Raw genomic sequence first — 71080 nt, forward strand, 5'->3', positions numbered from 1 at the left:
ATCACATTTCAACCATTCCATCAAAAACATCCCTGGTTGTTCTTCTTCCCGCCTAACCCTTCATCATCTTCATCAGCATCATCTCCGGCGAGGAACGTTGCAAAAGAATCAGTTTTGATAGAAGATTTCGTCGTTTCAAAAGGTAACGCTGTTCCTGTTCGTTTTCCATTCAATCATGTTTGTTCTCGTTCGTTTTCTCCCTTTTTGTGTCCGTTTTTGTGATTTTCGTTTTGAGCATTTATACATTCATTTTCAATTTTAAAGTTCATTAGATGCTTGCTTTGATGTTCGTTTTTGTTTACTTTGACTGCGTATTTTAGATTACTGATATTAGGGTTTTGAGTTGAAGACGTAAAACATAAAAATTGCATGTTTTTATGTTTGGTTACTAAAAATTATGAACATTAGAGTAGTTATGAACAAGATTAGTGGTTGGTTAAAATAGTTACTAAAAAGGGTTATTTTGTACTGATGCTTTGCATTTTTGTGTTCTTTTGATTGTGAATATGACTGATGCATTGCAAAATCTGTAGGATGGATATCACGTTAATCCTGCATCATGGTGGTTGTTTAGAGCGAGATGAGTATCAGAGGCTAAATTATGTTCGTGGTGAAATTTGTGTGTGGGAAAAAATGGCGGTTGATGTGCTTTCTTTGTGGGACATTGAGAAGATAGTGAAGCATTGTAGAGACTACTTCAAAGTATCTAAGTTGTGGTACTTCAGGCCGTTCAAAGGTGCTGAAGATGATCTTAATGTATGCTTGAATCCATTGACAACAAAATAAGGATTTTTTGGCTATGTAATATTTAAGAACATCCTCTATGACTTATGACTTCTGACTTGTTAATGCCCCAATAGTTGGGTTGCTTTTGCCTATGTAATATTTCAAACTTAAGACATATGACTTATTTTATGATATTTTCAAGGATGAAGTTGTGTGTTTTGTCATTTTTAAATCGTTTGCTGCAAATATATGCATTAAGGATCAACTTGGAAATATGTTTATATAATTCAAGGACTTATTTGACGTTTTTTTGAAATAATTCAGGGATCAATTTGATAGCAAGTAAAAATTAATAGGGACTATATTAGAAAATATTTTCTGAAATCAATCAATTTCGTCTTTGATTTTTTTTGTCATTATACATCAATCTAGTCCCTGCTTATGTGGCATCTGACATGACAACCCATATGAGATGTTAACAGCCACGTCATCACCGTTAACGCCCCAAATGGACGTAGGGACTAATTTGATTGACGTTTGTTAAATTCAGGGACTAAACGTGCATTTCGACTAATTGGGGGACATTTTTGGCCGATTCGTGCAAATTCAGAAACGAATTTGGGTATTCAATCTATAAAATTAATTTGCAAAATCATAAGTATCATCCTACAATTTTACGGGGAAAAAAGAGATTTCGTCGATTTATTTATGAGTGAAATGTCAATGTCAAAAGAGTCACCCATAGTCTTCAAAATGTGACCATAGAACTAACTCTATTTTGAACCAACTCTCATACTCATACAGTACAAGTGAACGCGTAAAATGACGATACGCCCCCATTACGACATAAAATAAAGAAGAAGCAACCGTTTGATATACGAGACGAGTGTTGTGTTGGTCTTATATTCCATTTTTGTATTTGCTGTTAATGTTGGTTTTCCTTTCATAGACAGACACATTTCATTTTATTTTGCATCTCAAAACAAAAACTCTTCCGATCTAAAACCTTTGTTCATTCCCTCCTAAACCCAAATCAAATCAAATCATAGATCTGATCTGTGATATTTATTTGAATTCAAATTCAAAATGGCGACGATGACGAGCTTGATCGGTCTTATCAACAAGATCCAACGAGCTTGTACCGTTTTAGGAGATCATGGTGGCGAGGGTTTATCTCTTTGGGAAGCTCTTCCTTCCGTCGCTGTCGTCGGAGGACAGAGTTCAGGAAAATCCTCTGTCTTGGAAAGTGTTGTTGGAAGAGACTTTCTTCCTCGTGGATCTGGTATTCATTTTATTATTACATTTTATATTTAGATCTCATCACTTCAACTGTGATAATCACATTGAAGTAAGTATTAGTCGTATACGATGTGATTGGTTTCTCAGATTAGTTGTAGACTTAGGTCCTCTGTGGATTGACTTATTTTTGACTTATTTGAACTTAGTTGACATGTTCATAACTCTCCAACATAGCTTATATGTATATTATTTGACTTTGTTTTATCTTTTGTTATAGAATTAGGGTATACTTATTACATATACACACTTATATGATTAAGTGTTTGTGCTATAACCTCTCAATCAAGATGTTAATTTTTTAAGCTACAAGTTCTTATTTAAAATGTTTATTCAAACCTGGCAATAGTTCTAGATCTATGTATCATATTCGATAAATGAATCTATAATATGCTGAGTAGCAGTTGGTGTTTATTGAATGTAAGAGTTTAATAAGCCTTTTAGTTTACTGTAAGTAGCTGCTCTTAGATTTAGAGGTCAATGAGTTGGATCCAAATTTGGTTTATGATAGAACACTATGGCATCATTTGATCCATGTAGCCGACCCCACTTAGTGGGATAAGGCTTGGTTGTTGTTGTAGCTGCTCTTAGACGGGCATTTTTTTTTTGTTTTCCCTTTCTTTTTTTTCTATTTCCACTCCGTGAAGGGATGTTGTGCATTGTATTGATTGGAGTGGAAGATTCTATTTTTTTTGTACTTCCAAATGAATGGCTTTTTGATGTTGTCTTTCATTATTTACAAGGTATTGTTACGCGGAGGCCGCTGGTACTGCAACTTCATAAGACCGAAAATGGCCAGGAATATGCTGAGTTTCTTCACTTGCCAAGAAAGAGATTCACCGACTTCGGTAACTGAAATTTCTAACCCAAAATTATGTATAACGAAGTTTCTTATTTTGTTTCAAAATGATATGCCATAATGAGTAGCTAAGCTAGCATCGTGTAAAGCCTTATGTAATTGTTTCATTTTTATGGTAATGCGCCATTATTAATTGATATTATTAAGACTTAATGGATAATTTATCTTCTCACAGGTAGTGGCAGATTTAACCACTTGTGGCAAAAATTTACTAGTTACCATTAAGTCATAGGAAAGTTTATTTAGTTTATAGCGAACTTAAGTTTCAAACTGGCAATCATTTATAAGACTTACTTTATGTCTTTAAAGTAAATAGAGGGGTAACCTTGGCGCAACTGGTAAAGTTGCTGTCATGTGACTAGAAGGTCACGGGTTCAAGTCTTGGAAACAACCTCTTGTGTAAAAAACAGGGTAAGGCTGCGTACAATACACCAAATGGTGGGACCCCTTCCTGGACCCTGCGTATGCGGGAGCTTTAGTGCACCGGGTTGACCTTTTATGTCTTTAAAGTAAATGCTAGGATTGTGTCCATTGATCAGTGTGGCTTACAACTAAGAGATTTCAGTAATTCTCTATTTCCCAACTAATTGGTTCTATTCTGCTCCTTTAATGCCCATGCAGCTGCTGTGAGGAAGGAAATAGCAGATGAAACAGATCGAATAACTGGGAAGTCAAAGCAAATTTCAAACATTCCTATTCAACTCAGCATTTATTCTCCAAATGGTATGTAGCTGCATTGTTCATGTATATTATTTTGGATTAAGCTTGAAAGCAATTTGATTGGGGCCTTTTAGAATTGTGTAAAATTGCCTTTTATGTCCTTGTTATCGTTGAGAAGCAACACATACTCTTTTCTAGACAATTGGGGTAAATTTCATGTAGATCGAACTATTTCATGTGGATTCCACTCACTATTCTGAAGTTAAAAGTGAGCTTAACTTTACACTAATGTTTGTTGAATTCTAAACTTTTACGTTCTCTCATCCTTCTACTGGTGAATGTTTTGCAAATTAAATTATGATTTGTTTTATTGGGTAATTATTTCAACCAGGCTCTGTGGCCAAAATTGATGATTTTGTCCTGTTTAGGTTGCTGATATAGATTCTGTATTAATGCTTCGCAGTCTCAATGATTGGTCTCTGGTGCTAAAAAAAAATTCACAGGGATAGTAATTATGATTATCATTGCCAACAGAAATTGCTTTAAAGTGATAGCTTTCGTATTGTGTCCTTCAGATAGGGGCTTAGCATTTTTTTGTCTGACTGTTTTCATACCATATTGCACTTTCTGCTTATTTAAATCATAAAGAATTTGCTGTGGTTGAAGAACATTAGGTTTCTCTTTGAATCTGCGCTCTCCTTGTTGGGAAATGGGAATATGAAAACATATGTTTTTTTTTTTCATTAATAATGCCCTCTTTCCGCGACTCTCCTTGCTGATATATGATTATTTTTTGGGGTTTTATCTGCAGTTGTAAACTTAACCCTCATAGATCTTCCTGGGCTGACAAAGGTTGCAGTAGGTAAGACTGAACATATTTCCCAAAACACGGAAATTTCTTTAAAATTGAATGGTATTCTGAGAAGGCTTGTCAAAATCTCTGACTTACACTGAAATTTCGGCTACTTTTACAGAGGGGCAACAAGAGAGTATTGTTCAAGATATTGAACAAATGGTCCGTTCGTATGTTGAGAAGGTAATTATATTCTTGATATGAAGAAAAGAATGCTGTTGTCATATACTCTTAACTATACTGAAGTTATTTAAATTTTTTATCAAGCAAGCTTGGTATAAAGAACTTAACTATACCGAAGTTATTTAAATTTTTTATCAAGCAAGCTTGGTAATACCTAAGTTATTTTATTTTGTTATCAAGCAAGCTTGGTATAAAGAACCTTACTATTCCGAAGTTATTTAAAAAAAGATTGAATCTATACACTGTAAACTGCTTTCACATAAGGCACCACTTTCAGGAAATCTATCATTTTTATCCTGTAATCTTATACCAGAAGTTTATGTTATTTGTTTCTTCTCATTTAACGGATAAAGTGAGGAGGATCTGTTCTCCATGAAAATATTTTCCTTTAATATTTTTCCTCTATCTTTATGAGAACATTCTTCTTTTTGGATTAGTTGTGTCATCACAATTTGCTCTGTCACCCATAAGTTCACTGTCAACCTGATATGCATTTGTCTGCCTGACTGTAAACCATACCAGGAATCAACTTCAAAAGAATGGATTATGTAGTTGAAGAATTAATAAATTACTCAAATCTCCAGTTCTTGGAAATTGGAATTGATTTTAAGTTTGCATCGTTTTTATACAACAAAGGGGTCAAGAATATTAGAAATATGACAAAGATGAGAATATTAGCAATATGACAAAATTGATTTTAAGGTTGTACGGAACTGAATGTTGGAAAGCATAAAGCCAATAAGAAAGTAAACTTAGTTAACAAAGATGAAAATGTTATGATGGACGAGTAGTAGCGCACAAGGCAATGCAGGATGGGAAATACAATTATTAGAGACAAAATTAGGGTAACCTCCTATGTAAAAAGGATGGTTAAATCTAGTCTTGGATGGTGTGGTGGACATGATTAGAGAAGGCTTGTAAAAGCACTAAGGAGGGTTAACCAGATGGAGTGGGGTCCAATGATTAGGAGTAGAGAGAGACTTAGATGCAAATGGTCTAACTCAGAATCTAATCTAATATATGACAAGATTTATAAGACATTGATTGATCCATGTAACCGACCTTGCAAGTGGGAAAGTACCTCATTGTTGTTGTAAAGAAGGATCAAGAGACCCAGAGATAAACAAATGATATTAGACTATACCATAACAGTCAAAACGAGCGTGGGCTATATCACCCTTAACCAGTAACGATAGAAACACAATAATGTGTTATTGTAATTCATGTGTCATTTTAAGCATACTGAACTGTCTTTCTAATACATTTTTACCAAATTCAGTGTCTAATTGAGTTTTTTCGTTGTGAAGCCGAACTGCATTATCTTAGCCATCTCTCCTGCCAATCAAGATATTGCCACTTCAGATGCCATAAAAATTGCAAAAGAAGTCGATCCTTCAGGTATGACTGTCTACACCGCAAGCCTGTAAGGAATTTCAGGGATATACTTAGCTCTCATTTCAATAGTTTTCTTCCACGTTTCTTTTTGAGCCGTCATTCACGTAGAGAAAACACCTCTTATTATTATTTCAGGTGAAAGAACATTTGGAGTGGTTACAAAACTTGATCTTATGGATAAAGGAACTAATGCAGTTGATGTATGATATCTCTAACAACTGCATGCTTATCTTTTGTTTTGGTGTTCAATAACTTAGTTGATTTCTATGTAATTGTGTGTGAAATTGAGTGCTAAATGTTGGATGTTCTTTATGCGAAAATGAAGGTTCTTGAAGGGCGGCAATACAGGCTGCAGCATCCATGGGTTGGAATTGTGAACCGTTCACAAGCTGATATTAATAAAAATGTCGACATGATTGTTGCTCGAAGGAAGGAACGTGAATATTTTGAGACAAGTCCAGAATATGGACATTTGGCGCATAAAATGGGCTCAGAATATCTTGCTAGGCTTCTATCTCAGGTATTCTCATTTAGTGTTTTTGTTTTATTAAAGTCATTTTCTGTAACATTTTTACTGTCATTAAACTCATTATGGATTTCTAATTCAGCCAACGGGAAGTGATTTTCTTTCCTTTCTTTCTTTGGTTTCAGCATTTGGAGCAAGTTATCAGGCAGAAGATACCTAGTATCATTGCCTTAATAAACAAGACAATTGATGAGCTTAATGCAGAGTTAGACCGCATTGGCAGGCCGATTGCAGTGGATTCCGGGGTCAGAAATGAGATCTATGATGAAACTATTTTTCTTAGATTTGAAATTATCTAATTTCTGCTTGTACTGTTTAATAAATTGTGCTACTTTTGCAGGCCCAACTATACACCATTTTAGAAATGTGTCGTGCATTTGATAAAGTATTTAAAGAGCACCTGGATGGAGGGTAAGTGTGGTTATTAAGTTATAGTAGCTTGTAGTATGCTATTGTTTTCCTTTTTATAGAATGATATGCAATCAATAGGGTTAACTTTCTTGGAGAGTTTAATTTATATGATTAAGTGACCAACTTCTATTTCAGACGTCCTGGTGGGGACCGTATATATGGAGTTTTTGATCACCAATTACCGGCTGCTTTAAAAAAACTTCCCTTTGATCGCCATCTTTCCTTAAAAAATGTCCAAAAAGTTGTCACTGAAGCTGATGGGTATCAACCTCATCTGATTGCTCCAGAGCAGGGTTATAGAAGACTCATTGAAGGGTCCATCAGCTATTTCAAAGGCCCAGCAGAAGCCTCTGTGGATGCTGTAATCTTCCTGACTTTACTTTCTTTTTGATAGAACTTCATGACTTTACTATATGTTACATTCTGTCATTATTCCTTGGTCTCATGTAGTGGAATTGCCAGATTTGAATTTGAAATAGTTAATTATTTAACAATCCTTCACACCCACTTGCTTTCTTTATTTTCAAAAGAATGCTTTTTTATCTTTTCAACTGGTTCATCTTTTCAGCCTTTGTCATGATCAGATGGAGTTAGTTTAAAATAAGATGCAAATATAATTATTTATGATCATACAATTCCATCTGTTAAACATGCCTTTATATTTTCCTCGTTTTTTCCGTCATTGTTAAAACCCAATTTCCTTGCTCCAGAAGTCCTGCTGCTCGATTTTTTGTTTATGATATGTCATTTCCTGAAGTTGGAATCCTGTAGGCTTGTAACTTTGAAAGTAGATTTCTTCCTATCCTACCTTATGGCACTTTGTAGGAGAAGTTACTTCCCATGGTGGTTGCTATCTATTATATCCTGATGACTGTTTACCTTGTGTTTTTCCTTCTCTAGTTTTTCTTTATGCAACAAACGATTGTTCTTGCTGTTCTTTATATAAGTGAGATTATGCTTTCCACATATAAGTTACATGCTATCTTTTATTCTTCAGGTCCATTTTGTTTTGAAGGAACTTGTACGTAAGTCAATTGCAGAAACAGAGGTAAGGAACATAAGTTGATTTATAACTCTTTTTCAACAAGTTTTGACTTTCAAATATAGACGTGCATGTTGGATGAGGCTGTTTTTATTCAACATTTAATTCATCCGCGCCAGCATAGGTTATCAATGTTCCTTTTATGCTGAAAAAAAATAATGAATGTTCAAGAGCTAACAATGCTAGATATTCATATCTCAGCACTAAATAACTGATGTTAGATGCCTTTCAGGTCTATAAATAATATCTCCGAACATTTACTTTAGGATTTAATGAGAATTACTGATTCTTTTGGGGAGGGATGGAGGAGGGTAATGCACCAGAACCAGAAATTGAATCTTACATGTGTGATACTTCTTGGTGTGCAGGAGTTAAGAAGATTTCCAACGCTTTCAAATGACATTGCAACCGCTGCAAATGAAGCACTGGATAAATTCCGAGACGAAAGCAAGAAGACAGTTACGCGGCTGGTTGATATGGAGTCTAGCTATCTAACAGCAGAATTCTTTAGGAAGATTCATCTTGAACCAGAAAAGAACCCAAATGGACCACCAAATTCAAACCGGAATGCTCCCCCCAACAATGATAATTTTACTGACAATCACCTCCGCAAGATTGGTACGTAGTTTTCTACTGGTCTTCTCTATAAATTGCATTCTTTAAGTGTATTACTATTACAGGACTTGTTTGGTTGGAATGGATCTATAGTTTATGAATCTTAATTTTACATGGCTCGTCACATGAAATTTTTGTATCTCTCTCTTGATGACATGAATATCAATAAATATTATTATGTTATGGCCATTTTAATGCTCATGTAAAGAACACATCTTTTATATGAATGTACAATCTATGAAGCTCCTGCTGAGGTGGAGTTCAAGAAAGAGTGAGACCCATAACAAAACTATTGTCGGCGGCACTCTGACCTTACATATGCAAGAGGTTTAATCATGACTTAAACCCGTCATATAGTTCTCGGGATCAACAGAAAAAGACATTTTTTAAACAAATACAATATTTTTCACAAGCTAAATAAAGAAATAGAAACTTCTCCATAAAGCCACTATGATAAAAGAAAAATGTATTTGAAGTTGTAAACAAACACGTTTTTTTCTTTTTCTTCCATGTCTTGTGTAAGTTCTTTTTCTTAAAAAATGAAGAGCAAGATGCATTAAAAATTTTCGCTTCCACTTGTTTTTCTAAGGGTGGGTTTAAGTTTAAATGTCAAGTGTCTACTAATTTTGATTTTGAATTTTCATTCAATACTGTTTAAGCAGATCTTTGAAGTTAGACGTTTAACCGTGTTAAAAATACATTACGTTCCTTGTTTCAGGATCAAATGTAAGTGCTTATATCAATATGGTCTGTGATACACTCAAGAATACTATACCAAAAGCCGTAGTCCATTGTCAAGTTAGAGAAGCCAAGAGATCATTGCTAAACTACTTTTATGTTCAAGTTGGAAAGAAGGAGGTATGATTTTGGTCAAATTTTTGCGTATCTAAGAATCTCTCATTCCTTTAAGATGTTATCTTTATGGTATAGATAAGTTACAATTGTGTTGGGCATGTGCGTTACTTGTAATTTTAGCCATATCACCATTACAACGCTTCATGTTTCAGGGAAAATGAAAACCTAATGAACTTGTTTGCGATATTATATTTGTTACGCATATCTTGGAGCAATTGTAACATATGCTTGATGTGGCGAATCTATATATTAAGCTTTTGAATATATTTACAAAGATATGGAAATGACCTTAAGTAGAAAATTATTGTACCCACATGGAGATATGTGTATTTATACTATTAAACCGTGTATAGTAACCATATTAGTTTATTGTAGCTTCTAGGTTACCTAGTTGAGCATATGTTAACTCGTGTAAGCAAATTCACAAAAATTTTCTGGAAAAGATACTAAAAAGCTGGCTACTTTCCTAAAATTGTTATAATCAAGATAGTCAGGCACAACATTAGGGATTTCCTTGCTTGTTGTAGCAGAATGTATTTATTTTTACCATAGTTGATGTAGAATAGATAAATACACGTATTGGAACATTTTGTGTGGTAAGATTATAACTGAAAACTGGTTGTATGAAACGCAGAAGGAGAAATTGGGTGCCATGTTGGATGAAGACCCATCCCTGATGGAAAAGAGAAATCAAATAGCTAAGAGGCTTGAATTGTACAAGCAAGCGAGAGACGATATTGACTCTGTGGCTTGGAAATAGGGAAGATCCCACATTTTACAACAGATACTGTGAGGAAGATTTGCTATAGATTTTGTTGTCTTATTATTTTTGTAATCAAACTCAAACAGAAAAGTCTAAGGTTACAAGCAATTGATTTGCACTTGCATATATTCTTTTGGCCCAGTGTATAAAGCCACTGAGTTCTATGATGTGATTTTATATACTAACGAGTTGTCGTTTGCGTATTTTTCAACAATTATTATTATTATTATTATTATTAAGTTGATTCTTTCAGAAGAGCTAACCATTTTAACTCAATATTTTATTATCTGCTATATGAGAATAAGCTTGAAGTAAAAGCTTCAAAGTTTGTCGTGAAAACCTAATAGTTGTCCAATATTTCTTCATAAAACCTAATGTAATATTAAAAAAAATAATGTAATAAACGCTACAAATATTACATTAGTCTACTTTATCATAAAAAATTACATTACTCTTAAAATTGAACTTGGATTCCTTTAAATAGAGTCTCACGGTTGATGCTTGTGGATGAAAAAATGTTGAGGGAATATTTTACTAAAGATGATGGTCTTCACGTTAATAAAATGTATAAAATATGTCTATAATATAAACACTTAGTATTTAATTAAACAGTTCATTTTCCTCAAAAATGGATAGTTCACTTGACTACTTCCAGTCTACAATTTTTTTTCGACAATATTCATAACAACTTCCAGCACTTTCAACACTTCCATTTCCCCCTTAATCTTTTGATACATTAATTTCTAATCTTAAAAAGTGTGACATTTAAACGACGTTCATGTTTTTTATTGATGCGACCAAATATTGCTCCATTAAAAAAATCAAATTCAGGTTCTCTGGGACAATTCTTTTAGATAAAATTTATTAACAATCCGAGTAATATCACTTGTTAAACAACCCTTTTAATGAGATAGATAGAGTATTTTCTTGATTTTTTATTTGTCTCTATCTGTCCTTTTCTTCAAGCTTAACCTTTGTTTTTCGTTGTTAATGCATTTAAGAGTGTATTCAAGTTAGATTACTTTTTTCTTCAAAAAGAAAAAGTTAAATTACTTTCAATAATGTAAAGTGTAAACAGTTTTACATTGTCACTGATTCTAGGATTATTCGTGTAAAAAGTCTATATATTATGAATTTTTTTTAAATCAATAAAAGAATTTTCATAAGAAATAATTGTAAAAGGAGAGATGATACAATATAACTGATATAGAGAGAGGTTTCCTAGAGCCACATACAAACATAAACCGTGGTAAATATACTCATAATACAAATGGCATATAACAGACATACAATATAGTTTATAAACAAAACCAAACTACTAAGTAAACCGAAAGTAAACTTTTCTTTTGTAACCAAAAACTTGTCTTGAGAGAAGAGATATGGTTTGATTTCAGACTAGATCCTCTTCTCTGCAGCCAATTCAGCCAAATCTCGACCGTTTGATCCGAGTTGCAGCTTAATCCAACAACTGAGATTCGGATAGACTGTCTGTAGAGGATCCGGTTCAGTTGATTTTCATAAGCGATCACTCATCACATGTCAGAGTCTTGTCGACTTGCCAAGCATAACTCATGCAACTCATTTAGTACCCATTCCTCCCCGGTATGTCCACCCAACACCAAAACCCTAGTCCCTCCAACCACACAAGTGCTATGACCCCAAGCAAATTTAGGTGGTTCCCCCGGAACATTGAGGATCCTCCACGTCGGTTTCTCTTCGGCAGGGTCCAATAGAAATAGTTGAGACGGTGAATGAAGACCTGCAATGGAACCTCCAAATATAATAACCCTCCCACAAGGCATGCTTACGGCAACATGATCTAGTCTAGGAGGAGGTACAACAGCATTTTGATTTGATAAACCTGTGAATGCACTACATTCTAGTTGCCTCCATTGTGGTTGTTCAGCTTCTAAATCTATTGTATAAGCCTCACCTGATCTTAACCTTAAGTGTCCGCTCTTTGCAAGTCCACCAAACATGAGAATCTTTGTCCTACCATAAACTGAGAGTGAGTGCCCTAACCTAGAAGGAGGAGTCCATGAAGTTGGAATTTCTCTCCATGTAGGATTATCTATTGTGAGGTCAAGTAAATATGTGTCACTAAGAAGTACTCCAGCATCTGTGCAGCCGCCCGAGACAACCAATTTAGAGCCTTCAATTGTGCATGAGCTGTGCCAAGATCTCGGAAGAGGCGGTGCTTCACCGAAAACTTCCTTCCATGTTGGCTGTTGAGCATCCAAATCAAGCACAAACACATCATTGAGCAATCCTTGCCTACCACATCCACCAAAAACAACTAGCCAAGAACTGTTTAAGCAAGAGAGTGTGTGGCCCCATCGGCCGGGCGGGGATGATATCACACTAACCCTTTGCCATTCTGGATTCTTAGCATCAAGATTTAGAACAAAAGTATCATCCATAGGCTGCATATCCACTCCTTCACCTCCAAATAATACAAGCCTATTTCCTGCAGCACAAGCACTGAAATTGCAGCGTGAAGGCTCAACCCCGCCTCCAACTGTAACTTTTTTCCAGCAAACAGCCTCAAGAGTAGTAAGCTCCCGAGTCAGACGACCCCAACCTAACTTCTTGGTCATCAGTTCCAATGTACCTGTCACTTCTTTGCCCCATGCATTTTGACAAACCATCTTCCTAACGTGCTCGTTCTTTGTTAATTGACGGATCCTCCTGCAAACAGAACCGATCGATGCAACATCCCTCGGTGTCAAGCGTGACAATATGTTGTGCGCCAAGACTTCATCAGAAAGCTGAAGAATGCCACACATCTCTTCGCGCTTCTGCGGAGTGTACAATAATTTCCCACTTTTGGGAGAATATTTAGCATTTTTATCAAAATCTTGAATGCAAGTCTCTCTGAAAACTGGATAAGAAACGCGGTTCAAGTCTATGTTTGCCTCGGAAAAGATTTGGATACCTATTATGTGTGTCACGACTCCATCATCATCATGAATTGGCGTAAGCCTAAGTCTGTTGACTAAGGGAGTACCATCCTTTCTGAAATTCAAAAGTTCACCTTGGAACTCAATACCTTCTTCAAGACATCTTCTAATCTCAGACACAACGACTGGATCCACCAAAGGATGCCGTCTCTGAGCTCTAGGATCCCTATATTGTAAGAACCGGCTGGAAACAAAAGAAATTCTAAAGCAATTAGAGGTATATTTTGTCAAAAGTGAACCAAATCAAAATATCTAAAAGAAATATCTTGTAAAAAAGGAATGAAAATATCAAATATAACCAAAAAGGACAATTCCCTATCATTGATTCTATGAGTCACATCTTTGATCAATACATTCAGAACAAAATCTTTTTCACAAGTAGTTAATTCACAAGCACAATCAATTGATGGAACCTTAATTATTATGGAAAGTACTAAGCACATCACAATGTTTACCAAGTAACCATGTTGTCAAAAAGTTAAATTAAGAGAATGGAAAATAAACTTCAAATTGTGAAATCACAAAAATAAAATTTGATAAATAGAAATTTATAAAAATAAAATTTATTTATTATCCAATAAGAAGGAAGCTAGGGGAATCAAAATTAGAAAGAATGGATTCCATAAAAATGGGGTTTGCAAAATGAAACAAAATTGGCACTATAAAATCTCAACATAGTATAGATCTGAAAGGAATGGAATCATTTTCACCGTTTGATAAAAGGGTTTATTTTTAGTTTAAGGAAAGTGGATCATAATTAAATGAAGTAAATTTATAAAATTTACATAAAATCCCAACCTTAAATCAACAAAAAAGATAAACCCCAACAAAATTATGATGCAAGAAATGAAAAAAATCTTACCAGTTACGACCAAGGGCTTCATGAGCACGATACCCAGTTGAGATTTCAAAGACTTTGTTGACATAAATGATTGGAAAATCTGATTCAAGTGCATCTGATACAACAAAAGATGTTGGTGTTGTTGGGTAGAAGAAAAGTTCTGGTTTTAATGGAAGCTCACTTTCTTCTTCATCAACTACTTGATTTTCTTCTTGTTCATTCTTCATCATGTTCATGCATTTCAATCTCTTCCCAACCTTTTGATTTTGATTATGAACCTCTTCTTCATCTTCTTTTTTATCTCTTGCCATAGCCATGTTTCTCTCTCTCTCTCTCTATCTATCTATTGTCAGAACGAAACAAACTTGTTCTGTTTTTTCTGACAAACACAAAGCTAGGAGTATGTAATAAGAAAGAATGTTTGAGTTTTATGGACGGAAATAACCTTCTAAAAAGAATAAACTACTGAAGGGTTTGTGTTTGTGGAGGTAGTGGCATTTTTGTAGTTTTAAAGAAAGTGAGGGGTGAATTGGAATAAGAAAAGAGTCAACATGGTGTAACACATGGTAAGCAGCAGAGATATTTTTGATATGATAGGAAAATATCTGTGACTGAATTCTTTCTCACCACGTCATAGGAATGGAATGGAAAGGTAAGGTAAGATATTTTTATTTTTATTTTTTTGAGACCAAGACAAGATATTTTTGTGTGACTTAGCGGGAAATTCACATGTCTTTTTTAGTTTTTAGTTACAAGGGGTGTCGTGGTTTCATCACTTCCATTTGATTTCTTCCTTCGATGGTCACGTTTTTTTTTGGTAAAATATCATATCATATCAAAATATAATGTGTGTATAGTCATATCAAAATATGATAAGTATCAAACCACCATGCTTCAAATCCATCTAAGTGAGAGTTTTAGGCCTCAAAATTTTCGGTTAATTTTTTTTTTAAAATAAATCAATTTAATTATAAATATATAATATGACATACTAATGATCAATATTATCTAGTTTAGTTGATCAAATTTTAAGGTTTTAAATCCTTTTGGACCAACATTCAAATCTTAAATTCAACAAAATTTGATTTATTATGCTTTTACATATTATCATAAAAAATAATCAAGTTCTCAACTATGAGTGATAAAAATTCAAAAGAAAATTAATTTTATTTCGTTGACACTTTTGATGAATATGATTTAGTTATTATAATTATAAATGATAAAAAATAATAGTTTTCTTCAAAAAAAAAAACAATTCATTTAACTATTAATTTAAAGAGTGAGTATATCAATACACTCAAATATATTGAATGTACCATAAAATTTGCCTATTTATAAGCATGTGATTAGGTTCCCTATAGTCTGTAGATATGATGATCATGGATTTTATATAGTATAGGTAGGTATTTGAACCTCTCATTTTATATGTGATTGATCATGGATGATCGACAAACCATCTATTAGTTTCTACATTTATCATGATGGTAAATGTAAGAGAGTTCCTCTCAAAAGGAGATTTTAGAGGAGATCATGTACATGTACCGATAAAAATTTAGTTGATCATTTGACAAAAGTTTTAGCAAGATAGAAAGTCGAGATGGTAACTCAACTTAAACGATTAGAGATCTTAAGAATTAGATTTAATGGTTAAAAACAAAGTGTGAACCAATATTAAACGATCCTGCTATTATAAACTAAAAGATACATGATTCTCGACACGACGAGAGGATGATGAGTATAAACTTTTAATGAGATTTATACTCTATGTGGAGTACGTAACTATACGAATATTCTTGATAGGCTTGCATCTATAAATATGGAAGTGGGATAAATGCATGAGCTTTTTAAGAATACACTCTAAAAAAATGTTATGTTTGTTTAGGATTTTTAAAAGGTTAGATTAGGTTAAATGAAATATTAACTTTTTATACTAGAAACTTCCTATTAAATCTATTTTATTTTCATCATTACTGATTTGTATGCTTTCGTGACGTTTGATTCCTAATTTCTTTCAATGTGTTTTAGGTTTAATCGCTAAGAATTGTTTTCTTACAATCCCTAATTTCTTATATTTGTTCACCTTTTTTATACGACATTGATATTAGTTGATATAACTTGTGTTCAGAATCATTACAGTTAAGCAAATTTTATATATGGTCTGTAATCCACACAACTGAATATTGGAGCTAAAGGGATGTTTGATTTTATTTTAACTGGATCCCTGCTTTGCACGATAGAGTTATATGTAAAATGTTATATTGTTAAAAATTGTGGTGAATAAAATTATTGTCATGAGTTCAATTTGAAAAAAATGTTTAGTAAGTTATTTGTGTAGAAATTCATTATTAAAAATAATAACAATCACATAAATGATTTGAAATCCTTCAACAACATATCTGAAATAAATTTCATGTAAGTCTTTGTTTGATCTACACATATTAGGTTATACATTTTATAAGGTTGTTCGCTTTTTAAAATTCTACAAATTTGCAAAGAAACAAATAAGCAATATATATAAATACATAATCAGACCATTAACTCTTTAAAGAAAACATACATATCTATAATTATTCAAAAACTTATAACAATTCTTTTACAAGTAACAAATACCTCGACATAGAAATTTAATTTTGAACTTTTATTGAAAAACTTTTTATAATATTATAAACAAATATTCAAAATGTTGTTCTAAAACTTAAGAGTTTAAGAATAATTAAATAAATTTGGTTTCAGCATTATATGAGTTTTTTAAAATGTTAAAAGCTCAATATTTAATAGTTTAAGAATAATTAAATAAATTTGGTTTCAACAGTATATGAGTTTTTTAAATGACAAAAGCTCAATTTAAAAGTAACAAATACACCAACACTGAAATTAAATTTTGAACTTTTGCTGAGAAATTTTTATAATATTATAAACAAATATTTAAAAAATTGTTCAAAAACTTAGAGTTTAAAAATAATTAAATAAATTTGGTTTCAGCAGTATTATAAATGCATGTATTTTTTTTTTTTTTTTTATAAAGATTACAAAATTATTAAAATTAAGAAACCACTGCAACTTTGTTTTTGAAGAAGATAAACTAGTCCATCCAAATTGACATCAAAGAGAATCGAACCTGAGACCTCAAAGAGGAGCCACTGCAAAATTATTAAAATTAAGGATTCATGATGATCTATCGTTCGGCCGTGAGGTAAGCATGACATGATCATTGTTCCAGCAAGAATCAAACTCAGATTTTGACGAACCCTTCATGCTTTGGAGGAACTCATTAACCACTTGAGTTAAGGACAAAATTGTTTGGTTAATCTCATATTATATTTAAACAAAATTTATATATTGATTTTAAATCAATCGGTCAATGTTGAAAACCAATCTTAGTCAATTCATTGAATCAAAATATCACAAAATAAATAATAAAATTCATTGAATATTTAAACAAGATTTATACATCGTTTTGTTAATCTCATATTATATTTAAACAAGATTTATATATTGATTTTAAAATCAATCGGTCAATATATTTATTCAAAAAAAAAAAATCAATCGGTCAATATTGAAAACCAATCTTAGTCAATTCATTGAATCAAAATATCACAAAAAAATAATAAAATTCATTGATTCAAAATAATTTATTGCTTCATTTCCTAATATACCTATTATCCTTTTACTGTGTTATTTTTTCCAAATATCTTTTATTTATTTATTTATTTGTGAAAAGTCGCTTTGACCAATTAAGTAAAATTGGTAGTATTTCTTATTTCTTATTATAATTGTTATTTATTTAGAAAAATACAATAATAATTAATTTTATAAGATTTTAAATATTAAAGCTCTACCATAAAAAAAAAATTACATTCAACTCTATGACTAAATTCTGGTTTGTGTCATTGAATTTACAAAATACAGGTTCTATACAGCTGACTTAGTCGATTGGATCCAACTACAGTTTTTGGATTTCATCTATGGATCTCCTCCAGTGAGGTTTTCACATGATTCTCTCCAGTTTTAATCTCCACCTTTAAATGCATCTTTTCCCTTTTTTCTCTTTCTCTCTCATTGCAAATCAAGAGATGGAAATTCACTGGACTATATATATGCTAAAACCACCTTACTTGAATCATCAAATCAAGAGTGATAGTGTTTGATTTCTTGCTCACTCTTTCACTTCACAAACAACTATTCTTTTCTTTTGCAATGACTTTTTCCTTTGGGAATGTGTTTCCAGCCAATGTTAAAGTTCTTGTGATTGATCATGATATCCATCTTCTCAATGCTATTGAGAAAAAATTGTCTCAATTCAATTACCAAGGTTTGTAAATTAATATATGGTACCTTGTTTGATTCTTAATTGAATTATGTTAACCTATGAAAGTCTCAATCTTTGTGTTCTTTGTTTCAGTTACGACATGCTGGACGGTTTCTTCAGCCATGAATTTGATAGCACAAAAGGTGCATTTTGATTTGGTACTACTTGAAACTCAAATGCCCGACATGGATTCATTTGATTTCTTGCAACAATTGACACAACAAATCGATATTCCTGTCATTAGTAAGTAAATATACAATTAATTATATTATCATATCACATGATTAATTTATACTTACATGAGATGAGACATTATATAATTTATTTATGTTACATATATGTGCAGTGACGATGTGTTCTGAAGGATCAACAACTGGAATATTGAATGCAATTGAAAATGGAGCTTGTGACTGTTGGGTCAAGCCATTCTCTGAAAATCAAGTAAAGTATATGTGGCATCATGCTGTTAGGAAAATGATGAAAGGAAATAAAAAACAAAAAATCAATGAGCAATTGGGGGTTGAAGGTAGCCAAATAAGGGCAAGAGATGATTCAAATTTATGCTTAAATGACGAAGATATACCCGAACCACCCCCGACAAAGAAGACAAAGAAGAGAAAGAAGACGAAGAAGACGAAGAAGGAGCGTGTGGTATGGTCTTTAGAATTACATGAGCAATTCATGAAGGCTGTTAAAGAACTTGATGCTTCCAGTTCCAGTTCCAGTTCCAGTACGCATTCTTTACCTATTCTTGTTTTTATCAAAAGTTTAATCAATTTATTCGTAGTTTACTCTAACATCTAATATGAATCAACTATTGATGCATGTCATATCATTAAAGTGACATGTAGTGGAGTGATTTGAAGAGATGATTATACTAGATGACAGTGTAAAATTTGTTTTTGGAAATAAAGTTCAATTTATATTTTTGCAACTTGTCATAACAATTTTTTTCTCTCTCACTCTTTCTCTTTGTTTATTTTTTTCTTTCAGAGGCGGTGCCAAAAACAATTCTTGAACATATGAAGGTGCCTGGACTTACAAGGGAGCAGGTAGGCAGTCATCTTCAGGTAATTTCCGTTTTAACCCATAAAATTTGTGATAAATCCGTTCTTTGAAATTAAAACTTTTTTTGTTTGTCAAAAATGAATAAATAAAGGATTTATAATTGTAAACTAAAAATTTGATTATTTATGGTTTGGTCCTTCAAAAAAAAAAATTATTTATGGTTTGGAAAATTTGACGGGTATATAGAAAACATATGTTTGTGACATATTATTAATCTTTTATAGGAATCTCAATATATTTTATGGATTATTAGTCTTTAACTTTCATTCGGATATATATTACCAGTTTACCCTGAAAAGGAGCTAACTCAAAATTTTGATTTTTTGATTTGTTCAGTTATAAAGTTTTCTCAGTCATTCAAATTAAATGCCCTAATACTTAACCAAGCAGAAGCTTGTCTTGCATGAAATTAAACATAGATATCAATCTTGTTTCCATACCATTAATTAAACCAAGACAATAAATTGTACACTTTTTTTAGGGAATTATTTAATGTACACTAACACTAGCATTTTGAAACTGTAATTTATATTGTTATATATTTTGATTTGCAGAAATATAGATTATATTTAAATAAACATCAACAAGAACATGAGCAAGCTCTCCTGGTTGTGGAATCCAACAGTTCACATGATAGATCTCCAAAACTTTATTTTCAAGCTTATGATGCTTCTGCTCATGCTGTTGTATTAGAATCATCACAGTGGTCTCACAATTCTCATGTTGCAGAACAACAATATCCAATGGCATATGCTTGCAGTTCTCAACAAGTTCCCAGAAAATTGTTACCAAGGCATTTTCCTCAACAACCCAACATGAACCTACATCATGGATATGCAACATGGGAGCAACAACTTCCAAGTGAATATTATATAGCTGATCACGCAGTTGGTCTTGGAAGCTTGACAGCGAATAATAGTAATGCAATGCTTCAGCAGGAAGAAGATATTAATAATCAACAACAATCACCAATGCATGTTCCTCATATGAATAATGCAGTTAATGATGGTGTATCGAGTGTGGACAACATCGTGGAAGTGAATAATACTATAACAGATTTCGGTGAAGCTACAATGCAAGTGGAGATTGGTCCTCAGGTTCAAGAGCTAGAAAGGGTGGTAGCTGGTCCTCAAGATCAAGAGCTAGGAAGGGTGGTGGCTGGTCCTCAGGCTCAACCTCAAGAGCTAGAAAGGGTGGTAGCTGGTCCTCAAGATCAAGAGCTAGGAAGGGTGGTGATTGCTCCTCAGGCTCAACCTCAAGAGCTAGGAAGGGTGGTAGCTGGTCCTCATGCTCAAGAGCTAGGAAGGATGGTTGCTGCTCCACAGGATCAACCTCAAAAGCTAGGAAGGGTGATGGCTGCTCCACATGCTCAGCCTCAAAAGCTAGGAAGGGTGGTGGCTGGTCCTCAGGCTCAACCTCAAGAGCTAGAAAGGGTGGTAGCTGGTCCTCAAGATCAAGAGCTAGGAAGGGTGGTGATTGCTCCTCAGGCTCAACCTCAAGAGCTAGGAAGGGTGGTAGCTGGTCCTCATGCTCAAGAGCTAGGAAGGATGGTTGCTGCTCCACAGGATCAACCTCAAAAGCTAGGAAGGGTGATGGCTGCTCCACATGCTCAGCCTCAAAAGCTAGGAAGGGTGGTGGCGGGTCCTCAAGCTCAACCTCAAGAGCTAGGAATGGTGGTGGCTGGTCCTCAGACTCAAGAGCTAGGAAGGGTGGTTGTTGCTCCACAGACTCAACCTCAAAAGCTAGGAAGGGTGGTTGCTAGTCCTCAAGCTCAGGCTCAAGAGCTAGAAAGAGTGGTGGTTGCTCCACATGCTCAACCTCAAGAGCTAGGAAGGGTGGTGGCTGGTCCTCAAGCTCAGCCTCAAGAGCTAGGAATGGTGGTGGCTGGTTCTCAGACTCAAAAGCTAAGAAGGGTGGTTGCTGCTCCACAGACCCAACCTCAAAAGCTAGGAAGGGTGGTGGCTGGTCCTCAGGCTCAAGAGATAGGAAGGGTGGTGGCTTCTCCACATGCTCAACCTCAAGAGCTGGGAAGGGTGGTTGCTACTCCACAGGCTCAACCTCAAAAGCTAGGAAGGGTGGTGGCTGGTCCTCAAGCTCAGCCTCAAGAGTTAGGAATGGTGGTGACTGGTTCTCAGACTCAAAAGCTAGGAAGGGTAGTGGCTGGTCCTCAGGCTCAAGAGCTAGGAAGGATGGTGGCTGCTCCACAAACTCAGCCTCAAGAGCTTGGAAGGGGAAAGAGGTATAAGAAGGCTAACACAAGATATACTCAATGAGGGTGTTTAAGGAAGGTTGGCACATAGTAGGATGAGGCATTCAATGACAACATATCAATCCTCTCTTTTGGAATCTCGGCTTGCTTTTCTCATTACTTTCTTATATAATTAGAAAAGAGTATTATCACAATTGTTGAGGTTCAACTATAAATTTCATTTACCATCCATTACAGATGTTCATCATCATAAAACTAGCATGTTGTTTTTGGTAGTTTTTGATATGCAGTGTGGGATAGAACTTTCAACTACACATAATTTATAGGTCACTCATTTTGGTAATGAGGTTGTAATTTGAACTTATAGGTTTATAAATTTATATTATGCTTTGCATTTTGCGTAATAGTTTTGTTTTCATTAGTGAGTTATAAAATCAACATGATGAATATTCCTTTAAATACATACATTCATTTCATATCTCATTTTATTTTATCTTTCTCCTCTTACCACATCATTAACATATTATATATATATATATCACATCACTTTTTTTCTCCCTTTCTTTCATGGTTTATACACTCATATAGGGTGTACATCATTTTTCTATAAAAATAGACTTCATATATCTTTGGGATTTGTCTACTGTAATGAAATATGCGGACAAGGAGCGAGCAGACCGATTTTTATTGTTACATGTCATAGATGACACATTTATCACGTTTTATTAGAACATATATCCTTCTTTTTAAAAGAGTTATAGCATAGATACTTGATGAGGAGTATGAATTTTTTTATTTTTAAGGAAGATAGGAGTATGATATCTAATCTATGCATAGATATTCTTAGATAATATTTGGAGTAAATCAAATATTCTTTAGATGTTAAACAACATTCTCAGTTCATAAAAAAAAAAAAAAATCCCCCCTCAAAAAAAAAAAAATCCCTTTGACTGCAACTTGAGAAAAACTATACTGTATATTTAAAAAAATGTTACACTAAAAAACCTAGTATCTTTTTATATAAAAGCATTGGTATTTAAAAAAATTGATATTTTTTTTATAAGGCCAAGAGAAAGGTTGGGCATCCGGGCGAATCTTAAGCATCCCAACTAGGTTGGCACCCAACAGAAACTCCCATCCTCTACCGCCTTCCCAATACATAATATTATTAAAAAAGATAAAAATATGTACAAGAGGGGGGACTAGGCCAAAACCCTCGGGGAACAAAGAAAAGATAAAGAAAATGACTAGAAATGGCTAAGGAAATCAATAATTGGGTAGCCGATGTTTGTCTCTAGCAAAATCAACCGCAGGTGAAGCCAGCATAGAATGATACCAAGAAGTAGCTGTCATATTGTGTCCCAAAGAAGCCATGGTGTCTGCACAACTGTTTCCTTCACGGAAAATATGGGAGCAAATGACGAATAAACCATGCTGCATGCAATTGTGCCAACGATTCCGTAACCGCAAAGGAATGATAGATGGATTCTTGAAGGCCTGAACCGCACTTGAGGAATCACTCTCCAGCCACACCCTTGACATGTTGTAAAGGGCTGCAGATTCCATAGCAATCATGAGTCCCGTAAGCTCCGCCTCAAAGACCGAGCAATCACCAAGATTAGTCGCAAAGCCTCCCAAAAATATTCCCCTAAAATCTCGAAAAATCCCACCGCAAGCAGCATTTAAATTAACGACCGAACCATCCGTATTCGCCTTGACCCAAGTGATGGTGGGAGGTTTCCAAACCACTGTAATAATATCTGCAACACGCCTGTGCAAAGGAGGGACCAGAAATGCATCCAATAAATCAACATCACATAATAAACATTTATCAGTGGAAGAGAAGCCGGACAAAGAAACCATTGCTGCAATCTTCGTGGTAGTAGCATGAAGAGTAAATTTTGCGGTGCTGAAACGAATAGAATTCCTAGCCAACCAAATGGTATGTATCGTATGCACAATAACAGCCATATAAACATCACGCAGCTGAGAGCTGCACCTTTGCAGTATAGAAGTCAGTAGGGACGCAAAAGATGTCAGTAAAAAAGTGCAGTTGAGTTTGAAACCTAGCCATCTCCAAATTGCTACCGAAAATTCACAATTAAGAAATAAATGAGCTGAAGTTTCTGCTTGCTTTCCACAAAGGACACAGATCGAAACCAAGGTGCAGCCACGCTTTTGTAAATTCTCATCCGTAGGAAGTTTTAAAAGCATGAGACGCCAAAATACAAAAGAGTGGGATGGGGGAATACATTTGCGCCATATATCCGTAGCCCAGTCCAGCGTGACAACGGGAGGGAGCAGGGCTTGGTACACAAGCTTTGCTGATAGGACGCCATCTGCTGCATTTTTCCAGATGCGCCTATCAGCGAACGGTGTCACCGGAAGCATGATTTTTAAAGCGTTTTCAGCCACCGTTGGGAAGTCAATAAGCGGTTTCGGAATCTCCCATTTACCGTGAACTATAATAGAATCCAGCTTTTCATCGAGAGTTGGAAACATTGAAGGGGGGACATTAAACAATGTGACAAGCGGAGTACCCATCCAATTATCCAGCCATAAATTAATGTTGTTACCGTTACCAATAATCCACTCAGAATTTTCTAACCAGAGACAAAAACTCCCTTACACCGGGCCAAATAGAGGACTTGAAGTATCGGTTGCGAGGGAGACCGAAAGAAAGAAATCTCTTCTGAAACAGATTAGAACATTGAGAGTCTTGCGTGAATAGGTTCCAACTGAGATGCAGAAGTAGAGATGAATTAATAGAGCGAGTGGATTTTAAATCAAGACCACCAGAATTTCAAGGAAGGCAAACCTGCTTCCAAGAAACTGTACAAATTTTGCGCGTGTAAATGTCGCCACTCCAAATAAAATTTTTAATCCATCTATCCAACATCTTCAATAATCGAATCGCCCATCGATCGATGTGAAAAGAATAAACTAGCATGCCATGAACAATAGATTTTACTAATTGGACGCGACCCATGATGGATAATAAGACTCCTTTCCAAGTAGCAAGTTTCACCTTAATAAGATCAACAATATGCTGAAAATGAATACATTTAGGCTTACCTTGGAAGATGGGGCAGCCTAAATATTGGAAAGGAATTGTGCCAACCGAAAAACCAAACAATTGAGCAAGCATGTTTCTACGAGTCCCTGTCATTGCTCCAGCAAACAATTTGCTTTTATCAAAGTTTACTAGTTGCTCGGATGTGTCTGAATAGTCATTGAAAATCCGAAGCAGACATCGAATATTCTTCCTCGAACCAACACAACAAATAAAAACATCATCTGCATAAATGATATAAGTTGGAAGTGAGATACCTCTACAATAGAACATTGGCTGCAAAGAATTAGAAACTCGTTCCATCTCAAGAGTGCGACTTAACACTTCCTCTGCGAGGCAAAAAAGAAGCGGAGAGAGGGCCCCCAAGTGATGGTGGGAGGTTTTCCAAACCTGTGAAATTTCCTTCGTTGCTGATAATTGTTTTTGTTTTTAGTTATATTCATGTTTGTAGTTTACTAAATAATATCAATGGATGGTTTACTAAATACTTATATGTGGCAGAACTTGAATCATCCCTTCATATTTACTAAGTTAATATTTTGCACAACAAGTTATGATAAAATAGTGATAGTTTTGGTGGACTTTGTCGAGGTGTTTCTGTTTTTTGTGGTGTTCTCTCGAGGGGCAGCAGGCTGTGTAGTGCCTCTGTGTTGGCTGCGTGAGGCTGCTGCTATTTTAGGTAGCAGGTTTTTGGTTTTGTCACTCGGAACCGTTGTGATGTTGGTGTTTTAGGGGCTGCATCTCTTTTGTTTTGTGCCTAGCCTTTTTCTTTTGTTTTCTTTCTGTAATCATGAGGCAGGCGTATGCGTTTGATTTGTGTTTTATAGGGTCCTGATGTTGTTTATAGCTCACTGGTTTAGCAATAGCATATTACATGAAGAATTTTCCAATTAGGCATTTGGATCTGTAAGCCATAGATGATACTACTTCTCCAAAAAAAATTAATGCATCTTAAATCGCCCTAGATGTTTAAGAACTGCATCTAACATCACTATATGTTCTGTGTTTCATATTTCAACCACAAGTAATCTATCTTCTATGAGTGGTCAAGGGACCCAAATAATTGTTTGGTGCGGTAGCGAATTTGTTTTGTTTCTATTCGGCTGCTGAGTATTCTGCATCTGTTTAATGGGGTAACAGAATTTTAGTTCAATATTGGGGTTGGTTGGTGGTGTTACAGGGCTGGACTATTTTCGAAGTGTTTTACTAATTGCAACCTCATATACCTTACTATTTTTCCTTTGGTTCAAGTTGTTTCCCTTTTCTTGAGATTTATTATTTGGTATTGTTATTTTCAATGTTGCAGGTTGTACAACAAGGTCTACAAAGGTTTGCTGTGTATATAAGTTTGCAACAGGCGTAAACACCCCACCCAACAAGACAACACTGTACACAAAGCAGGCCTACTGCCCAGCCACATAGAAGCTGCGAACAGGAGCTGCTGCATACCCATAAATTATCAAAAAAACTCCCACAAAACAGCAACAAACAAACAGCAGCATCCCCCTCCAACAGAAACAGGCAACAAACAATGCAAGTATGTGACAAAGGACTACTAACTAAAGGATGTATTACAGTAGCAACATAAATTATGAATTCTACCGTTTTGACAATCAATGAAACAATTTCAATACGTTAATATGTAATTACTATGATGTGGCTGGGTCAAGTACAAGTAAAATAGGATGTTTACTTTTTTTTTAAGCATGTAATTAGGCGTTTAATGTAGTTTTATTTTGTTGGTTGTAATGATTATACATTAGAGATGGAGTTTGAGCTTCTATGCTAAGCTCTATATTGTTAAAAAAAAGGCTTAAATGCGTTTTTGGTCCCTTAAGTATTTATTTGGTATCGTTTTGGTCCCTTAACTAAAAAAAAGATTGTTTGAGTATTTTATCTTTATCTCCGTTACCTGTTTTGGTCCCTTCCGTTAAATAAATTCAAAAAAATGTTAGGGTTTATATTATTCATCTTCTTCCTTCTCCCTCCATCTTCCTCTTCATGATCTTCATCATCAACAACACACCAACCCAGAAAAAAAAAAATCTTTTTCATCATCATGAGTCCATTTTACCGGCAAGGCGAAAATTCTCTTTTCGAAATTTTCCACGACAGCGTACTCAGTCGGGTATATCTTAGTCCAATATAAAGTCAACTTTATGTCTATAGTCTAAACAATGACAAAAAAATCACAAACCAACCATACGTCGAATATATATCAAGTTATAAACCAAACATTTGTTCTCACTTATGATAACAATGGTTTTGATCCGCGTGAGTTTAGCTCAGTTGGTAGGTATAATGCATGTTATATGCAGGGGTCGGAGTTCAAACCCCGAACACTCCACTTCTCCACACTTAAATTATATGAGCTCTAGCCATTATGTAACTTAAAAAAAATGGCTTTGAAGGATGTGAAGATGGTACTCCTTCAATTATAGCAAAGGCTCCATTGCGACCCTTGGATTTACGTAAGACTGATATTACTCGAAAATAAAAAATCCAACACCGTATTCCCCACACCTTATAAAAATACAGAAATTTTTATATTCTCATGTATTGCAAGAGAAAGAGAAAAGCGTGATAAAAAGCAAATCGTATCCCACCATGAACAAAATGTTGTATGGTTTTTCATTACCGTATGTTTTGTGGTAGGTGGATTGCAATCAGTATGATTAACCTTTCCCTTAGGCAAAGGCAAATTTTACCCTTCCTTTTGGCAATTTATGGTTTTTCATTACCGAAGAAGTCATCACACTCTTCATAATTTGTCATAAAAACAAAGTCATTACTCAGAGGGAAAGGTGTAGTTATGTAACACAAATTAAACTCGGAGTATGAACCATGTAAAATAAAATAACGTGCATCCTGATACATCATTTTAGAGTATTATTTTGCTAAGAAAGTGAGAACACCAAATTGTGCTTATTGCATGATAACCCAAGTACACAACATATTAAGAATTTTCCAGGCCATAAATTAACTAGGGATAAATAGCACAAGCTTAGTTAAGCTCCCTGTCCTATGAAAGCGTTGAATAGATTCTCCATGTCCTGTAAAAAAAAAAAAAGGAAGAAGTTAGGAATGCATAAAATGAGAAAGGGCTTCCAAATAAATGGTGGATTAAGAGCTACCATCGCTATCTAAATGAAACTATGATGAAGAAATAGAATAGCGCGGTAAGAAACTAAAATTCGAAACATTATTTGCTTGCTTGATGGGGAGTGGGGACTCAATTGTGCAGTGTATTGGCTCAACATACAAAGTACTTTATACGTCATGTCAACATTAAGAACTTTTTTCCTAAAATATACATTATATTCGATAATAGTGATTATCCCAACACATTCGCTATGACAGTATTTTGGTCCACATGATAATTTCTAACACAATTTGAGATATACTGTGAATTGCATCAATCAAAGTAATGAATTTCTATAGTCAAAATATTTAGCTGTGGTAAGGGTTTATTTGATCATTGTGTATTTCATTGAAAAGAAGGAAAATATTAAAACTCCAGACATTTACCAAATGAATAAAATGTGCATTTTCATATGCAAGACTGAAAATCAAGAAGAAAAGGAAAAGATGAAAAATAAATGACTGCAAAACTAACCTTTGCAATATATGAGTATAGTACTTAAGAAGACCGTAAAAGCTTCTCGATGTCCTTCTGCAAGAAGAAACATATAACTCAGTGACATGTAATCGCAGCACAACGTACATAGAAACCTGGCCTAAAATATAAGCACTAAAATGTTTCTAACCTCGATTTTCAGAGGAGCGGTGGTAGGAGCATATCTATCCACAACCTTCCCTTCTTTGTTTACTAAGAACTTTGTGAAGTTCCACTTGATACCATCTCCAAATATTCCTCCTTTCTGATCCTTCAAAAACTTGTAAAGTGGTTCTGCATTCTTCCCATTGACTTCAACCTATAATAATTTGATATATTAAAATGATTTTCATATAAACTGGCATATATATTAATATTGTGTTGTATCCTTGCAGAATTCATTGCAAAAAAAAAGAGCATATAAAATTTGGCTAGGGAAATTGCCAAGTACATCGAGAGTCCAAACAAGACCATCTCCATGCATAGTGTGTCAAATGTCAAATAAGTTACAAAGAATTTACAATAACCATGCATAGTGTGTCAAATGTCAAATAAGTTACAAAGAATTTACAATAAATCACGGTAATCACCTTATCAAAGACTGGGAATTCAGCTTTGAACCTTGTGCAAACAACATTTTGAATTTCTTCACTAGATCCTGGCTCCTGTCCACGAAATTGGTTGCATGGAAATGCCAAGATTTCAAAGTCTAGAGACAATTCACAATCACAAGTATCAGTATTACACAATTAACACTCATAAATTATAGTTGACATGTATTTTTTTGTTTTTGTCCTTGGTTAAAGTCACGGACCTTGATCCTTGTACTTCTGGTACAGAACATTCAACTCTTTGTAATTTGTTTGTGTCAAACCGCTGCAACAATGAATTAGAATATTACAATTATAGTTATAGTTAATAGTTATAGACAGAATAAAATGGAGAAGAATAATTTCCTATAATTGTGCATGAAATCATGGTCAGGGAAACATGCACACAAAATTTGACATTTTTAATGTAATAATAGATTGAGCTATCTTTAGCTGTAGTTTCTATTAATAAGAAACTGAAAGTTTGTCTAGCATCATCCAACAAAGAAGTTGTTGCTTTGGCTTAGATCCTAAGGCATTACAGTGTCAGATTAATTCACATTAAACCCGCATATGATAGTCCAATCTCACCCCCAATTGTTTTTTGAAGAAGCCACAAAATTTCATTAATAACTTTTTCTAAGCCGAAGGTGTGCCAAAAACAAAACAAAAATACAAAACAATTACCCACGAAGGGGCCAAGAACAAAACAACGCAAAAAACACGTGCCACCAAAAACAAAACAGCATAAAATACGCGCACCTCCAAACCAATCAACAAAAACAGAACAAAAAACAACAAACCTCTATGCACCCAAACAGTCAAGAGGATGTAACCACCATTGATTTAAATCTCACATCAAGTTTCTTGTACTACATTACCATTAACTTCAGAATGAAAATCTGTGTTCTTTTATTTAGAATCTGAACAAAATAACAGATCACCTACTAATGGAGAAAGATTAATGAATAAAAACTGTGCAAGTATTCTTGTTTGGTGATAATGAAATTCTAGTATCATATTATACAGAATAACTCCATGACATTTCTCAAACATCAAACACTAAAATAGATAAACTTGTTTCACTGCAAATCACACAACATAATCCATAGGTGCCAGCTATACTTCGCAATTCTATCTTTGTTTTTGCACAAAGCAAGAGTAATATAAAGCACAAAGCTTAATTTGGATACACTCAACGTAAAAAGTTTTAAACTGCCAAAAAATCACAATCAATTATATGTGCGACTTTTCAACTTAAATAGGCCAGGCCTTAATAGGCTAGGCCATAGGCCCCTGTAGGCCGGCCTGGCCTATTGAAGGACAGATCATAATTGATTGATGGTGAAAAAATATATATATGAACAAATGGTGTATATGAATTAAATCATAAAGGACTGGACAGTGATTAACAGACCAAAAAAGATTGAAATGAGCACAACACACTATATGTATTTAAAATAAATAAATTAAAATATGTAGATCAGGTAAATTTCTATACAGTAGCTATAAACAATAACCAAAAAATGAATATAATTAAGTTACCATTGGGAGGCAACATTGACAACCAGCAGAACCTTCCCTCTGTATTGACTCAGACTCACATCATTTCCACTGATATCCTGTAATTGTAGTACATATCACAAACAAAATTAAATCAGAAAAGTAAAATCAATCAATTTGAAATTTTTCCATTGACCCATCAACAGATTTGAGTGCAAAAAAAAATTGGGCATGATCAAAAAACAAATTTTTTAAAAAATAATTAGATTGAAAAAACATAAAAAATAAATAAATAAATAAATAAACAGAACTGGGTATGAAAAAATGGAACCTTGACAGTGAAATCGTAGATGGATTTGGATGAATTTTCTGCCATTTTGGAAGATGAGTTTCTGCGGAAGAAGTATAAAGCTATAAGAAGAAGAAAGAACGATAAGAAGTTCCAGAAAGTCAACAACTGTGTGTCCATGATATCAATCAATTTCACACTCTCACGTATTTTATAAGATATCTTTTCTATTCTTTCTTCTTGATTGTGATTTTTTCCCATTTATTTATTCTCATTCTTGTGTGAAAGGAAGGAAAGATCATGGGAATGCATTCATTTTTTAGTATTTTTTTGGTGGCAAATCGTTTTTAATTAAAATAATACTTTTCTGTCGAAAATACTATTCAATAATATTTGTTATAGAGATTTCTTTATTTCTTGTACAAAAAAGACAAATTCCTTACTTTATTCTTTCAAGTTTAGAAGATGAATAATTTGTCTTTATAATTGAAGATGCTCAATTAATATAGTCTCACACACATCTAGTAAAATATATTCGGTTTAAAAAGATTAAAAAAAGAAAATTACTATTGAGTTGAATTTCATCTCTTTTAAGTTACAAAATCAAACCCTTTGGGTATATTTGGTTTGGAGAAGAAGGTTTAACGAAAGAAAGTGAAAGGAATGAAAATATAAGGAAAGAATGATAGTAGAAAGTGAGAAAATCTTTTTAGTTGTTTGGTATAAGAGAAAGTAAATAGAAAGTGAAAGGAAAGAGTGATGTGTATATTTGTAAAAGGACAATTACATCCTTAAAAAGTTTTGGCTACATATATCATTTTAAATTAAATATTCTATCTACACATTTAAATATATTTTAATTTAGATATAACAATTCTCTCCAAAAAAACAATTTAATTATATTTTTACGGTATGAGAATAAATTTGTAGAGTACGTGTCAAAATCATAACTTACCTAGCATGTACTATGCACAAGCACCACGTTAATGCCTAAAATAATGGCACAATGCAAATAATATGGTACATCAAGGCTATTTTGGACATTTTTCATGAAGTTGGTGCATTTTTCTTGTTTCCATCCTTGGGCTTGCGAAAAGTTTTTGAGCGTGGATCCCACCTCAAAACTTTCATTCCCTATCCTTTCTTTGTCCTGCCAAAGGGTGGAAAACTACTGTATCTACTCACTTTCTTTCCCTTATATTTCCATGGATCCAAACATACTCTTTATATTTGAGTAGTGATATTTGAACAATTATTTGAAAAAAGAATTTAACCATTTTATAATAACTTTTGGACAACTCTTTATCATATTAACATTATGTTCTCATTCTTTTACTTCATTTTTTTCTCTCTATTATTTTTACCAATAAAAAAATTATTAACAAGTGAACTCATGTTTGAAAATAATTTAAAAAATGAATTATACTAAATTTTTCTTTGTTCTATGTTTATCTTTTTTTATTGGAGTTACCTATTAAAAAAAAATGATCTTGACCTTAATGAAGGGTTTATCATTGCTTGTTGTTCTATGTAAGAATTCACTTCTTCATTTAATCTTTAAACAAATTTAAATATAATCAAAAATACTTTTTTTTCATTGAATTTTATTTCTTTCAATAAGAAGATGCTTAAGCCTAAAAATAACTATACAAAAATAATCTGAAGAGTAGAAAGTTTGTCCAAAAAAAAGATATATCATCAAAGTGAAGTCAATAGTGACCAATGCATCAAAGTACTTTGTTAGTCTAACATTCAATCTTCGCAAGAAAAATAGACACCTAAATCTATTATACACCTTGATATGAAAATAAGTTGAAAGGATAATCGGATAGATGTGATACACATGTTTAATGGATGTTTGAAAAGTTGAGGTGTATGTACTCATTACTCTTTTCACAAATCAAATGACGAATCTTTCTGATCAAGCTCCTGCCACCAATACTTCGAACATCCTTCCCATTAAGACTCCTCACCACACCACAATTAGAGAGTCCATTTGCAAACCCTAAAGCTTGGTGATCTAACAACTTGCAAAGCCAATGTTTAAAAACACATCAACATTCAAATTATTAGCAATCCACTCTAAACTTGCATAGGAACCAAGTGATTCCAAACAAACCTAGCTAATAACTGATGCCAAATAAAGCATTTGTTTTCATTCCAGAACATCCATATTCCACATTCTCCTCCACACTGAACTTGGAAAATGGTCATGATACCCTCGTAGCATGCATGTTATACGCACTTGACTCTGAAAAATTCCCAAGTCTATTTCCCTGGCTACACCACATTCTCACATCTACACCATCAAAATATTCACCTTCCAATTGCCATCTCCATATCGACCAAATCAGAGACTATCCATTTTCTCATGTCATCGTGAACTTGCACCATGCAATCAGCTAAAATAATGTTGCCACCTGTCATTTGTGATTTGTTTTCTCCAAACATTAACTGATCGCACATCACCGACTCAGAATGACTAATACTAGTCCAAGTGCTAACCATTACTTTGCAAATAAATAATCTGAGGGTTTAGCAACAATGCCTCTCCTCAAGTATCCCTCGGCTATATTTTCCCTTCAAAACACTGCACCACAAGATAACCTTACCCTCGTTCATCTCCTAACCCATCTTCATTAAGCAAGCACTACTCATTGTATGAAGGCTTCTACCGGGGCCAAGGAAACTCTTAGCCTTCTAACCCGAAAGTTTCGACTTTACTTTATCAATCAAATTACCGTAGTCACTCTAGCGCGGAGCTCTACCAATCAAAGGGACTTGGTTTTCGAAACCTATTTCCTTCAAACACAACATTATCATCATCTCTACTCTCAGTAAACTATCTTTATAGAAGTTAGTCACCGTATCCTTTAGCTCCGTATCATCTTCAATATAATCTCCCATTACTATTTCTCAACGAGCTGGTCTTTTTTCTCCTCTTTCTGTTAGCAGTTTAACATGATAGGATTAGTATTTCTATCCCCATCATATACAACCAGTTAGCCCGAGACCTCTGATGCCACATCATTCCTCCTAATACAACACTTCAGTTAATTCCTTATGCAAAGAATGTTCAAGTCGAGAAAGATAACGAGACTCATGTCATGAGGTTGACGCTTTTTTTTATTGTCTCCTAAACAAGCCAACAATTCCTTCTTCTTTATTACACTACCAAAGTTAATTGTCCTCCACATCTTCAATTCAACCTCTACCTTGCTCAACTTCTCAATCAAATCATGACCATGATTCCACCATCTGATCAAATCCATTTTAAAATAGTCATGAGTTTGCCATATGCTCTCAAACTGAAAAGGACTGTCAACAACCAAACCCTGCATGCCATGGTGATCATAAAAGGCCACCTGCAGAAGAGTTTTGACTAAACCATTAGGGAAATCAATTCTCCAAAGATCATAACTCAAATCTCTATCCAACCTCTCATAAACTCTAGGTCCATTATTATAAATTAGAGATCAAAAAGGTTGCAAGCATCACTTGTACCGTGAACAGCCTACATCTTCAAACGCTCTCTAGAGCACCGCCTTTCTTCTCATCTTGAGACAACATTGAAATCGCCAACAAGCATCCACTGGTCTTGCATACTTCCAACAATGTTTCTGAGGTCCCCCCTCCACTGGACTACCATAAATTGCCGTAAGAAACAAAACTCGTCTTCCATGAAAAACTACGGAAAATCTTCTATAAAGCAAGAATTATCCAAACCCCCTGCTTCCACGCTATCATAATCCCACCAGAGTAATCTGTATTCTCGGAAATAACAAAACCATCAAAATCCAACATCGTAATAGATCTTTTAATCTTTAGAGGATGGGTACGCAACTCCATAAGAATCATAACTTCAGGGTAGTAAGAATTCACAAGTATTCATTGAAGTTTTGTAATTTGAGTCCAAACAAGAAACAAGTATTGTCATTTGATATTCATTCAGCAAGGAAAATGCAAATCATGTTCAGTTGTTCACATCCCGAAATCAAAAGGGAATTCAAATCACACGGTTTTTGTTCTGCTCATATTATATGCATTGTACTTTCAACAAGGTTTGGTCATGGGATCGGTCGAGTTCATTCAATTCAGTTGGAAAGAAGATTAAGAACAAATTACAATTAGTTTTACGTATGTTTCAGGAGCAATTGAAGGATTTTAAAATGATAATAGTTGTTATACCCTGTTTTTGGACCTAAAAATACTGGGCCCAATTTCATTTCAAACTTTGTCAATTACCAAATTTCAACTGCACAGTTCGAATTGTCTCTGCTTCGCAGTATTTTCAATTACAATTTTACCTATGTTTTTCTTGCATAAAACCTTTCAAAATGTCTTTACTTGTCTTGTAAGTCATTCAAAAGTGTCTCTGAATCATTACATTGCTTTTTCTACAGTTTATTTCAAAATTTGCAAAAAGTCATACAGAAGGGTATTTTGGTCATTTCCTGCAGTGGGACCCATTTTCATCCTTGTGACTGTCTCTGAGTCTTTTCAGATTATTTTTAAACATTTCATCAGTAAACTTTGTTAAAATTTATTTTTAATTTGCGTCTGAGTCAGTGTCAAGTCAATTTGAATCTGTTTAGGTCGTTTTTAGCCCTAGGGGCATTTTGGTCATTTCACATAAAATTTTGGCATGGGGAGGTTACTTTGAAGTACCTCATTTAAGCCATTGGTTCGTTTTAGTCCTTTTGTCAATTTTACTTTGGGTTTCACTTTACGTTTTGTCAGTTTACGTTTTTTATCCAATTTTATTTTGTTTTTACCTTTTTGCATTTTGGTCCCCAAAAGGGTCCAAAATTGCATTTCAGTCCAGTTTCTTTTCCAATTTTCATTTTAGTCCTTTTTTGGTCAATTGCAGTTTAGTCCTTAAGTTTTGTTTTTTGCAAGAAGGTCCAAATTTCATTTTTTTGTCCAAGGCCGTGTCATTCTTTTTTTCAGGTCCAGATGTCACTTTCTCATTTGTTCAGAGGCACACATGTCATGCTATAAAAGGTGCACAGTGCCACTCAGAGCCATTAATCACACGCCAACTCATAAACACAAATTCAATTTTCTTTTTTCAGCAACTGAATCAAAACAGAAAAGTTTCTCAGATTCACCAAGAACACAAAACCCTAACCGTTTTCCAGAAAGCAAGAATCATCAAAATTCGTTGAATTTTCCATTGATTCTCAGAGATTCCTGAGGAATCATCATCATAGAACCAATTCCTCCGCAATTCAAGCGCAGCTCCGTCACCGTTTGGCAACGAATCCAGGCGCGATCACGGAGATAACAGCGAGAAGAAGAAGGAAAGAAACAAGGTTCTAAACCGGCGAAGAAGATGAAGAAACAGAACCGGTGAATCACCGATTTATTTTCGGTCCAGAGAACAAGCAGAAGCATCAAAAATCAGCAAGAACAGAATCAAGTTTTCTGAAGAATCTCACAAAATCTCCAATCAAAAATTTCAGGTAAAACTCAGAATCTTTTTAAAAAAATATATAATATCACAGTTGAACCTGTAAAAACATGCAAGCAACACAGATCCAAAGATTTCCAGAATTCAAAGCGAAGCCGTAACCGTAAACACAAAACCTAGATCCATAAGGATCTAAGTTTTGAAAACAAGAACAAGCTCTAGAGAGGCAATAAACGACGAAACGATGTAGATCCGTAAAGATCTAAACGTTTTCTTTCAAAAAAAGATCAAAATCAATTTCAAAACCGTACGGAGTTTTTTCCGATCTACGTCGTTTCAAGTTTCATTTGAAAAAACCAGTGCCAGAATCATACTTAGAAGGAGAAGACGAATCAGAAAATGTAGGAATCTTAGAATTCTGGAAATTTCTTCGCCGGAACCCTAGGAGGTTCATCGGAGAAGATGAAGTTTCCGGTCACCTTCATCTTCTCCGGCGACATAGCCAGAAACCGGTGGAGGTGAGAGAAGAGAGAAGAGTAAGTTTAGAGAGAGAAGCTCTGAGAGAAGAGAGAGAAAGAATTTGTAAAATGAAAAAAACCGGTGCTAGCATGTTTATATAGGCAACTGAACCGGACCGGTTCAAGACCGGTCCAATCCCTTCAATCCTGAGCGTTGGATCTAGGGTTTCCCCCTCTGGATCGATCCAACGCTCCCTGTGCATCCGGATCTTATGGTTTTTTGGGCTTGGGCTTTATTTCTTTGCTTTTTACGTTTTTTGCTTTTTTTTGCTATTCGCACTGTTTTTCTTTGCTATTTGAACCAATGTCTTGATTAAATTGTGATAAAGTTCCTAGAAAAATTCATACATGTTTCTTGACATTTTCTTAGTGTTTTTATGACATTTTTGCACATTAAGGATCTATGAAATTTTTGTATAAGTAATTCATAGCATTTTAATTCTCTTTGAATTATTTGTTATGGATTCTTCTTCATACATTTGTCCTTGATGTGAGAGTATGTGATAAAAGCTTTCTGATGTGTTAATATGAGAGATTTGTGCCTATAATTTCGTGTTGATTTGCTGTTTTGATTTGGTTCATAAGTGCTTGATTTTATGAACAATATATGCATATTTTGAAAGATATAAAATGCCAAGTTTATTCTAGAAAATATGGCATGAGACCATGCTTGCATATTTCCAATAATTCCATGCTATAACTTGAGATAAAGAAAACACTTTCAAAATTTGTTAAAGCATGAGAATTAGAGGCCAAGAATGCTTTAGGTTTCATACCTAAGTTTTTAGGGTTTAATGTCATTTTGTTAACTTTTTGTGCCATCTTGCATGCTTTTATTTCTTAATACTTGTTATGTTTTTCCTTTTCACTAACAAGTTTATTTCCATGTTTCATGCATCCCATTTAGCATTTCCTCCACCCTCTTTAGCCTAGCATTTATTTTTGCAAGTTTTAATTCATTTTAGAGATGTAATTTGTTATCATTGGTTTGTAGCTTGGCAAAGGGGCCATAGAATGTATTTAGGCAATTTTTGTAATATGGACTATGGACACTACGACGCACCGACACGCACACACTCACCTTAGATGTATGCATAGGATTGTATGGTTAAATAAGCGCTTAGGTTTTAAACACTTAGAGAAAATCCATCTTTTTTCCAAAAAAAAACAATTGAACTTCACTGCAAAAATTTTCATAATAAATATGAAGTCAACACTTCATTTTTTTCCTTTCCTTTTTTTCTTAAGAAAAATTCAATTCATCTTAATCATTTAGACTTTCTTTTTTAAATCACTAATCAAACCTCACTTTTTGCTAAATCTAATGCCCTTGAGGCCTCTCGTCTCTATTCTTCAAAATCTCTTTTCAAACTTAAAATCAACCAACAAAAACAAAAACTATTTTTTGAGCAAGAACTACGAACGGTTTTGATCCCTTAAAAGGGTACGTAGGCAATGAGTCAAAACTCATCCAAGCCGAAATAAAAATCAAATTCTACTTCTTCTCACCCCCATTCTTAACTAATCACACTTTCTTTTTTACAAATAAGCAATAAAACTAAAGCGTAGAAATAAACTTAGGAGAGCGGTTCTTATGGAATACCATAATCGCTCCGGGTGCCTAACACCTTCCCGTAGCGAAAACGACCCCCGAATCCGGAAACTCAAGGGTTTTTCTCCTTTTACCCTTCCCAAGAAAAAAGAGGGATATCAACGGTCAAAAGGTTCAAGTCCAATTAATGGCTTGGCACCCAAAAACCATGATAACAGAAATGGCGACTTCACTGGGGAAGACTTTTAGCGGGTCACGCCTAGTTTTCCTTAGTTTATATTTACGCTTTGTTTTATTGCTTACATATGTGAATACTTGTTTATTTTCATTTGACGTGTGGGGTGAGAATATCAAAAGTCCTATACCCGGGCTGAGTGAACTTATGAATAGGTAGAGATATAATCGACAATTCGATCCGGGGGTTGCCTCGTGTATTGGATTATGCGATCAATCTCACATAGCTGAGGCATTTTGAAGGTGATATTGTCGGCGTGTGTTGTCATGCTTAGGCACTTCACTTTCAATTGTTCGACGAAGCTATGAACCGTAGTTACCAAACCCATCCTAGCCTTTTTAGGACGTAGTGCGGTGGCTAAATTGAGTGTTGTCTCAAACTTTAGTCGTCACGCGATACTACACTCAAACTAGACCTTCTCACAAATAATCATGGAACGGGTGTCGTCCTGTACTACCATGATATATGTGAGAGAGGTTGCAGTTTGGGAACTGTGTTAGAACCTTGGTTACTACTATCCAAAGCCTTAGTTCACCGGACGCCGTGTCCATCCGTGGCCCTGTTACTTTGAATCTCAACCCACCTTGTTCTTTGTAACTAAACAAAACAACCATGCATACATGCATTCATGCATACGTTTTTTTTTCACGCATACATCGAAGATTTTTTTTAGACAGATCGAAACATTGTAAGACACCGCAGGTGTGAACTTGTATTCATAAGTTTACCATTGTAAAACCTTATTTTGCTTGTTTAACAGTGTTTACAATGTTTCGAATTTGTTTAAAAAGTCCTTCGATGACATTAAAAAGAGTCGTTTTTGCATTTGCATCTGCATATCATGCATCATATGCATCATACATCGGTCACAAAGGCTTCCAATTGCTCACTACTTCCTGGTTCCTCTGCCACAGTTTGAAAAGTGGCTCGTGCTCAGAAGGTCTACGAACCTGATAGAATCGATCGAACCAGAGAGTACAGAAGAAGGAAAAAGGCTATGGAAGAAGAGAACGCTCAGCTCCGTACCGAGTTAGCCACTCTAAGGGAGGAATTGGCTAAAGCTAATGATGTCATGACTGCTCTGCTAGCCGCTCAAGAACAATCAGCTACGGCTATCCCTATAGCCACAGCTGCACCGGTGACTACAAGCGTGCTCCCAACCACATCTGCAGACGCTCGCTTTGCTATGCCAGCTGGGTTTCCGTATGGGCTTCCACCGTTCTTCACTCCCAGTACTGCAGCTGGCGTTTCTGGTACTGTCAATAATGGCCAGATTCCTGGGAAGAACCATGTCTCTGTCAATACCACCTTGCCTCAGACAACGGCCACTCTGGATCGATTGAGCTATCGGGGAACTCCCTTGGGAATGAGCACCTTTCTGGTTAAAGCCTTCGACGGATCCCGTAAGAACATTCTTGGGGAGATAGATCTGCCAATAACTATCTGTCCCGAAACCTTTCTGATCACGTTCCAGGTCATGGACATCAATGCTGCTCAGCTACCTCCGTCGTACCCGTATGCGCAATACTCTCAGCATCCTTTCTTTCCACCATTCTATCATCAGTATCCTTTGCCATCGGGACAACCTCAGGTACCCGTTAATGCCGCCGTTCAGCGAATGCAACAACAGCCTCCAGCTCAACAACGACAGCAGCAACAAGCTAGACCTACCTTTCCTCTGATACCAATGCTATATGCTGAGTTGCTCCCGACTCTACTTCTCAAAGGGCACTGCACAACCAGACAGGGCAAGCCTCCACCTGATCCATCGCCTCCCAAGTTCCGTTCGGACCTCAAGTGTGATTTCCATCAAGGTGCTATGGGTCATGATGTCGAAGGATGCTACGCGTTGAGGTACATTGTAAAAAACTCATAGACCAAGGAAAGTTGACTTTTGAGAATAACGTCCCTCATGTCGTCGACAATCCTCTTCCGAATCACGCTGCTGTAACATGATTGAGGTATATGAGGAAGCTCCCAGATCGGACGTTTGTAACGTTACAACTCCTCTGGTGCCACTACACATCAAGTTATGCCAAGCCTCTCTGTTTGACCATGATCATGCCAATTGCCAAGAATGATTCTGTAATCCTTTGGGTTGCTGCGTTGTTCAAAATGACATCCAGAGCTTGATGAACAACAATCATTTGACTGTCAGCGACGTCTGTGTGATTGTGCCAGTCTTTCATGATCCGTCCGTCAAGAGCGTGCCTTCAAAAGAGAATGTTGAGCCTCTAAGTGATAAGGTTGCCCGGACCAGTACCTTATACTTCTACAAAGGCTATTCCTTACAAGTACAATGCCACATGAATCTTCCACAGTGCTGAGTTTATCAATGCAATTACTGAAGAGGTGACTGGATGTAGTCCTAGGCCTATGTTTGTTATACCAGGAGGCATTGCGAGAAATTGTGATGCCATCAACATTCATTCAATCATGCATGTTTCCGAATAATGTGTCTTGTTGCTTAAGTGTTTTGTTTTTCAAAATAACCATCCTCTCGCTCTGCCCGAAGCGAAAGTGATATTTCTGGAAGGGCGTGTTTGTTTCGGCATCGCCGTTATTAATAAAAATTGTCGTTTCTTTCACGACTTTTATTTATTTTTTTTTTTTTAGTGCTTTTTTCCTTGGAAATAATGGTAATACCAGAAAAAACCAAAACATCTTTATTTTTCTTATCAATTTCAAAGAACTGCATAAAAGAAAAAAAAACATTTTCTAAAATCATTCAACCATTCTATGCAGTTTGAACCATAATAAACCCGTTGAACACAGTAATCCTACGGTTCCTCCAAATTTTGAATTCCCTGTGTATGAAGCCGAAGATGAAGAGGATGGTGATATACCATATGAGATCACTCGACTGCTTGAGCAAGAATCAGCCTATTGTATAGAACGATGAATGCCAGGAAGCTTTTGATAGCATCAAGAATTACCTGCTGGAACCACCTATCCTTGTCCCTCCCGTGGAAGGAAGGCCTTTGATTTTGTATTTGTCAGTGTTTGATGAATCTGTGGGATGCGTGCTTGGTCAACAAGATGAGACTGGAAAGAAAGAACATGCTATCTACTATCTGAGCAAGAAGTTCACCGACTGTGAAACTCGGTATACAATGCTTGAGAAGACTTGTTGTGGTCTAGCTTGGGCTGCCAAACGCCTGCGTCATTATTTGGTGAATCATACAACTTGGTTGATATCCAGAATGGATCCGATAAAGTATATCTTTGAGAAAGCTGTTGTTACTGGGAAGATTGCACGCTGGCAGATGCTTTTGTCTGAATATGATATTGTGTTCAAAACTCAAAAGGCAATCAAAGGTAGCATTCTTGCCGATCATCTGGCTTACCAACCTCTTGATGATTATCAACCAATTGAATTCGATTTCCCTGATGAAGAGATCATGTATCTGAAATCAAAAGACTGCGAAGAACCGTTGATTAATGAAGGTCCAGATCCCAATAGCAAGTGGGGTTTAGTCTTTGATGGTGCTGTCAATGCTTATGGTAAAGGAATAGGGGCAGTCATTGTATCCCCGCAGGGGCATCACATTCCTTTTACCGCCCGAATTTTGTTCGAATGTACCAACAATATGGCTGAGTATGAAGCATGTATCTTTGGGATCGAGGAAGCAATTGACATGAGAATCAAACACCTCGACATCTATGGAGATTCTGCACTCGTCATCAATCAGATAAAGGGTGAATGGGAGACCCACCATGCTAAGTTGATTCCTTATCGTGATTATGCGAGACGTCTTCTGACATATTTTACAAAGGTTGAGCTGCACCATATTCCTCGGGATGAGAACCAAATGGCTGATGCTCTTGCTACTCTATCTTCCATGTTTCGAGTGAACCATTGGAATGATGTGCCAATAATCAAAGTGCAACGCCTTGAAAGACCTTCACATGTGTTTGCTATTGGGGATGTGATCGATCAGGCTGGCGAAAATGTGGTTGACTATAAACCCTGGTACTACGACATCAAACAGTTCTTGCTAAGCCGTGAGTATCCGTCGGGTGCTTCCAAACAAGACAAGAAGACCTTGAGAATATTGGCCAGTAGATTCCTGTTAGATGGAGATATTCTGTACAAGAGAAACTATGACATGGTATTATTAAGATGTGTTGATGAACATGAAGCAGAGCAGTTAATGCATGATGTACATGACGGTACCTTCGGGACCCATGCTACAGGGCATACTATGTCAAGGAAGTTGTTACGAGCAGGTTACTACTGGATGGCCATGGAGCATGATTGCTACCAGCACGCCAGAAAGTGCCACAAATGTCAAATCTATGCTGATAAGATTCACGTGCCTCCGCACGCTCTCAATGTTATTTCGTCCCCATGGCCGTTCTCAATGTGGGGCATTGACATGATTGGAAGAATTGAACCGAAGGCTTCAAATGGTCATCGTTTCATCTTAGTGGCAATTGACTACTTCACCAAGTGGGTTGAAGCAGCATCTTATACCAATGTGACCAAGCAAGTGGTAGCTAAGTTCATCAAGAACAACATCATCTGTCGATATGGTGTTCCCAGCAAGATTATTACCGACAATGGTACCAACCTGAACAACAATGTGGTGCAAGCTCTTTGTGAAGAATTCAAAATTGAGCATCATAACTCTTCTCCCTATAGACCTCAGATGAATGGTGCAGTTGAGGCCGCCAACAAGAATATCAAGAGAATTGTCCAGAAGATGGTAACCACTTACAAGGATTGGCATGAGATGTTACCCTATGCTCTGCATGGCTACCGTACTACTGTGCGCAGTTCAACCGGGGCAACCCCTTTCTCTCTTGTATATGGTATGGAAGCAGTTCTTCCTTTGGAAGTGGAGATCCCATCTCTCCGTGTGATCATGGAAGCAAAGTTATCCGAGGCTGAATGGTGCCAAAGCCGGTATGATCAGTTGAATTTGATTGAGGAAAAACGTATGGATGCCATGGCTCGTGGACAGTCATATCAAGCAAGAATGAAGACTGCTTTTGACAAGAAAGTCCATCCTCGAGAATTCAAGGTAGGGGAACTTGTATTGAAAAGGAGGGTAAGCCAGCAACCCGACCCAAGGGGCAAGTGGACGCCTAACTATGAAGGTCCTTATGTTGTCAAGAAGGCCTTCTCTGGTGGTGCTCTAATCCTTACACACATGGATGGTGTAGAACTTCCAAATCCAGTGAATGCCGATATAGTCAAGAAATACTTTGCCTAGAAATGTGAAAAGAACAGCGTGGTAGGTCGAAAACCCGAAAGGGCGGCCTATGCAAAAATGCGCTTCCCGGTGGATCGAAAACCCGAAAGGGCGGTCCAGGCAAAAATAAGGGACAAAAAATATATATGAAAAGCTCGCTGAGATTGTACGCAACTCAGGCAAGAATGAGCGTCTCGATGAATCGAAAACCCGGAAGGGCGGTTCATGCAAAAATGAGATTGAAACAAAAGGCAAGTAACTATATCTGGCTAACCACCGTCCCCTTGGGGCATCTGCAGCTGTTAATGACTATCTTCATCAAAAGCTCCTACGCTTGCGAATTCAAAGTTTCCAGGAAATGTAATGATTGCTGTGTTCAATGTACCACCAACCAATAAAATTACCATTTTCCAAGCTTTGTAAATCCGTGGAGTCACGCCTTCGGCTGACCACCACTCTCATACATCAATTTGAGCCTGTGCTTTTGTTTAAAACTCTATTTTCTTCTACTTTCAAAGCTATATACAAAACATTTTCCTTCTATTTTGATAATGACAATGCTTGAAACAAACATTTTTTTTGAAAATTGAAAACTTTTTGTCTATTTTGAAAAGCAAACCTGAGCAACAGGGTACATTCAAATGAAACATGCATAAGCGAGAGTATGTTGATGTCTATTTCAATATATGTTACAAGCAGGTTCTCCTCCAAGATAATCTGTGGTCAATGGCAAGAATGAAAAAACAGAATGAAAATGCATGAAAATGAATGAGCTCGCTAAGTTGAAAACCCGAAAGGGCGACTTAGGCAAAAATGAGCACCCCGCTGGATTGACAACCCGAAAGGGCAGTTCAGGCAAAAATGGGGCATTGAAAAGAATTTATTTCCCCGGTGGATTGAAAACCCGAAAGGGCGATCCAGGCAAAAATGGGATGCAAAAAATGATGAATGAAAATTGAGAAAATAACATGCAAAAAGCATTGACCACAGATGCAATGTCTACAACATACCCAGCTTTGAAATGCCCAGCACAACGGCGTTTTCCCCAGTAAAGTCTTCCAAGATTCTATTTCCAGCAAGTTGCATAGCTACCTGTCCTCAGCCATGGTTCCGAAACGTCTCCCAACGACGTCATCTCCAAAGAGGATTTCCAAGAAATGTGTAATATAGCGCGAGCCGCTACGTGCCCAATATTCTAATGTCTTGTCTTCCCTGTGAAGTCGTGCCTACAAAATGCCAACAGTCATGCATTACAAGCATTCATACATGCATAATCATGCATATTACGTACCCATGCATATTAATGAATCTGTTATATCATCCATGCATATTACATTTCCAATGTCAACATCAGTCTCAATTCAATACTCATGTCAGGTTCTCTGTCAAAACCTTGTGAGCCAATAATATCAGTCAATTTCTACCTTTCAATTCAGATCGACGTCAAGTCAACCTCAATCTATATTATGCCAACAAACCAATCCCCAGTGAATATGTTTCTGTTTGGTCAAGTGGCTAGTTCAAGTCCAAGAACAGCTTGTACCTATCAATTTGCTTATGTTATCGGTCGAGTGCCCAGCTCAATCCAAGAGTAGCTTGTACCTGTCAATATGTTTCCGTTTGGTCAAGTGGCTAGCTCAATCCAAGAGCAGCTTGTACCTGTCTACCTTTTCTATGTCCCCAGTCGAGTAACCAGCTCAAGCCCAAGAGCAGCTCGCACTTGTCAATTTGCCTTGCTTTCAGTCGAGTAACCAGTTCGAATCCGTAAGAACAACTCGTACTTGCTAATTTTCTCTTTTTCCCAGTCGAGTCACCAGTTCGAATCCATAAGAACAACTCGCACTTTCCAATATCCCCAAGTGAGTTACCAGTTCGAATCCATAAGAACAACTCATGTTTGTCCAAGTAACCTCTATCCCCTGTGATGTGGCCAGTTCGAATCCATAAGAACAACTCGCAGTTGTCTGTTTGTTTCATTCCCGGTCAAGTGGCTAGTTTGAATCCAAGAACAGCTTGTACCTGTCCAACTTGTTTCTAGTTTCCCGTTACTCTGCTATTCACTATCTTTGTCAATGTCTACCAATCCCGCAATGGATACGACATATTTTGTTAATTCTAATCCCCATGAGGTCTTGCATTCATAATCCAAATGATGCATGGCATGCATATTATTTGAAAATGGGTAGGCATATTTTTACGTCCAAACACAGTGCAAATGCTAATATTTAAGTATCTTCGTCCTGTCAAGCCAAAGACTACGTCTCTTGACTCTCCAGACAAAGAAACTTAAATAGGGGCAGCTGTTATACCCTGTTTTTGGACCTAAAAATACTGGGCCCAATTTCATTTCAAACTTTGTCAATTACCAAATTTCAACTGCACAGTTCGAATTGTCTCTGCTTCGCAGTATTTTCAATTACAATTTTACCTATGTTTTTCTTGCATAAAACCTTTCAAAATGTCTTTACTTGTCTTGTAAGTCATTCAAAAGTGTCTCTGAATCATTACATTGCTTTTTCTACAGTTTATTTCAAAATTTGCAAAAAGTCATACAGAAGGGTATTTTGGTCATTTCCTGCAGTGGGACCCATTTTCATCCTTGTGACTGTCTCTGAGTCTTTTCAGATTATTTTTAAACATTTCATCAGTAAACTTTGTTAAAATTTATTTTTAATTTGCGTCTGAGTCAGTGTCAAGTCAATTTGAATCTGTTTAGGTCGTTTTTAGCCCTAGGGGCATTTTGGTCATTTCACATAAAATTTTGGCATGGGGAGGTTACTTTGAAGTACCTCATTTAAGCCATTGGTTCGTTTTAGTCCTTTTGTCAATTTTACTTTGGGTTTCACTTTACGTTTTGTCAGTTTACGTTTTTTATCCAATTTTATTTTGTTTTTACCTTTTTGCATTTTGGTCCCCAAAAGGGTCCAAAATTGCATTTCAGTCCAGTTTCTTTTCCAATTTTCATTTTAGTCCTTTTTTGGTCAATTGCAGTTTAGTCCTTAAGTTTTGTTTTTTGCAAGAAGGTCCAAATTTCATTTTTTTGTCCAAGGCCGTGTCATTCTTTTTTTCAGGTCCAGATGTCACTTTCTCATTTGTTCAGAGGCACACATGTCATGCTATAAAAGGTGCACAGTGCCACTCAGAGCCATTAATCACACGCCAACTCATAAACACAAATTCAATTTTCTTTTTTCAGCAACTGAATCAAAACAGAAAAGTTTCTCAGATTCACCAAGAACACAAAACCCTAACCGTTTTCCAGAAAGCAAGAATCATCAAAATTCGTTGAATTTTCCATTGATTCTCAGAGATTCCTGAGGAATCATCATCATAGAACCAATTCCTCCGCAATTCAAGCGCAGCTCCGTCACCGTTTGGCAACGAATCCAGGCGCGATCACGGAGATAACAGCGAGAAGAAGAAGGAAAGAAACAAGGTTCTAAACCGGCGAAGAAGATGAAGAAACAGAACCGGTGAATCACCGATTTATTTTCGGTCCAGAGAACAAGCAGAAGCATCAAAAATCAGCAAGAACAGAATCAAGTTTTCTGAAGAATCTCACAAAATCTCCAATCAAAAATTTCAGGTAAAACTCAGAATCTTTTTAAAAAAATATATAATATCACAGTTGAACCTGTAAAAACATGCAAGCAACACAGATCCAAAGATTTCCAGAATTCAAAGCGAAGCCGTAACCGTAAACACAAAACCTAGATCCATAAGGATCTAAGTTTTGAAAACAAGAACAAGCTCTAGAGAGGCAATAAACGACGAAACGATGTAGATCCGTAAAGATCTAAACGTTTTCTTTCAAAAAAAGATCAAAATCAATTTCAAAACCGTACGGAGTTTTTTCCGATCTACGTCGTTTCAAGTTTCATTTGAAAAAACCAGTGCCAGAATCATACTTAGAAGGAGAAGACGAATCAGAAAATGTAGGAATCTTAGAATTCTGGAAATTTCTTCGCCGGAACCCTAGGAGGTTCATCGGAGAAGATGAAGTTTCCGGTCACCTTCATCTTCTCCGGCGACATAGCCAGAAACCGGTGGAGGTGAGAGAAGAGAGAAGAGTAAGTTTAGAGAGAGAAGCTCTGAGAGAAGAGAGAGAAAGAATTTGTAAAATGAAAAAAACCGGTGCTAGCATGTTTATATAGGCAACTGAACCGGACCGGTTCAAGACCGGTCCAATCCCTTCAATCCTGAGCGTTGGATCTAGGGTTTCCCCCTCTGGATCGATCCAACGCTCCCTGTGCATCCGGATCTTATGGTTTTTTGGGCTTGGGCTTTATTTCTTTGCTTTTTACGTTTTTTGCTTTTTTTTGCTATTCGCACTGTTTTTCTTTGCTATTTGAACCAATGTCTTGATTAAATTGTGATAAAGTTCCTAGAAAAATTCATACATGTTTCTTGACATTTTCTTAGTGTTTTTATGACATTTTTGCACATTAAGGATCTATGAAATTTTTGTATAAGTAATTCATAGCATTTTAATTCTCTTTGAATTATTTGTTATGGATTCTTCTTCATACATTTGTCCTTGATGTGAGAGTATGTGATAAAAGCTTTCTGATGTGTTAATATGAGAGATTTGTGCCTATAATTTCGTGTTGATTTGCTGTTTTGATTTGGTTCATAAGTGCTTGATTTTATGAACAATATATGCATATTTTGAAAGATATAAAATGCCAAGTTTATTCTAGAAAATATGGCATGAGACCATGCTTGCATATTTCCAATAATTCCATGCTATAACTTGAGATAAAGAAAACACTTTCAAAATTTGTTAAAGCATGAGAATTAGAGGCCAAGAATGCTTTAGGTTTCATACCTAAGTTTTTAGGGTTTAATGTCATTTTGTTAACTTTTTGTGCCATCTTGCATGCTTTTATTTCTTAATACTTGTTATGTTTTTCCTTTTCACTAACAAGTTTATTTCCATGTTTCATGCATCCCATTTAGCATTTCCTCCACCCTCTTTAGCCTAGCATTTATTTTTGCAAGTTTTAATTCATTTTAGAGATGTAATTTGTTATCATTGGTTTGTAGCTTGGCAAAGGGGCCATAGAATGTATTTAGGCAATTTTTGTAATATGGACTATGGACACTACGACGCACCGACACGCACACACTCACCTTAGATGTATGCATAGGATTGTATGGTTAAATAAGCGCTTAGGTTTTAAACACTTAGAGAAAATCCATCTTTTTTCCAAAAAAAAACAATTGAACTTCACTGCAAAAATTTTCATAATAAATATGAAGTCAACACTTCATTTTTTTCCTTTCCTTTTTTTCTTAAGAAAAATTCAATTCATCTTAATCATTTAGACTTTCTTTTTTAAATCACTAATCAAACCTCACTTTTTGCTAAATCTAATGCCCTTGAGGCCTCTCGTCTCTATTCTTCAAAATCTCTTTTCAAACTTAAAATCAACCAACAAAAACAAAAACTATTTTTTGAGCAAGAACTACGAACGGTTTTGATCCCTTAAAAGGGTACGTAGGCAATGAGTCAAAACTCATCCAAGCCGAAATAAAAATCAAATTCTACTTCTTCTCACCCCCATTCTTAACTAATCACACTTTCTTTTTTACAAATAAGCAATAAAACTAAAGCGTAGAAATAAACTTAGGAGAGCGGTTCTTATGGAATACCATAATCGCTCCGGGTGCCTAACACCTTCCCGTAGCGAAAACGACCCCCGAATCCGGAAACTCAAGGGTTTTTCTCCTTTTACCCTTCCCAAGAAAAAAGAGGGATATCAACGGTCAAAAGGTTCAAGTCCAATTAATGGCTTGGCACCCAAAAACCATGATAACAATAGTATATATTAAACTATACCATATATAAAAGTATCATAATACAGGAAGGATTAAAGAATTCTGTACCATTAACTAGATATTTTCACACATATGGATGAGAAAGTCCATTGTTATGTTTATTGAAAAAACCAGACTCTAGATAAGTAGGACTCAGGAACTAAGCAACAACATGCTTATAAATATATAATTCATTAGAATATAAAAATGAAATATTGTAAATAATCCTTGATTTTGTTGAAAGCTACTTACAAAACCAATGAAATAAATAATGATCCTATGACTACCTCTATAATACAACTAGAGATGTTAATTATACAAGGCTATATATATCCAATTTACATAATAGAATTACTTGCTTTACCAAAAAATAAAGGAAATATTTAACTTGAAAACTTTCCTTCTTATTATATATTTTTTTTGTTTATAGGTCAGTATTTAACAAAGAGAACTTGGCCCACAAGCATATCTTACCCTTATCCATGACCAATTTTGCCCCTGTAACTAACCAATGACCTGGAGTGTGTTGTGGGCCTTTACATAACTCTGACGTGTCCACAAATTTCAACATTTTTTGCGTTTGTACAGGTACTGGAGGTCCTGTTGGAAAAACACTAGAATCCAAAAGTACTGTTGATTTTTTTTGGTCTTTACTAGAACCAGATATTGATGTGCTTATTGCTGAGAAAATTCCAGATTTCTGGGACAATCCAGAAGAACCCTTTGTCCAATTTGATTTAACAACAAAAGAATTTGACACCTTAGAGAACAATAACCTCAGATGAAGAAGGACTCTCTTCGTGTCATGTTTCTTAACATGAAGTTGTGCTCCTGTGACAATAAATGCCACATTTTTTTCAGTGCTCCATTTAGGATTGTATTTCACTGGTGCTGTACATACATGGGAAAATTTCTTCCCGCTTATTGCTTCAAAGAAACGTTCATCGTTAATTTCTTCTGACCATATTGTTGTGTCTTCAATTTTGTTGCTAAGCATTGTTGGAGTGTTTAATAGATGTTCCACGTGTATGGCTAACCTGTGTTACCAACAAAATCCCAATTATACATTTACTGATTTGCTGCTATAAATAACTAGAGTATTTTTGAGTAATTTACCTGTTGCATTTCATTCCTTCAAGAAACAAACGCATACCTGTGATTGGCCTTTTGCCAACTGTTACCTATTATTATTATGAGTGAAATTAAAGTATAATACTATTATTATATGAAGAGGAAGGCTTTGAAAATCAACATACATACATTACCTTGTCTGTATTTACATAAAGTTTGGGACCCATCAAATTGAGAGTGAGAAAAGGTGAAATAGTAGATATGTTTGTAGTTGGACCAAGAGGTAGATCATTGTGAACAGGAGCCCAAATCTTGTATCCTTGGTAGTCAAGAAAGTATGACAAATCTGACATTGGTGGCTTATCTGAATTTCATATCAATTTAATTATGTGTGTGTGCTTGGAAGTCAATAAAGTATTTATCCATTTAGAGATTAATTTATTTAAACTTACATCGAAGATAGAGGTTGATAGCATGGGAGAGGAATCCCCTTCCAGAAGCACCTTTAAGAAGAGAGGTAATGGGAATGAAGCTAAAATCAATTGCATCTGGTTTGTTAGGAACCGTGAGCAGCCATTCACTATGGCTGCTCATTTGAGTATCCCCTCCCCTCTTTACACATATTACATTTATTCCCTGAAAATTCAATGTTGGAAAATTATTATTTGTTCTTCCAAGAGCAACATTTCGAAAGAAAGCGACAGAATGTAGAACAACAACAACGTACATCTTTTGCACAGACGGATGTAGAGCCGTTGAACGCAACGATTTGCGGACCAAAAACATCGAAGGCTGCTGGTACCTGTGTTTTTTTAGATGATCTTTAGAAACTTTTATCTTTCATCATAATATCCATTTCTAAAATGATGTGAAGATATTTATTAACCTTGTGTTTCTGATCTTTATTTTTGGGAAGGAAATTGCATGTCCCACTAAATAACTGTTCTCCAAGCTCATCCAGGTGATTCTTGAGCTCTGATGGTACCAAGTTGGAGGACACGTCTTGCTTTACCAACAATAAATCTTTCCCTCCAATGCTAAGACCCACAAGAATGTGAGTCCCAAAGTTCTCGATGAATCTGATAAAAAAGGTTAATATTTCAAGAACATAAATTAAATTAAGGAACTTCGTCCGTATACATTTTTACAACTTTTTATGATAGTCTTAAAATTAGTTCCTCTAGACTACAAACTCAAACTTTTACTAACTTCAGACTTTTATTTTTGAAATATTAGAAAAATAGACTACTGGTGGTATTTTTTTTTTTTTTTTTTAGGGAACTACTAGTAGTATTATTAGCAACAACATATTACTAGTCCCCTAACAAAACAAAAAAAACGTATTACTAGTGAGTGGCTAACAAAAGGATGATTTAATAATTGAACTATCAACGTTGCACGACTCCGTTCAATCAAATTCTCTGGTTCCAACATAATAATAGATCTAAATGGAGTAATCTAATCCTTGAAACCATTGATCTAATTAAGTTGACTATCACTCAATGAAATCAGCTAGAACTATATTTTTAAAGATAATCAGCTTTATTTTTTTTTTAAAGAAGCTAGAACGTAACATTGTTATAAACAAAAATGAGGTCTTAAATTTTAGTCAACTAATCTATTTTTTTCAAGTAGTATATATAGTGGTTAGAAATTCATCTTTTTAAGATGAACAAGTGCCAACTAAGTTGACGGAAATTAATCACTAGAAATTTGGATTAAAAAAATATTAATATAACTCATAAAGAGGGAATAAATTAATAAAAAAATTAAAATATATGCAATATACACACAAAAATGTTGTCCAACTATCGTGATGCTAACATATTTTTTCAACAATTAGTCATAAATCTTTCAAAAAAAAATAATCCAACAAGATAACCTCTTATTTCCACGTTACCTAACCCATCAAACGTGGTTTCATCTACATGTTACTGCGGGAATTTGAATTGCATGTGGTCATACGATGAGGATAGAGTCATGTGATTTTGACTCTATACAATTCAAAGCATGTTGTAGGTTTGATCATAGACAAGCCAATCTAATATTGAGTAAATAACTTGTCTGTAATTGTAAATCAATTATGAAAACCAAAACTACTGTCTAATTATTTAGATATCTTCTTTTTTCCAAAATGTATAATTAACAGTAAAACTACTGTCTAATTATTTAGATATCTTCTTTTTTCCAAAAATGTATAATTAACAGTAAAACTACTGTCTAATTATTGAAGGAGTCAACAACCAACCACAACCACTAAAAAGTGGGGACACGCAGCCGTAGGAAAATTACCTAGAAAGACATTAATGTAAGTACCAGTTTACTTTGGGATAGAAAATTCATTTTGGAATTTAAATAATTAAAATAAGAAAAAAGAAGAAATAATGAGTGTGTGTACCTTGCAAGTGCAGGAGGATCCCATGAAGAAGGAACAGCTTGAATGACTTGTTTAGAAAGAAGAAGTGGATATGGATCAATATGAAGATTGAATAGTTTTATCAAATATCCATCAACACCTAAACATTTTGTGTTAGCTGCTTCAGCTGCCCATGAACCCTCATCAAACCCAAATACTGTATTGAAATATCCACTTGGAATTTTCCCAGGTATCGAACTCTTCCTATTGAATAACTCTGACATCTAACATTCAAAATGTTGAGTTAACATCAAGTTCGATCGGTTGAAAGGTTAGTAAAGTCTATCACATATATAATGATTGATATGAAATGAGTGAATTAGCTTAGCTTACTTGGGTGAAGGTGAGGATGTCGGATTGATAACGTGTCCTGTCGCCTTTATCACATTTGATGTCAACGGAGACATCTTTTATGGATCCAAAACCTGGCACAGAAAGCTCTCTTTTCTCTATTTCATTGAGAAGAATCAAACGTTCTTCACCTTTGCAGAATTTGAGCCTGAAATCTGATGTCAAATCGAAGCCTTTTCCTAAGCTGTTAAGAGCTTTCTCAACTATGCCTTCATCCATCTTTTTTGGTTTTTATGAACAAATGAAAATGATATTATTAATAATATATATGTAAGTTTTTCTTTTCAAATACGGTGGAATAAGAAAATCGAGTTTTCTTGTTTACATTTGTTGATGCCATCCATATCATTTGCAAGTCTTGGGTTTGACTAACATTTTAAATTTAGGCTTTGAATTATTAACTACAACGAGACTTGGTTGTTATGATTTAATCAAACTTTATTAATTTCATTCATTCCGGTGGCTTGTTGAGAGAAAGAAATGAAGTAAAGCATTCACACACACGCGGGATGAGATGGTTTGGTTTTCGATTTTTGAGAGACAACAATATGGATTCATTGATTTGGGACGTTTTTGTCCCGTCCGTGCAGACACAATATGCCAAATACTCCCTCACAACATCTCAAATAGTATTAAGAAGAGTAAACTACTTGCATCATCCTTCTAAATTATTATTGATAATTATTATAGTTTATATATTGACATACTTTTTAGCTGAATAATTGAGACATATCATATCATCCATTTGGGAGAGTGTGACGGAATTGGAACGCTCAATGCCCAATTGAATAAGTGAGACGTATCACCCCTTTGTGAAAGTGTGACGAAATTGGAACATCCAATATCTTATCCTTACCTTAGCTATATACTCCTTTTGGATAGATACATTAATTATTCAATGTATTTAAAAATTAAAATTTTGCTTATAATATCAAAGGAAGTACTTTCTAATAGTGGTTATCGTATTTTCATAACGTTGAGTGAGAATATCTCCATCATGTATCAGATGAATAGTAAACATGCAATCAATATAGCAAAAAATGTCATTCAAACCTTTGCTCTAAAAAAAAGAATGTCATTTAAACCTTTCTTAAAACATTTTGAATATCTATATAAAGAATATTCGAATAACCAATATTACCAATATAATAAGTTGATCCATTTTGTCCTATTCACGGTCTATTTTTTTGAGTTATAGGGGATAACTCAAGATGGATTGAAGATTTTAAACCACATGTCAAAAGACCGGTTAAAAATAAATCTAATTGGTTCAATTCATTTTATCATCCTTAAATATAAAATGTAATTTCTTTATAGCGATATACTCCACTCTAGGGATTATATTTTTGTAAAAAGTATGTATTACACAGTTGAATAATTTATGATGTGCAAATTTGTTACCTGTGCAGTTCAAATTATTAAAAAAAATGTAAAAATATGAATTGTCAATTTTTTTCGTGCTAGAATTGTAAAAAAAATGTTAAAGATTTTTTTTTTTTAAGGAAAAACAATATAATGAAACAAGGACTAAGATCTCTTCCTCTCCAACAATACGGCCCTAGTTTTCTCTCTAGGTTTTCTCTTACTGTTTCTTCATTGAGGGGTGGTTTTGGGTCAATTTTTGACCTAAAATCACTCCTCTTCATCTTTTTCTCTCTATTTCAATCTAACTAAGTGATTTACACATAGATCTAGGTTTTTTTCTTTGTAATTTCATCATCTAAGTGTGGTGGTTTGTTGTTCGTCGTCTTGTGCGGCGTTGTTTCATCTCCCATCTTCATGCGGTATTTATTTGATTTATATTGAAAGATCGATTATTTTGATTTGGGCGTCAACGTTGCAGATCCGAATGACATGGATATTCCGGTCACTTTAATTTTATCATATATTTTTGTAGGCATTATGTCGTTATATGCTATTAACTTGGATGATGTAAGTTTGATCACAGATTCATCCTTTGCGTTTTTAACAGTGTTGAATGATGTAATCTCTCGATTTGAATAAATGAATATCATTTTATTTTTGTAAAAAAAAAAAAAAAAAAAAAAAAAAGGACTAAGGTCCAACGGGGCCAAAGTAAACCAAATACAAACTAGCCATATCTTAATAAGCCAATTTGATACTTTCCTAAATTCCGGGGAAACATTCAAATCTCACAAACTGTGTCTGGGTCGGTGTAGCTTTGCATGGTCAAAATTTGAGGTTTCAATTTTCAGTTTCTTTTATAGATGTTGTTGCAATTTCAATGGATTCTGAATTAGCTGCTGTCCAATCATCTCGTTTTCATGGATGGTGATATCTTAAGCATCATCAGCAAGCAATGAATTATTGAATTTAACCTTGGATACAGTTTTTGTAAATTTTCAATGTCATTTGAAAAAGAAAAAAAAAACGTATCACAAAAAAAAACGTATCACTTTATGAAATAAATAATTATTTATCAATATTTATATTTTATAAGACGTCATTTTATAAGAATAAACATCATTTCATTGTTTATAAGAATCATATTAAATTTTTAACATTTTCTCATAAAAAATAATAAATATTCTTTGTTATATGTAACAAAAATTCAAAAAATGTAAAATTTTATTTCGCCGACACTTTCGGTAACTAAGATCTAATTATTGTAATTGTTAATGATAGAAAACAATTCTTTTTCTTCGAAAAAACAACTCGTTTCAATATGAATTTGATGATTTGGTGTACCGATATATTCAAATTTTTTAATGTACCACATTTTTAAAAAAAGATACATATTATCCTTAACTTATTTTTTATTTGTTAAATAAACATATTTTTTTGTGAACAAATAGTGACGTATTAATAATGAAAAGGTAACAATAGTGATGAATTGTTTTTTTTTTTTTTAAGAGAATAGTGATGAATTGTTGGAATTCAAATTTGAATGGTTAGTTGCACATCAACTATAAAATATGTAACTCATATTAAATACATTAAAATTTTGAGTGCAAATACGATATCAATGTATTTTGATGATCTTAATCTTTAGCGTGTTGTTACTTTCGAAGTTGTTCGACTTGATGTGAGCCAAAGTTGTTACTTCATAATCGAGGGAGATATTGTTGGAGTTGAAATTCAAGTGATTAGTGCCGCATGGTAGTATACTTAACTTGCATTACTTTCGATACACTCTTCCATGAGTTTTTTTTTTTGAGTATATTTTTGCTCCCAATGCACTTTGGACTCGCAAAGAGTTGAATAAATGACTCTTAAGATATAAATGGTGTTTATATACAGGGACGGAGCGAGTAAAAGTCTATATTAGTCTACTCTATCAATTTTTTATGATTATATGTTTATAAAGTTTGAGAAAAAGGATATACATTGTTATTGTAAACTAGTTTTACGCTAGCCTATAATTCTTCTATGCAAAACTCGAGTGGTTTATGAAAATTTGAGAAATAGGAACAAGACAATCATTTTGAAAATTTATAGGCAAGACTTAAGAGTGGATTCAGGTCAAGTTGAAATTAGACCAATAATCGTGCGTGTTCTCTCTTGCAAGCATAGCAAGGAGGGAGATGATAAGACTTTGAGTTTACCTATATAATACTCCAACCAGTCTTTATTATAAGAAACAATTAACTTTTTTGATTTATTGTATAAGTAATATATCTAGTCTATATTTACAATAAGATACATTAATTATTCTATGAACTTAAAAAGTCAACTTTTTCTTATAATAAGGACTGAAGGGAGTATTATTATTACCACTTTGCAGTGTTGCACAATAAATTAGACATTGGACTTTGTCAACCACTAAATGTGAATCACATAAAATAACAAGTGACCCTTTTACGAGCCAAGAAGACTACACATTAATTGTGTCATCATACACATCTCCAATTTTTCTTGTTCAGATTTTATGTATGGACAAAACATATCATTCAGTTATTGTATTATGTGAATAGTCCATTTAAGTTCGCACTTTTTTTTGCCGTGTTCCTTAGAGAAGAAGATTACATGTCACTATATGTCTGCGTGAAAGTGGTTTCAAATTAATTTGATATACCAATTTGCCCAGATACCTAAGCAATAAAGCATCTTCTAAGATATTTTTTTTCGTAGATTCCAAATTTAGTCACTAGCTAGCTAAGGTGAAGGTGCAATAATATTTTTTTTCAATTTGTGTCCATATTCTTAAACATTAGTACCTCCGTCTCTATATATAAGACTATTTTGCTAAAATCACGAGAATTAAGAAAGTTAATATTTGCATTAAACTTGTTTGTTATCACTAATGTTTTTACAATTTTATCCTTTAAAAGAGATACTACCTCCGTCCCTAATTATAAGACCCTTTTAAAAAAATAACGGGAATTAAGATAGTGGATATTTGTATTAAATATGTTTGTAATTACTATTATTTTTACAATTTTATCCTTTAAGAGAGATGAATGGTTTATGTTTTCAACATTCTATTTATTGCTGATTGAAGAAAAAAAATGTATAATAAATAGGGGCATGTATGTAAAGAAATAATTAATGTAGTTGGAAATAGAAAAGGGGTCTTATAAAAAGGGACAAAAAAATTTCTCAAAAAGGTCTTATAATTAGGGACGGAGGTAATAGTTAATTTATGTTTTCAACATGTTATTTATTGCTAATTGAAGAAAAAAATGTATAATAAATAGGGGTATGTATGTAAAGAAATAGTTAATGTACTTGAAAATAACAAAGAGGCATTATAAAAAGGGACACAAAATTTTTTCAAAATGGTCTTATAATTAGATACGGAAGTAGTATTTATTTGGGTAAAGAAGTATTTTGTGAAAAATACTTACTTTATCACATATCTAACACATCAATTTTAGGCACACATATAATAATGAGAAAAGGTGGAAAGAAAAAATAATATTTATTTTTTAAAGAATTAAATAAAATACATTTTTACGTGTGTTTAAATGGTGTGTCCAAACCAAATGCATGAGTCCAAACAAGATTATCTCCTATTTTGTTCCCTCAATACATGAAATATTTTCATCATAGTCTCTAAATATATTGAAATTGCAAACACATCTTCAAGTGTACCCACCACCACCTATGCCCATGAGTGGGAGTGGCGGCTCCGCCACTGCTATTGACCGCATCCACCATATTCCGCCACTGTCTATCTTAAGCAACAAGTGAAGCTCAATCGAGGGATCAAACACAGTCGATAAATAACTAATAGACCTTATTTCAAACTTGGCTAATTAGTTGGCGCACATGTTCATCTCCTTGAAAGAGTGATTAAGTTGGAACACGCAATAATAATTATCCCATTTATTAGACATATTCCCTCTCAAAAAAATGTGAAACCGTAGAAATTTTTTCTTAATAATGAATAACTTATAATTCTAGAAAGTTTGCAGGGTTCATAAACAGAGACACCAGCACTCAAACAAAAGAGTGAACAAATATAAAGGGTTTAATTTATAGCCTTAAGCGATCAACGTCATGGTGAGATAAGATAAGAATCATATTAAAGACATGTTCTCATATTTTTTACTCATATATCAATCAATTTATTTTTGCAAACCATGGGTGGTCCAGTTCACTTCTAGACCTCTTCACCTCGAAGAAAGTACAAAAATAAGCTGTGGTTTCAGGATATCCAATCTTGGTATTTAATTTATTTTGATGTTAATGTTTAGGGGTAAAGAGATTTGTGGCTTGATTGTGAACATAACATTCAATTTTCCAAGCATTTAAATTAAGCAAAATAAACTTCTGGCAATATTTGTGGCTGGCGTCAGTATTTATAATTCTAGATTATTTATTTCCAATTGTGATACTTGAGGCGTTGCTCAGGCCGATCTAATAATTTTTAAAAATATGCAGGTTTAAAGCAAAGTTGAATATATGGGTTTTTTTTTATTAGAATATGAGACCTCTTTGCTCGTAAAATCTAATGAAAAATAATTTTTTGTTGAGGGACTTAAACTGAGGGCTTTGGTGGTCTTACCCTTAGGCCGACCCTAACATTGTTTTTACATGGCTCAACAATTTGTAATCATATTAAAAATTCATATTTTAAGGGGGAAAACTGAGCATAAGATTTATATGTAAACAAGATTTTAAGCTTCTGAATATATTAGTTAACTCTTAATAGTCATGAATACTGTCATCAACTCAAGTTTAGTACAAGGATTTTATAAGAAAAGGAATTCAGACAAAGGAACTAGGGAGAAGAAAGTGTGAATTCACAGGACTGTACCCCCCTTTCACTCTCTTAGATACACCTTCTTCATTCCCTTTTCCTTCATCAAGAGGATACAGATTTTATTCGGAGAGCCTCTCATCACTATTGTTGTTTTGTTGGCATGAGATTATCACAATATCACGTATTATGTGCTTGGTAATTGCTCCCTATTGGCCTCGCTGTAACACATGCAATGAAATATAATACCGAGTCCGGAGTCCCAATTATAATATGCAATAGTCCCACATCGTTTGTTTAAGAGAGAAAGTGAATGAATGTGTGATATAAAAGCCGAGGCGACCCTCTCTTTCAATTCATACATTTCTCGGCTTTTTGGTTTTTGGCTAAGATCAAGTGTAGTATCTGTTCTTATCAGTTTAATATCTGATATGTAGCTCAATGGATTCTATGATATTAAATTACTTTTTTGAGGGAGAGAAGTCATCACAATAGTTTGCTATTGGATTTTTTGAGTGTCGTCTATGCGTTGTACTGTTGCATAGGCTGGTGCAACCCACCAATCTTAGTTCAATGTTTTTTTTAATTTTTAATTGCATGGAATGGTCTACCAATCTTAGTTTAATATCTGATATGTGAACAATGGTACACACGATATTAAATTACTTTTTGAGGGGAGGAGCTTTGGGATTCTTGAGTGCCGTCTATGTATTACACTATTGCATAGGCCAGCCCACCCTACTAATCTTAGTAAATAATATTTTTGAAAATAATAGGCTTCTCACTGACAAGTTTCTCGCCTAAAAAAAATTGAATTGTAATTGCAAGTTCAATTGGATATCTGAGTTGAATCATATTCCTTGTCATTTGTTTCGAAAAACCCAGATCAGTTATTATTGTTCTTGATATAAATTCATTACCTGCTTCTCACCGTCGTCATTAAGCAAGAAAAGAGAGAAGAATGAGTAATTCCACACAACACACGATCAGCAAAATCCTAAGAAAAACCCCAAACAAAACACTTTCAGTTTCAACAAGACAAGCAAAACAACTACACGCACACATCGTAAAAACAAAAGGAACATTGCACTCCGACAACATCCTCGTACTCTCACTCTACTCAAATCTCAACCTCTTACAACATTCCCTCCACCTCTTCAACTCCCTTCCTTCTCCTCCACCACCTCTCGCATGGTCTTCTATAATCAAATGCTACACTTCTCACTCTCTTCTTCACCTTTCCTTCTCTTCCTTCAACTCCATGCGTTCTCTCTCCGTTCCTCCCAATCGCCATGTTTTCCCTTCTCTTCTCAAAGCTTCCACTCTTTTGAAACACCATAAACTCGCTCATTCGCTCCATGCTTGCACCGTTCGGCTCGGTCTTGATTCTGATCTCTATATTGCCAATGCACTAATCAATACGTATGCGAAGTTTCATAATGCAGGCAAGGTGTTTGATGTATTTCCTAAGAGAGGAGAATCTGGGATTGATTGTGTTAAGAAGGTTTTTGATATGATGCCTGTTAGGGATGTTGTTTCATGGAATACTGTTATTGCAGGGTTTGCTCAAAATGGGATGTATGTTGAAGCATTGGACATGGTTAGAGAGATGGGGAAGAATGGTAAATTGAAGCCGGATTCGTTCACTCTTTCGAGTATTCTTCCTATTTTTGCGGAGCATGTTGATGTTAATAAAGGAAAAGAGATTCATGGGTATGCTGTAAGAAATGGGTTTGATGGAGATGTTTTTATTGGGAGTAGTTTGATTGATATGTATGCAAAGTGTAATAGACTGGAATGTTCGCTGCGTGCTTTTTACATCTTGCCAAGGAAAGATGCTATTTCTTGGAACTCTATCATTGCTGGTTGTGTGCAGAACGGTGAATTTGATAGAGGGCTTGGATTTTTTCGTCGGATGTTGAAGGAAAATGTGAAACCTATGGCTGTTTCTTTCTCTAGTGTTATACCTGCTTGTGCTCATTTAACTGCTTTGAGTTTGGGTAGGCAGCTTCATGGATGTATAGTTAGACTTGGTTTTGATGATAATGAGTTTATAGCTAGCTCTCTTGTGGACATGTATGCAAAATGTGGTAACATTAAGATGGCTAGATATGTTTTTGATAGAATAGATAAGCGTGACATGGTGGCGTGGACTGCCATCATTATGGGATGTGCAATGCACGGGCATGCCCTTGATGCTGTTTCTTTGTTTGAGAACATGTTGGAGGATGGAGTAAGGCCTTGTTATGTGGCGTTCATGGCTGTTTTAACTGCGTGTAGTCATGCTGGGTTAGTAGATGAAGGTTGGAGGTATTTTAACAGTATGGAGAGGGATTTTGGCATTGCTCCTGGTTTGGAGCACTATGCTGCTGTTGCTGACCTGCTTGGTAGAGCTGGAAGATTGGAGGAAGCTTATGATTTCATTTCTAACATGAGAGGAGTACAGCCCACTGGGAGTGTGTGGTCAATACTGTTGGCTGCTTGCAGGGCTCATAAGAGTGTTGAATTAGCTGAAAAGGTTCTTGACAAGTTACTTTCGGTTGACTCTGAAAACATGGGGGCTTATGTTTTAATGTCAAACATCTATTCAGCTGCACAGAGATGGAAAGACGCTGCAAGATTGAGAATACACATGAGAAAAAAGGGCTTGAAGAAAACCCCTGCATGCAGCTGGATAGAAGTTGGAAATCAAGTGCATACTTTTATGGCTGGAGATAAATCACATCCTTATTACGACAAAATAAACAAGGCATTGGATGTTTTATTGGAACAGATGGAGAAAGAAGGTTATGTCATTGACACAAATCAGGTGCTCCATGATGTTGATGAGGAACTTAAACGCGAGTTGTTACACAATCATAGTGAGAGACTTGCCATAGCATATGGCATCATTAGCACTACTGCTGGTACAACCATCCGAGTGATAAAGAACATTCGAGTGTGCGCAGACTGCCATACTGCAATTAAATTTATTACAAAGATTGTTGGAAGGGAAATCACTGTGAGGGATAACAGTCGATTTCACCATTTCAAGAACGGGTCTTGTTCATGTGGTGATTATTGGTGAAGCAATAGTTATTGTTGGAAATCCCGTGTTGACCTCAACACTAACCGAGAGGTGAATTAAGAAAGCAAAGAAACTGAATTCAGGACTAAATATGGGTCAGGTTAAGATACTTGTGCTGCACTAAGATTGCGCTCTCAGCTTGATGAAGAGAGGGTTTGGTCCTGATTTCACATTGTCTGATTTCATGTCAAGTATCTGAATTGAGTTCTGATTTCCTACCTTATGAGCAGCACTGTGAGTGTTTAATTACTTCATTTTATTTTATTACTTCTTGCTGGGTTCAGCACAAATTCCCTCCGATGGTGCGTTTTCATTGCATATTTGACCTCCTTGTTATTTCAATAACATTTTAATGAACAGTAACATTCATGTTTTGATTGGTGAGCCTGCCAATATTCACTGTCTGCCTATGTGCTCCATATATTACCGATGTAGATTCCGAGGAAATAAATTTGTGATGTGAAGCTTTGTGAACATTAATCATTTTTATAGTCTGTTTTCTGAAATTTTTTAAGGAGTTCTTAGAGGTTATGACTTCTGTTGTCTCTTCCCTTTCTTTCATTGAAGAAAACAGAAAAGTGTGATAAGGGCTATGAACAATGCACAAGGATGTCAGTTGCTCCTGTAAGCCAGTGATGGAAGTGGCCTTATCAAGTGCCTTATTATCATACATTTATACATTTCTTAGTTTTCCTTTCTGTTCCAGAGAGACAATCTTCAATCATCTTTTTCACTGTAGTTATAGTCTGTTTGTTTTTTTTATGTTGCTGACATAATGTAATGTGATATATTTTGAATGTTACATCCTTTGATGACTCGAGAGCTTTTCCTTATTATGAAATCCATTTTTCAGATCTTGGTGGATCAGCAATCATACATTTCTCTGAGAATGCAGGTTTAAGGGTCAATGTTGTGACAGAAGGTAACTTAAATGCATTCTCATGGTTATTTGGATCTATGAGCTTCCACAAGTTGTTCTCTATTTTTTTGGAGGAAGAAAAACCCTAACACTCAATGGTTAACTATTTGAGGTCCTATTTGGAGGCTGAGATGTTTTGGAACTTTATGCTGGTAAACAGAGGCTGTTTCTGCAAGATCAAATTGCATAGAGAGTTTTTTTTTTAAGGTATAAGATCAGCCTAAACTGGTAATCAATTAATTATACAAACCGCAAAAGTTTATAGCAGACAATTCAAACTTGTACCGGACAGGAAATTGGGGTAGTATTTGGAAACTTAAAAGTCCCACAAAAAGTGAAGAATTTAGTATGGAGACTTTGTCGGGGCTGCCTCCCGGCGTGAGCAAGATTGCTCGACAAAGGGGTGAACTGTACTTCGTTATGTGCTATGTGTGACGAAAGTTATGAAAACACGAGTCATGTGTTTTTCGACTGCCCGAGGGCGAGAAATGTGTGGCAGCACAGTTTGTTATTGAGCAAATTGATTTCAGTAATGCAAAATAGTAACACCGCGGCTGAAATTATTTTTACTCAATTACAAGAGCTGCCACAAGGCCAAGCGGAACAGTTTGCAACATTATTGTGGATTGTTTGGAAAATCCATAATTTGCGTGTTTAGCAGAATGATACGGATACTGGGCAGGTTATAGTTGAGCGCACAAAGCAATTGCTGCGGAACTGGAATTTCGCTAACTGTAAGAAACAAATAAGTGGGACGGCTGGAGCTGCAGCTGCGCCACATACTACAGCTGTCATGACAGATTCTGCAGCAACAGTAGCGCTGCCAGTTCAGTTCAAATGGCTGAAACCGCACCAAGGTTAAAATGCAACGTTGACGCGTCATTTTCGGAAGCATTGAACTGTGTTGGTTTTGGGCTGTGTATTAGAGATGAATACAGGAATTTTATCAAAGCTAAAACATTGTGGTCGAATCCCGTTTGCTCTTCGGATGTAGGCGAAGCATTGGGTCTTTACCATGATATTCAATGGGTGCGAGAATTACAACTTTCAAACGTAGATTTTGAGATGGACGCCAAGAAAGTTGTGGATTATTTCAATAAGGGCAGGAATGATATATCCGAGTTTGGAGCCGTAATGGACGAATGTAGGAAGAATTCCATTGATTATTTTGAAAACTCTAAGGTGGAGTTTAGTCGGAGACAATCGAATGTGGTTGCTCATGCTCTTGCTCAAGAAGCCACTTCCCTAGCTAGTCACCATGTTTTTTTATGATGTATCTTTTTGTATCTCGACTTCGATTTTTAATGAAAAGCTATAAGCTATTTTCACTCTCAAAGAAAAGTTTATAATATATAAATAATTTTCAATTTCCTCTTAATCTTCAGTCATTTGTGTAATCATCTCTTATCATTTTAGCTTTCATTGGTTTCTGATCTGTATCACCCAACTCTATACAACGGAGGAGTTTATTTGGACACTTCGCATTCTTGAGAAAGTCCATTTTTTCCTTTGTCTAATTCTACATGGTAATTGTTCAATATATTAAAGAGTTAAGATCCGTTGACACCAAATCTCAATCATTTATTGTTTTAATCTAAAGACCCATAATTATTCAATTAATTCACTCCAGTGAACCTTTTTCCCTTGATTCTCCTCCACGTTAGCAAACTAGTTCTGCTCTGTTTGCGTTAACTGTCAAAGTCTCAAAGTAATGTTTGATCCTTCTCTAATTTCAAAAACAAAATCACTTCTATCCGTCTCCAACAAAGATAATTCTTGATTGTTTTTTTTTCTTCATACATTTGTCAGCACCTCAATTTAAAGGTTTTCCCTATGCAACTAACATCTCAATTTAAAGGGTTTTTCATTTTCTCAAAATCATAAAACGATACAGCCTAAAAGTATTTTAATTAATTATTAAATTATGGCTAAATCACTACCTTTTTCTCCAATAGCAATCATTGTCATAAAATTTGCATAAATTTCCTGAAGAGATTGAATTGAAAGATATCATGCTCTTTTCAGTAATCACGACCTTCAATTTAATAGTACCCATAAAACTTTGCATAAAACTAGTTCTCCAAACCTTCAATTTTATCTGGTGGACATCGATTTACTGTAGACGCGAATACTATTAACAGGTGTGAATCTGTTGTGGAAAAGAAATTGAGTTGAACAGAAACACTTCACGGCAACAGAAATAGCATGAATCATGATGTGGATCTAGTGAATTAATTAGAGTCATTAGATGAAATAAAATAGACAGTTGAGATTTACTTTCAACGAATCCTAACTCTAATTTAAATATTATTGCAATTAAGAACAAGCTTTTCTATGTAACTAAATGAATATAGCCACTCCTTTTTCTTTGGCAAGGGGGAATGGACATGGTTAGTTCATTTTTAAAAATTAATAATTTGCCAGGAAATAATTAAACCCGAAACAACAAGTATCATGTGGATTAAAGTATGCAAAGCAAGGTTCACAACGAAAAACATATGTACAAATTTCCTAAGAGAAATTGAAAAGCTGAGCCAATACAGAACCCAATAACTATAATAATTTACATGGAATAACAAAAAAAGATCATGTATGGAGAGAACAGCTGAACCTACATTGAGACGAAGAAAGTAAACATCATTTCAAACGCCATCATTATGTTTACCGTCCCTAAGATAAAACTATTTGGTCTGAAACACAGGCTAAACCCTGCACCATTCTCACTATACCAGTAGTATCATCCAGGTAGTACTTAGCCTTGCTGGGTTTTCGACCAACAGTGCATGCAAATACTTCAGCCCTAGGAGCCATGGAAGGACCGGAACTAGTGATGACCTCAAACATGTCCTCATCAGATCTGTCGTCACCAATGCACAAAACAAATTCAGGTGACATTCCCTTTTCTTGCATGGCCGAAAGTAGGCGTTTAGCCACAAGCCCCTTGTTCACACCCTGCATGTGTATATATATGTGTATGTATATGCATTAGAGGCTGTAAGACTGTAAGATGGTTAGTTAATATCCAAGCTTATCATTTCTCAAACACAATAAGGATAGAAGGCTAAAAAAATATATGCATGTTATATATAATCACTTTTGGTAATGGCTATTCCATAAGTTACCTTCATAGTTTATATTCATTCTTTTACTAAAAGGAAAAAATTGAATCAAAGTAACTCAAAGTAGATTAAGAACTACAAGCCAGTGTAAGATTGGACTAGGGGACGCTGAGATAAACTCTGCATATGCTATTTTTTAAGCCTTTTCAAACATTATTGCAAGTGTAAATGTCACATGATAAAACTTAAACAAGCTTTTCCAAATACACCCTAAGTTACATGCTTCCATCTATCAAAGATTTTTAATACATCTCAACTTTTCCCTTGACATAATATTAAACATGAAATTCACAGCACACACAACACCATCCGAACTTCATTTTTGCCCTGCTATATCTTCATATCGTCGGTCTAACCACAGGAAAGGAACTTTGTTTTCGTATATTTATGAGTTTCTTTTAGTACAAAAAAAATGATGTCTTAATGTGACGAAAGTTTCTTAAATTTACAAGATTTTAAGTATACCAGAATCCAATAGACAGAAAATTATCATTAGTCACTGCAACTCATTCAACAAATGTTATACGCACCTGTGGTTTAACCTCCACATTATTCAAGCCACTCTTCACAGTTACTGGTTCATTTGTAAGCACACTTTCAAGATGATTAAGAAGTTCTTTCGCTTGGCATGATCCAAAATCTGGATCTGCATCCTCGTAGCACCAAACAAGTGCTGTCTCCTTATCTTCAATCGTGGATCCATCTGTTGTTTCGGTATAAAGCTTCATCACAGGCTCTGCAATTTGTTTCCAACTGAAATCTGCTACAGGTGCACAAGTTTCCCATTCTTCATCCCGCTTCAGTCTGAAACCATACATGCCAACTGTAAGTTATAATCTAACAGAAGTATCAAACCATGAAAAGGTGTATTTGGTTTGCAAATTCACATAGTCGGCACATCAATAGCTGTTAAATTGAGATCGGAGGGTACATGATATAATATTTTTTAAACTCTAAACTGTCGAGGTTGAAATTTAGACTGTCCGATCTTTGATCTAACAGTCACCGATGTGCTGATTGCGTGAGATTTGTCACTGCAAGCAATCCAAATCCTGGAAATGTCATAAGCCCCAAATAATTTACCTTAAAAAGTAACCATGCTCAGCAGCAATTCCCAGATTCTCACAAGGAGAAAACCATTCAGTAAGCGCCTTTCGGCTTTTAGCACTTACTATAAACACCATGTTGTTCTCGTCTCTACACAAACTATTAAGCATTTTGATGGAATTACTTATTGGACTCTTATCGATGGAAGCCTGAGGCATTAGAGTGCCGTCATAATCTAGAAGGATCGCCCTAGTTTTCGTCTGCTTGTAAGCAGAAACAATGTGCTCCATTGAAAGCTTCTTGAAGTTTGGATCAAGTGCTACAACTCTAAAACTTAATCCAAAACCAATGCCCCACCACCTTCTCCTTACATGATCACTACAAATCCTTTCCAAATCTTGCAAGAAGCTACGAGCCCAGTAACCGACATCATGAGTACTAACATATCTGTAATGCTTCTCATGCCTAAGCTGTTTCTCTGAATCAGCCATTTCCAAAGCTGAGTCCATTGCATCAGCTACTGCATCAATATTCCATGGATTCACTCTGATAGCTCCACTTAAAGATGGTGAACAACCAATAAACTCAGACACAACCAACATGCTTTTCTTAGAGGAAGCATCTACACCCAAAACTTTGTCCAATTTTTCAGTTCCTTGACGACTGATTATATATTCATAAGGTATAAGATTCATCCCATCCCTAACTGCAGTCACCAAACAACACTCAGCTACAACATAGTATGCAACTTTCTCGTAAAACCTTAATGGCTCCTCAATCAGAATGACAGGATCATAACCAGGCTTCCCAAATCTTTCATTAATCCGCTTCGCCGTCGCCTTTGTCTCGGCTTGCACTTCCTTCACATCCTTCCCTTTCCCCCTTGCAGGATTAGCTATCTGAACCAATACAACCTTTCCATGCCACTCAGGGTGCTGAATAAGAAGCTGCTCCATGGCTAACAACTTCAAGCTTATCCCCTTAAAGATATCTGTGTCATCCACACCAAGTAACATTATCTTTCCATTATTAGAAAACTGTTGTATGAGCTCAGAAACTTTCTCTTCAGTCTTTGGTAGGCTTAGAACTGATTGAAGCTGACCCATGTGTATGCCAACAGGAAGAATTTTGATACTAACTGTCCTACCATAATACTCAATCCCAATATAACCCCTTTTGGATTCATAGGATAGACCAAGCATCCTACTACAACATGATAGGAAATGTCTTGCATAATCAAAAGTGTGGAAACCAATCAAATCAGCATTTAAAAGAGCTCTCAAAAGTTCTTCCCTAATAGGCAATGTCTTGTAAATCTCTGATGAAGGAAAAGGGCTGTGGAGAAAGAAACCAAGTTTCACTCTATTAAACCTCTTCCTCAAGAAAGTTGGTAACACCATGAGATGATAATCATGTATCCAAACATAATCATCTTCAGGGTTAATCACCTCCATAATCCTATCAGCAAATATCTTATTGACTGAAACATAAGCCTGCCACAGTGACCTATTGAACCTACCACCAAGGCCTGGTGACAGAGGCAACATGTAATGGAACAGTGGCCATAACTGTTGCTTGCAAAAGCCATGATAATACCTTGTAAAAAGATCACCTGGGAGAAAAGTAGGGACACATTTAAAAGTCTCAAGAAGTATCTGTGAAACCTCATCTTGTTCATTTGGATGAACATCTTCTTTAAGACATCCAACATAAATAACATCAGTATCATCATCTCCTAACCCATCTTTGAGTTGAAGTAGAAGTGAGTTCTCATCCCAACTGAAAAACCATTTATTCATGTTATTACCATCTTGCTTCCTCTGAGCCTTTATAGGAAGTTGATTAGCCACTATTATGATCCTCTCTCTTTGAACAGATGAGGAAGAAGGTTCAGAACAACCAGTCTCCAGAGGGTCATCATCAACATCAGATATCAAACCAGCAACAGTCATAATCCTTGGAATTCTCCTGTTGATGTTTTCAAACGTTGGAGAGTCACCAGAGACTAGCTCTAGTAGATTTGAATAAGATCTTGAAACCATTCTTATTATCACTCCAAATGAACACAACAGAATCTTGTTAAACAATGTTTTGAAACATTCTTATGCTCTCTCTCATATAGTAGAAAAGTCAAAGTTTGCAAGCAGCACCGTTTATCTCATCTTACAAACAAGTTCCAAGATTAGAAAGAACAAAGAGTGTGTATGAGGTAACAAAAAAGGAAGATATTTTGAGTTATGTTAATAAAATAAAATTACAAGGTATGAAGAAATGGTAAAAAGTTGATAGTAAGTAGATAAGGTTAGAGAGAGAGAGAGAGAGAGAGAGAGAGAGAGAGAATGAAAAGATAAAAAGAGGAAGCTAGTTGTATTGTATTGTAATCCAGAAGGAAAACAGGTAAGAGAAGAAACAGCAACCAAACAAATAACTCATGAATGAATGGACCGAACTTGTTGTATGTAAGTCAAGAACCCAAAATCTTCAATTAGGGAAATTACTTGTTTTGTTTTATTTTGTTGAGAGAGATTTAAATGAATTCCAATTCATGTATTTTGATTGGGTGGGGTAGAAGTAGAAATTAAGGAATGAAAAATAGAGAAGGATTGGAATTATCTCTCACTCAGTGATGATAAGGATGAGGATGACAATATTAGATTAGGCATTAGCTAGCTAGCACCTCAGAAGTTGTCTCACTCCACTGTGCTGACACGACATGCAACTGTGCTCTCATACTTTTATCTCCCTGCTTTCTAAAAGGTCAACAGCTAAGTGTGGATAGATAGATTATTGTCTTTTTTTTAATCTCTCTCTCATCAGGCCTGCCCTTCTAATTTTATTTTATTAATCAATACTAGTAGTATGTCATTGTTAATCAAAATTAATTTTATCCTCCAAATTGACATAAAAAATAATTAAATTTAAGACATTGATAAAAAATATATTTTAAAGTCTTCATTCAATATCATCAGAACAACTCAAATAAATTTCACTAATAAATTCTAAATTCAAATTCAGTCTTTAAAATACGTTAATCCTAAATATTTTAACCAAGAGTTTTATCATCAATTACATTTTATTTAATTTAAAGAATTAATCTCTCCAATCACACACACACACAAAAAACGATTCCAAAACAAATATAAAATAATTTAAAGAATTTATCTTTTTTGTCACATATTGGTTCTACAAGCGATAATCATGTTTAAGACCTAACGGCACGCAAACAACACTTTTAACTGGAATTTGAACTAATTGTACAAACGTAAACCTTTTATTAGATCTAACCATGCTTAGATTAGATTGATTGAAAGATTTATCTTTTCCTTTTGATAGAAAGAGAAAGAGAATGTGGAGTCCGAAGTGGAAAGGAACCTTATCCATTAGTATTATCCTTTGGCAAATTAGAGGCACCATGATGGGACCCACTTGATGCACTGTCTGAAAATAGCTGTAAAAGCTCGTGTAACCAGACACGTTTCGATTAACCATTGGCTCACGGAACCTCTCTCTACATGCTACGTGGCGAGTTGTTCGCGTTACATCGAC

At 35.2% G+C, this 71080-nt stretch overlaps 7 protein-coding genes and 1 non-coding gene across 9 annotated transcripts; 4 read left to right on the forward strand and 4 right to left on the reverse strand.

The window, feature by feature from the left end:
* The first annotated feature begins 1528 nt into the window (after positions 1 to 1528).
* On the forward strand, positions 1529 to 10423 carry LOC11417023 (dynamin-related protein 1C). The gene is made up of 15 exons (XM_003630917.4): positions 1529 to 2008; positions 2766 to 2870; positions 3503 to 3604; positions 4353 to 4403; positions 4516 to 4577; positions 5885 to 5975; positions 6108 to 6172; positions 6298 to 6492; positions 6624 to 6743; positions 6839 to 6909; positions 7045 to 7270; positions 7907 to 7957; positions 8320 to 8569; positions 9285 to 9424; positions 10056 to 10423. The coding sequence occupies exons 1-15, from the start codon at positions 1813 to 1815 to the stop codon at positions 10179 to 10181; spliced, it is 1851 nt and encodes a 616-aa protein (XP_003630965.1). The 5' UTR covers positions 1529 to 1812; the 3' UTR covers positions 10182 to 10423.
* A 949-nt stretch (positions 10424 to 11372) lies between these two features.
* Positions 11373 to 14383, reverse strand: LOC11417024 (adagio protein 3). Its single transcript, XM_003630919.4, has 2 exons — positions 14007 to 14383; positions 11373 to 13328 (listed from the first exon to the last, which is right to left on the reverse strand). Exons 1-2 carry the CDS (start codon positions 14300 to 14302, stop codon positions 11717 to 11719), a joined length of 1908 nt encoding a protein of 635 aa, XP_003630967.1. The 5' UTR covers positions 14303 to 14383; the 3' UTR covers positions 11373 to 11716.
* Positions 14384 to 17863: 3480 nt separating this feature from the next.
* LOC11416746 (transcription factor SPT20 homolog) lies at positions 17864 to 21964 on the forward strand. Its single transcript, XM_024772539.2, has 5 exons — positions 17864 to 18297; positions 18388 to 18537; positions 18641 to 19024; positions 19288 to 19364; positions 19917 to 21964. The coding sequence occupies exons 1-5, from the start codon at positions 18183 to 18185 to the stop codon at positions 21633 to 21635; spliced, it is 2445 nt and encodes an 814-aa protein (XP_024628307.2). The 5' UTR covers positions 17864 to 18182; the 3' UTR covers positions 21636 to 21964.
* A 5490-nt stretch (positions 21965 to 27454) lies between these two features.
* LOC11415756 (probable phospholipid hydroperoxide glutathione peroxidase) lies at positions 27455 to 30901 on the reverse strand. The gene is made up of 7 exons (XM_003630921.3): positions 30685 to 30901; positions 30396 to 30472; positions 29075 to 29136; positions 28851 to 28969; positions 28412 to 28579; positions 28261 to 28317; positions 27455 to 27697 (listed from the first exon to the last, which is right to left on the reverse strand). Exons 1-6 carry the CDS (start codon positions 30820 to 30822, stop codon positions 28285 to 28287), a joined length of 597 nt encoding a protein of 198 aa, XP_003630969.3. The 5' UTR covers positions 30823 to 30901; the 3' UTR covers positions 27455 to 27697; positions 28261 to 28284.
* An 18685-nt stretch (positions 30902 to 49586) lies between these two features.
* On the reverse strand, positions 49587 to 53626 carry LOC25502282 (MACPF domain-containing protein At1g14780). Of its 2 annotated transcripts, XM_039829642.1 has the most exons (8): positions 53199 to 53603; positions 52848 to 53089; positions 51336 to 51528; positions 51177 to 51251; positions 50902 to 51085; positions 50644 to 50813; positions 50495 to 50559; positions 49587 to 50415 (listed from the first exon to the last, which is right to left on the reverse strand). In XM_039829642.1, exons 1-8 carry the CDS (start codon positions 53433 to 53435, stop codon positions 49803 to 49805), a joined length of 1779 nt encoding a protein of 592 aa, XP_039685576.1. In that variant the 5' UTR covers positions 53436 to 53603; the 3' UTR covers positions 49587 to 49802. The 2 variants fall into 2 exon arrangements, with proteins under 2 accessions (XP_039685576.1, XP_039685577.1); XM_039829643.1 differs by lacking the exon at positions 50495 to 50559 and having other exon boundaries at positions 50360 to 50415; positions 53199 to 53626.
* A 6114-nt stretch (positions 53627 to 59740) lies between these two features.
* On the forward strand, positions 59741 to 59942 carry LOC112417640 (U2 spliceosomal RNA). Its single transcript, XR_003008240.2, has one exon. It is a non-coding gene; the product is annotated as a U2 spliceosomal RNA (small nuclear RNA).
* A 209-nt stretch (positions 59943 to 60151) lies between these two features.
* Positions 60152 to 64804, forward strand: LOC11406568 (putative pentatricopeptide repeat-containing protein At3g23330). Its single transcript, XM_003630927.4, has 2 exons — positions 60152 to 62683; positions 63303 to 64804. Exon 1 carries the CDS (start codon positions 60344 to 60346, stop codon positions 62447 to 62449), a length of 2106 nt encoding a protein of 701 aa, XP_003630975.1. The 5' UTR covers positions 60152 to 60343; the 3' UTR covers positions 62450 to 62683; positions 63303 to 64804.
* A 995-nt stretch (positions 64805 to 65799) lies between these two features.
* On the reverse strand, positions 65800 to 69576 carry LOC11406035 (alpha,alpha-trehalose-phosphate synthase [UDP-forming] 6). Its single transcript, XM_003630929.3, has 3 exons — positions 67571 to 69576; positions 67018 to 67291; positions 65800 to 66320 (listed from the first exon to the last, which is right to left on the reverse strand). The coding sequence occupies exons 1-3, from the start codon at positions 69574 to 69576 to the stop codon at positions 66039 to 66041; spliced, it is 2562 nt and encodes an 853-aa protein (XP_003630977.1). The 3' UTR covers positions 65800 to 66038.
* Between the last annotated feature and the right edge of the window lie 1504 nt (positions 69577 to 71080).

Source organism: Medicago truncatula, chromosome 8, assembly GCF_003473485.1.
Source record: "Medicago truncatula cultivar Jemalong A17 chromosome 8, MtrunA17r5.0-ANR, whole genome shotgun sequence".
Lineage (NCBI taxonomy): Eukaryota > Viridiplantae > Streptophyta > Magnoliopsida > Fabales > Fabaceae > Medicago > Medicago truncatula.

Coding starts and splice junctions, on each gene's coding strand:
- LOC11417023 (XM_003630917.4), top strand. CDS start 1,813: ATGGCGACGATGACGAGCTTGATCGGTCTTATCAACAAGATCCAACGA. Junction 5,976..6,107: donor AAAAGAAGTCGATCCTTCAG/GTATGACTGTCT, acceptor TTATTATTTCAG/GTGAAAGAACATTTGGAGTG. Junction 6,493..6,623: donor TTGCTAGGCTTCTATCTCAG/GTATTCTCATTT, acceptor CTTTGGTTTCAG/CATTTGGAGCAAGTTATCAG.
- LOC11417024 (XM_003630919.4), bottom strand. CDS start 14,302: ATGGCTATGGCAAGAGATAAAAAAGAAGATGAAGAAGAGGTTCATAAT. Junction 13,329..14,006: donor GAAGCCCTTGGTCGTAACTG/GTAAGATTTTTT, acceptor TTTTGTTTCCAG/CCGGTTCTTACAATATAGGG.
- LOC11416746 (XM_024772539.2), top strand. CDS start 18,183: ATGACTTTTTCCTTTGGGAATGTGTTTCCAGCCAATGTTAAAGTTCTT. Junction 18,298..18,387: donor GTCTCAATTCAATTACCAAG/GTTTGTAAATTA, acceptor TCTTTGTTTCAG/TTACGACATGCTGGACGGTT. Junction 19,365..19,916: donor AGGTAGGCAGTCATCTTCAG/GTAATTTCCGTT, acceptor TTTGATTTGCAG/AAATATAGATTATATTTAAA.
- LOC11415756 (XM_003630921.3), bottom strand. CDS start 30,822: ATGGACACACAGTTGTTGACTTTCTGGAACTTCTTATCGTTCTTTCTT. Junction 28,580..28,850: donor AATTCCCAGTCTTTGATAAG/GTGATTACCGTG, acceptor AAATTATTATAG/GTTGAAGTCAATGGGAAGAA. Junction 28,318..28,411: donor CCGCTCCTCTGAAAATCGAG/GTTAGAAACATT, acceptor TTCTTCTTGCAG/AAGGACATCGAGAAGCTTTT.
- LOC25502282 (XM_039829642.1), bottom strand. CDS start 53,435: ATGGATGAAGGCATAGTTGAGAAAGCTCTTAACAGCTTAGGAAAAGGC. Junction 51,529..52,847: donor GATCCTCCTGCACTTGCAAG/GTACACACACTC, acceptor CTTTTTTATCAG/ATTCATCGAGAACTTTGGGA. Junction 51,252..51,335: donor ATAAAGATCAGAAACACAAG/GTTAATAAATAT, acceptor AAAAAAACACAG/GTACCAGCAGCCTTCGATGT.
- LOC11406568 (XM_003630927.4), top strand. CDS start 60,344: ATGAGTAATTCCACACAACACACGATCAGCAAAATCCTAAGAAAAACC.
- LOC11406035 (XM_003630929.3), bottom strand. CDS start 69,576: ATGGTTTCAAGATCTTATTCAAATCTACTAGAGCTAGTCTCTGGTGAC. Junction 67,292..67,570: donor GAGCATGGTTACTTTTTAAG/GTAAATTATTTG, acceptor GTATGGTTTCAG/ACTGAAGCGGGATGAAGAAT. Junction 66,321..67,017: donor ATGTGGAGGTTAAACCACAG/GTGCGTATAACA, acceptor ATACACATGCAG/GGTGTGAACAAGGGGCTTGT.